The following is a 72,089-nucleotide window of genomic DNA, read 5'->3' as shown; positions in this document are numbered from 1 at the left end:
GTAGATTTAATATTTCAAATCACAAATCTATATTATATTAAATTATGCTTGTAGATAGCTAGATGATAAATGCCATGCCTTAATTTGACCCAATGTCCCTGACATGTATTAAGGTCATTTTAAGTATGTTTGTAACTAGGTAATGACATAGTTTTTGTGACACTATCATTTAGTCTACAAGTGGACTTTGAAAGATTTGATTAGAATGGTCAAAAAACAAGTGGTTTTTGATTTAAGGTTTGAGAATACAGTAACAGAGGAGGGACAACTGGTAGATTTCCATACCATGTACAGCATTATAATTGTGGTGTGAATGCTGTTGAAATAGTCTGTCAACTTGGGTATGGCATTATAATTGTGGTGTGAATGTTGTTGAAATAGCAAGTCAACTTGGGTAGATTTTTGATGCACTTTAGTAATAAAACAACACTAAGTTTTGGAAACCAAGTAATTGAGGAGGCAAGTCTGGTAAACCTATTGTATTTATTTTCATACCCTGTAGAATAAGTTTGGTGGGAAAATAACTGATAAGCTTGGGTGAATTTTACCCAAATTAGTAAAAAAAAAACACTCTAAGTTTGGAGTAATTTAGGAGGCAGATGTGGTACAGTTAGCATTGACTTTGATACCATGGTCTACAATTGTGGTGTAAATCCTAACTAAAATGCGGGTTGTTCATCTCTGGCTAGATACTATGTGCCCTAGTATATTATTTATTGATAACTTCGCTGTTAAAATACTATACCTAAAGATTGACATCAGACATAGAGATTTTACCTACCAGTATTAAAACGTCACAAAATATGCATTATAACTTGTTCCAACAATGAATAGAATGGTAAATAATAATATAATAATAAATAATAATAAACATTTATATAACGCCATATATCCACGACAGTGCTCATAGGCGCTTCACATTTGAAATAAATCAAAAGCTACTGCAATTACAAGTATGGCTGTAAAAAAAAAAAAAATTGCAGTTAAAAAAATGGCAACGTTATAATGATTTAAAATGATTAAAAGAGGTTTCGACTAAATCTAAATAAATGATTGGTAAGAGTAATTCAGTTTAGATTACACACTGAGTAAAGAGTTCAAAGTCAGGGTGTGGTAGAATTCAGTGTAAGCATGTACAATGAGAAGGAAGAAACATACACTGTTTTCAGAATCTAGGAGTGTCATTTTTACAGGAATTTCATTATCAGTAACCCTATGATTCTAGCAAGTTAACATATACTGGACAGTGGTAAAATGGGATATTGATAAGACTATGTATTAATTAAGCAATTATTAACTCATTAATAAAATTGTTACATAAATTTACAAAACTGCTAAACATACATCCTTTATTTGTAGATCAATTAATACAAGTATCATATTTCTGTGTCATGGTGTATGCCAAGGTGACCTGCTATAATTACCTTGGTAGTGAACTTGATGGCTAATTTAAAGTGATTAACTGTTGGCATATTCTATCACAATGGGGCACCTATTGTTCGGTGATCAGATGTTTACTCTTAACAATACAAAGTACAGCACAGATGTCATCAGGTGACATGTTTGCTGTAGTAAGTATTCAACACTTTACTACATAGTATAGACAATGGTCTCAGACACGTCGTAGCACATGTCCTCAATGTTACTTTCTACACTGTAAATAAATATAAGTGCCGTTGCCAAGACAACTATAAATGGCGGGCATGTTGAACCTTACGATTGGTGTACAGAATCTTAGCATTTTAACACGATGTGTTTTAGAGTAGTTATTCTGTTCTGTAGCGACCCGGTGAAGTTCCCCATACACAGTTGGAACAACCATTTGTGAAAAAAATAAATAACTGAATTGAAATACTGACGAAATCCTACAAGTGCAATCACGTTTTTCATAACCGGTCACATGTCATTAAACATTTATCCGTACAGATACATCGTACACTTTACAAACAGCAAGCAAACAACAAAGAAGACATTACGTTTGACATGGATAGGTTTGTTTCACGACCTTCGATTACCCATACACACACACACAGACACACACACATATATATAGATATATATATATATATACATATCATATATAACAGTTTCAGTTTTCCAAGCTAATCGGAATTTTGTTGCGAAAACGAAGGAAAACTCCTCGAATCGTCACAGAAATTAGAAATCGAAACTGCTACATATTCGACTAAGTGATTCTGAACAAGAAAAGGTATATAGTGTACATGGGATACAGTACTGTACTAACAAAAACTGTGGACTATGTAAAAATCGATGAAAAATGTACAGCCTTCGAGGTCAAATTATACAAGATGATGGTACGAATACCATTATCACTGCAATTATTACGTACTATCAATGCAGCTGATGTCGTTCTTATTCACATAGGTACATGCAGAAGTGGGTCACTGAATTATTTAAACAGCGGGGATGCGGAGAATACCTAATGTCTATGGACCCGTGTGAAACAAAAATGAAACACGGTGATGCTTACCTTTCCGAATGCCAAATATATTGTTGATTGCCTAAGCACTAAGCGGTGAAATGCCTGCGAGTAAAGCGTGACTTCGGGAACTCATATATTTTACACTGGCAGAAAAATTATTACAAGTAATTTATCCAAATTGACAGCTTTCAATGTGGTTCAAGGGTTGCGATGAATTGCCTGCATGCTCTTTGAATTGGGTCATGATGAATATCGGTGGGTAATTATAGGGTTTACATGCACGGCACGTGTTGACGAAACAATAAATTTCATTCCAGATGAAAATAAATAGATTTCAATTTAGATGTCGCTTTGAATAATTTCAAATTATCTTTGCATTTTGATTAAAAGACACTTCCAGAGTAAAGCGTAACAAACACCGAATTATATTTACTCTTACTGTCCCTCTAGTAAAATCGAAAGTTGTTTCCCTCCAATAAAAAAATGGAAGAGTCCTAACCCAGCATGGCTATGGGACGATTGGCCAATCGAATTGTCTCTTACATACGTGTTTGTTTTTGTGTGTCAGACAGCTTTGTTGATTGGAGTGCAATATTAACCCACATGGCCCAATATGTACAGCAACCATGAAGATAGCAACGACTTGTGACTTCCATCACCGGCTGATGTGACCCCAGCTGACAAGTTAAAAAATACCTAAGCGACCATCTGGCAAGAACCTGTATTTAGCGGGTAAGTTATACATCCACGGTTTTATCAGGTGTACTTTGGGACGGGATCTCATTATATATTTATATATGATACATGCACAAGACTAGAGTGTTAAACTATTATGAGACACAATAAATGTGTGTTATCAAGTTAATTATCACGCATAGCGTATCACTTCGTGTGAAATATCCAATTACCACGTATAGTGCATGTGTGGGTACAGTAACCACGAAGGCCACGTAATATATGTAGGTCAGATCACAAAGGGAAGAAGCCGTCGTGACAATGTACGAAACTTGAATCGCGCCCCAAAGCTTCGAGTTCAACAAAGTGTATTCAAAGGTTGAGGGGTTGAACATTTTACACAATGCAATGCTTGCATTTCAGACAGCTTTCTTGTCACAACTTGGTGCATCAAACACGCGGGTTTTGTTGTTGCCGAACATTGTCGAACGATTTCTAACGCAGAAACGCGTCTTATAGTAGCGTGAGCAACGTGTTTAACATATTTCCATTAATTAGATGTCTGGACGATCACGTCTTCGTGAAATATTCACCGAATGTATGTAAAGAATTCGTGTGAACTCCAGTCAGTTGCCATATCAACAAATAATAACTACAAATAAATGCTGTTTACTTATGTCATTGACGCTAATGGTGTTTGGTGGCATTTGTTTAATGTAATTATAACATTCACCAGTTTATTCAATTTGCTGATGCGAAAATAAATCAATATTGAAATTAGATAAATTATGTTATAAAATACATGAGAGGTGTATGGCCTTGGGTAAATATATGATGGTGATATATATTAAATATTCATATTTGTTTTTGCATGTCAAAGATCAACCAGTACTGGCATAAATGCAATAAATACCCACAAGTGTCAGATATCATATCAGCTTAGGTACCAAATATTTGTCATTGATACCACAGCCACAACTTTCTACATAAGACTTTTGCAGGATACATGTCATCTACAATTGAGATGTGACAATTCTGTATACTTAGTGTCAGACTCTTGTAATTCTAGAGGACTGGCTGTGGTTGTTTGGTATGTCCTGTACTGAGCACTGTGTAGTGGATAAGTTCACATATGTCACTTTGACGCAATCTTCAATTTATAAGCTTTGTACTCCAGTGAAAATACTTACAAAAAATCTGTTTAAATTATTCTTGTATGTTGTTAAAGTTGCTGCATGGTTTCTATGAAATTACAATTTGTGTTCTAAGCTTTCTTATATCTATTGGTTTGCATAGTAGGGAGTTTCTGTACTGTTGTTGATACTTATAATAAATGTCATTGGATTGTTTATAAATTATATCGTAATGCCAGGTTTGAGTTTAGTATAGTTGCAAGTAATGGCTAAGCATACATCAGTAAGTAGAATACTTTGCAGAAAAAATTACACCCTAAATAACCATCCTCCAAATACATATATACTCAGCATGTACCCCTTTAATCAACAACAACAACAACAACAACAACAACAACAACAACAACAGAAGTTTGTGTGGCGCTTTCTGAAGGATTAATCGATTATCCCAGTGTCAACTATTTTGTAACTGTAAGGTACATATATGTCGTGGTGGGCACCCTCACACATTGGTAGTCTCTTAACACATTTGTATACTGTATAGTTTTGTTTTGTTATTGGCCAACTTTTTCTATAACTCTACCAGACAAGAAAATGTTCATTCTATTTCAACCCAGGTATATTAAATTAGCAAAAGTGAACTTTGACAAAAAATAGGTATATATTGGAGATGTAATAAACCATATCAATAATTTTTTTTCTTCTAGTTCTTCAAAGTTATTGAACACTGAGTTTGAATGTGATAGCTATAGAGATGGAAATGCAGAAGTTAGTCATAAAACTGTGTATTGATATTTGGTATTTCAAGTCACCCTGCTATTGTTACAAAAGAGAAGTCACAATTATTTTGACAAATGATACCTGGTATTGGTACAAGCCCATCGGTGTAGGTTACTTTATCACCATAGAAACACTTCACAGTTAATATTTAGTGAAGTCAAAACTGAAGTTTTGTCCACATCTGTGGATTTGTTCACCAATCGGATGTTCTGGGTTGGTCACATGACTTGGTGTTTCAAAAATGTTGTATGTTGACAAGAGATACCTATGATAAGGCCAAATAAAACAAGTTGTTTGGTTCCAGTTACCCGACCCCACCTAGTTTTTCACGCCGACCCTAAACTTTTTTTTATGTATTCAAGAAAAATAATAATAAAATCGTGAAAATGTGAAGTCTTGCAAGAAACAGTGGGTGCGGAAACTGACATCAACTTAAAAACACAATCTAAAACTATTCTTCCAATCTGTAATGGCTGTACATCTGATAGGAAAAAATAAACAACACAGAGACCATTTGAAAAACAATGGAAAACACGCAAAAAATATAACGAAATAAAAAAAAATCTACTTACCCTAAATATTTTAAAATTGAATGTAATTGGAACGACACATTTTTTTTAAGCCTAATAGTAAGTGCATGACAGCAAGTAAATACAGTTATAGATTCAAGTCAAAAACCTTTGGTACACAAAAACATTTTAAAACATTTTTCAAAATATGTATGATAACTTTATTTTAGTGAGTGTTCTTCAACTCCTATTTTTATTTCAAATACAAAAGGATTGTAGACAAAAATAGACAAGGGTAGAGATTTTCACAGTGTCTTACACTTAGTCTGAGAAGGGTGGAGATTTTCACAGTGTCTTACAGTTAGTCTGAGAAGGGTGGAGATTTTCACAGTGTCTTACAGTTAGTCTGAGAAGGGTGGAGATTTTCACAGTGTCTTACACTTAGTCTGAGAAGGGTGGAGATTTTCACAGTGTCTTACAGTTAGTCTGAGAAGGGTGGAGATTTTCACAGTGTCTTACACTTAGTCTGAGAAGGGTGGAGATTTTCACAGTGTCTTACAGTTAGTCTGAGAAGGGTGGAGATTTTCACAGTGTCTTACACTTAGTCTGAGAAGGGTGGAGATTTTCACAGTGTCTTACAGTTAGTCTGAGAAGGGTGGAGATTTTCACAGTGTCTTACAGTTGTTGTCTGAGAAGGGTGGATATTTTCACAGTGTCTTACAGTTAGTCTGAGAAGGGTAGAGATTTTCACAGTGTCTTACAGTTAGTCTGAGAAGGGTAGAGATTTTCACAGTGTCTTACAGTTAGTGACTAGTCTGAGACAATATAGACATTATACAAGGTCCTTCTTAACTCAGTCAACCATTTAATGTATAAAACTCAATCAATGTAATCAATAGAAATTAAAAGCCAGGGTTTCAATCCCAGCTTTAGTCTAATCTTACATGTATCAGTGGAGCAATGACTCAATGACTCAATCAATCAATCAATCAATCAATCAATCAGTCAATCAATCAATCAATCAATCAATCAATCAATCAATCAATCAATCAATCAATCAGTCAATAAATCAATCAATCAATCAGTCAATCAATCAATCAATCAATCAATCAATCAATCAATCAATCAATCAATCAATCAATCAATCAATCAGTCAATCAATCAATCAATCAATCAATCAATCAATCAATAACAATCAAGAGAATTAGATTCCAAGTTATTGTAATGTCCAATAGCATAAAGTGGTTAATTAGCCATTCTAAAATGTTCTACTTAAAATAACCATGTGTCTGTTCAGAATAACGTGTTTCTGTGTTGTTTTGTTTCATCTACGGAATACCATAGTTTGTTATTCACTTACATTAAACCGCAAGGGTGAACAAATCCACTGATCCTGGGTCCGGGACTAGCAATTTTTTGGGGCGGACTACACACATTTTACCTTGTCTGGTCTGTTGGACCAGTACCTTACTGTTAATAACTATGTTAAAAAGTCGTCTGAATATACAGATTCATTGGTAAGATTTTAATGTTTCACATTTGTGGGACCTTGGACCACTAATTCTTTCAGCAGGACCACTGGATTTTTTAAGGCACTGGTCCGGTGACCACCATTTCACAAAATGATTTGTTCACAACTGAAACCTGTACCAGCTATAAGTGAGACATTGTTTTTCATCAAATAACCGAAGATATATTCACTAAAATTGGTCAAGTACTTCTTAAAAAATACATTGTATCTGTTAATTAGTGGTCAATATTATCTGTAGGTAGGTAGTGTAGTGGGAAGTTTAAATTTTGAGTGATAGATTGGTGGTTTTTGAATCTATCACCATGTTAAAACTGTACTAGTTATAACTGGAGTAAAGTTTTTCAATCAGACAAAACAATATATTCACTGAAAATTGGTAAAATACCAATAATTAGACATTGTACATGTTAATCCTATTATCCATAGGCAGTACAGAAACAGGTCGAAATCATGACTGATGCTGAGGGTGCCGACTTTAAGGTGCGGACCCAAAAATCAATTTGATTTTATTATTCGTATATATAGCTACAATAAATATGTTTACCAATAGGTGATGTGATACTGTTCACGATGTATGATATTACAACTTACAAGTAAGTTATTGTACCTAACAAAACATTTTCAATAGAACAATCAAGTCAGATAACTAAGTCTTTTGGCTATCAAAGTATCATCTAGATTCTATGGCCTTTCTAGTTTATCAATATCCTAATAATTTGTAAAATTAAAAATAAAGTTCAAATTTAGAAATAAACAAAAGAGACCCGCCTTTGTTTGTAGAGAAATAATGTAATATACAAAAATGTACAATGTGAACGCTCTTTCACTTAAAGTGGTTATATGGATGAGGATTGGGTATTTATTTAGGATTTTTATTTCATAAAACATTTTTATCATGGCTTACTGCTTGAAAATTCAATGTGAAACAACATTGAGAAAGTCTGTGTTTGTAACTCAATACATTGCAAAAAGCTAAAGAATACATAAAAAGTTTGTTATTGTACAAATGTACGTACAGTAACAATGTTTTACACATTTATTAATCTTTTGCCATTTATTGCATATGTTGTTTCACATTAATTTTTCAAGGAGGAAGCCATGATAAAATAAAGTTTATAAATTAACAAATCAAGAATACATATCCAATCTATATGGCCAGTTTGTTTTATCATAGATGGCAATTGACAAAAGCTAATTGGTGAAACTTGTAATTAACACTTTCACCACCAATTCAAACTATTGTGGGAATTTGCAATTGCTAAACCAAAATCTCATGTAATATAACCCAGGCGAAAGTGTAATAATGCAACCTCTCTCCCCCCCCCCCCCCCCCCCCCCCCACTATCACACCACCACCATCACACCATTTTATGTTCAAAGTTTGTATGGTACACATGGTACCATTGATAGATTGACAACAATGTGATTCAGTCTTAGTTGTAGGAATTCATTAAATGTGTTATCTTATCAATGGAATAATATTAGCTGGATTAGATAGGAGTGATACTTTGGTTCTGTACTAAATACATTGTAGCTATTTTCTATAGCTCTGCATGCCAGACAACTGTTTTTCAATTTTATCCAGAACTGGACCTTCAAATTAGCATAATCTGTATCTCAGTGTTTTTTGGTAATTGTTATGCAATTTTAGTAGACTGTCGACAGTCGCTTGTGCCTTTTTTGCTACATTTTATCTAAAAGTAAAGTCGTCGCCTCGCTCTTATCCGGAGTATTACTGTAAATGCATACTGATGAGCGAGTGCTGGAGGCGTTAGTTTAGTGCTACAGAACGAGGCGACGACTTTGTTCTAGATGAAACATGCATGTAGCAAAAAAGACAAGAATGACTGCCGACAGTCTATAATTTTAGTTACAAGACAATGAATAGCCTGCCATAATCTCTTGTCAGTGTCACAACTGTGGTAGTCTAGTTCCTATACAGTATCGTTACAATTTACACAATTTACCATGTTGGTATCCGGACCACAACTGTGGTAGTCTAGTTCCTATACAGTATCGTTACAATTTACACAATTTACCATGTTGGTATCCAGACCACAACTGTGAATCCTTGTGACTATAAACACATGTTGAGTATTTGAATAGCCCAGAGACTTAATTGAGTTGAACATGTTTTCAAATACTCCAGTATTATGAACTTATTTTAGTTTTTCACCCTTAAAATCAATTTCAAATGTTGTGGTGACATCTGTATGTTATATAGTAGTTTACTATGAACTTTGTACATAATACAATCACCTCATAACGACAATTATCTCAAGGTCCAAACTCAGTACAATGTTTTTAGGGGTGATCCCACAACTATGTCGCACAAGCTCAACAAATGATCACTGTTTGTTAAGGTCAAAACCCTCTCCTCCTAATGAATATTCACAAGTGATCAAACGTTTATACATGTCTATGAATTGTATTATGATGTTAACTGTATGTGAATGATGAGAACTGTAGCAGCTACACCATTACTATTGATGTAATGTAAAAACATGATTGTAAACACATTAAAATACTACCAGAAACCCAGCACCATATATCTCACATTCGAAGTAAATTTCTATCAACTTATCAACATCTCATTAGTAAATTTAAAAGCTGTTATCATTGAAGGAATGAAAGTTTTCCATCGAAATGTGGATAGAAGTGTGAAAATGAAGTTCAGCAATCTCATTGACACCAGACCCCTCCCTTTAAATGAATGCAGTTCGCTTATTGAGCTTGTGTGACATTGTGCGATAGTCCCTTACGTCTGTGAAGTTTTAAAATCCTAAAACAGAGATTCAAAAATCTATATAACTTACATTGGTTCTCAAATGAGGTGTAGTAGGTCTGGTTGGAATCCGTAAAAGTGCCTTGGAGTAAAATACATGTAGACTAGAGTTTACCTATGACACTTGTAATCACATGACTGTCCTTCACAAGAAACTGTTGATGAATGATTAGACCCCTAGAGTCATCATTCCAAACAATAGAATTTCCCTGGTAACCATGACAACATCATTGCCATCAGAACTTTAATTAAACGTTAACATAAAACTATTACACATTTTGTGGACCATAAGCTAGTAAATTTGCAACATTACAACATTTTTAAAACAACAGTACCGTTTAAAATATTTTACAAATCACTGACAGACGCTCAATATAATTTTAGTGACACACCAAAGGTTTATATCCTATATTTAATACTACATATATGTGATGACTTGTAAGAAAATCCATTTTTTTAAAATTTAATCTAGAACATAAAATTTTGCCTCGTATTAGAGGGGCACACTGTTTTTTGTAACTTTTTAGACAAGATCCAAAGTTTACTGATTACAGGTAATCATTTTGTGACAGTCATTTCAGGAATAGCCCATTTTAATAAATTCAGAATTTTTGATGTTTGTTCAATGGATTTGAATTAAACCCACAATTGAAAGTAATCCTGTAAACGCTTACTGAAAGTTAGTGATTATGTACTGATTCTAAATGTTTTACTTATTTGGTATGACTTACCTGTGAGATTGACTGTGTGCTTGCAGTGCAGTGTCAAACCGTCTACAGCTATACGTGTAGAGTTGAAGTACAATATATGTCCTATATTGGAACAACAGCCGTGAGACCTTTCTATTTGTAGATAAAGTTGACCTTTGTCCTTGCACAATGAATACCACACAATGGCATCATGCTGCCAAGAGCTGGGCTGACAGAGGAGGGGGGATGCCTGTCGTGTGATTCATTCCGCTGTCACAACAATGCAGCTCATTCCGGCTGAAGATTATTCAGACAATAGCTGCCTATAATATTAAAGAACTTGTCTGAAAATCATTCAATATTGAATGATAAATTTCAAGAACACAAATGAAAAATTGAGACTTCTTATTTTCAGATAAAAAGAACAGTTACCTCAAAAATGTTTTTCTAGTAGGAAACTATTATAAAATTGTTTTAAGAATTAAAAATCAAAAATGAATACCCCAATCCTCATCCATATGGCCACTATAAAATTTATAGTTTTTTCCACATTTTGAAGTGAATAATTTGCTGTTATGCATAGAATTATACAGACAGGCTTATAAACTTTCAAAGGATGAAACATGAAAAATTTGCCCCTCTTAATGCCTCCCCCCCCCCCCCTCCTTCTTCCTCATAAATTGATTACCATCAATCATGTTTAGCAGTGTAACACCTTGGTTTATTGTATTTCAGACATCAATTGATGTATGTATTGATTACTGTATATACACTCACTAAGAATGAATGGTGCATTTATAGCTATTTATAGATTTAGACTTCACAGCTGGTATTTCTATTGTTTGATCTGTGAAGTAAAGATGTGATATTTCATAAACCCCCACCCAGGGTTGAGGGTCTGGGATATCATGATGAGATGTACATTTACTACAGAAAGTTATGACATAAATGTATGTTATCATAACATAGAATTACTAGGGTCTTAAAATTCCATATTTTGAGTTTGAACTTCTTTAAACTCGGCCAGTGCCACTTCAATATCCCAGGTTTCAATCTCCCTCTCTGATACCAGAGTTCAAACACCATAATTTAATGTCCCAGGTTTCAATCTCCCTCTCTGATACCAGAGTTCAGTCACCATAATTTAATGTCCCAGGTTTCAATCTCCCCCTCTGATACCAGAGTTCAAACACCATAATTTAATGTACCAGGTTTCAATTCCCCTCTCTGATAGCAGAGTTCAAACACCATAATTTAATGTCCCAGGTTTCAATCTCCCCTCTCTGATACCAGAGTTCAATCACCATAATTTAATGTCCCAGGTTTCAATCTCCCCTCTCTGATACCAGAGTTCAAACACCATAATTTAATGTCCCAGGTTTCAATCTCCCCCTCTGATACCAGAGTTCAAACACCATAATTTAATGTCCCAGGTTTCAATCTCCCCCTCTGATACCAGAGTTCAAACACCATTTAATGCAAGGAAACTGAAAATATAGTGTATCTTTCACATCCTATTGTAAAACCAGCATATGTCATAATAACCAAACTATAAATAACCAACACACTACATTAGTAGCTAAAGTATGAATCAACCAATCACTGGTGAGTTATAAAAAGTATGCAAATTACTTCTATGCATAATTACTGGTAGCTAGACAGGATCTGTTTCCTCAAAGGTTTGTATTATATTATATCTACATATATGTAATTACATATCAATAAATACGCAATTTGTAATTGTATTAATTTATGATATAATTTTAATGCATATTATGTAAATATACAAATATGATTGATATGTCAAATTAATAATTATTGAAATAAACGATGTGCCAAATTATTTGCATACTATTATTACCTGCATCCTAATAACATTATGCTTGCCAGTGTTTGATGTCACTCAGACTGAGGCTAGTACATGTAGCTAGTTAGCCCAGAGGTTTGGCTATTTGACTTGCAAATGTTGTTCGATATTGTCAAGCCAGTATGTCAATCGAGTCCAATAGTCAAGTCTGTGGTTAACACTAGTAAAGTTATGCCAGAAAGATGTACACAATTGTCAAGCTAATTAAGTAAATATTTCTATTAACTGTCTGGATTTTAAACTAAACCAAAATATGAACGAAAACTTTGTAAATAGAATATTGGCCCGGGGTTGAAAGAACTGTTTCTTGTATAAAGAGAAGTGATACTGATTATGCATAATGTAGAGTCATAATGGGTGCATGGTTAGAGTAACCAGCTTGGAAGCTGCAGATTGTCAAGTCATAATGGGTGCATGAATCGTTGGAGTGACCGGCTTGGAAGCTGCAGATTGTCAAGTCATGATGCATGAATGGTTTAAGTGGTCGGCTTGGAAGCTGCAGATTGTCAAGTCATGATGGGTGGATGAATGGTTGGAGTGGCCGGCTTGGAAGCTGCAGGTTGCAGGTTTGAGCCTTGTCACTGCCATTTGTTTGTGATTGGCTTTAGTCTTTAGCAAGACATGAACTAGTATGATTGTGTCCCAGTCAACCCAACTGTATAATTGGGAACCTGGTAGGATAGAAGTTTCTATGTGAATGATTTAATCCTATGTGTACCCCAGTCAACTCAACTGTATAATTGGGAACCTGGTAGGATAGCAGTTTCTATGTGAATGATTTAATCCTATGTGTTTGCAGTGACTGCAATGGATTGTATGGTTAGCAAAGGGCTGTTGTGCCATTGTAGGTCTATGCTAGGGGTAGTCTGTACGGTGCGCCATTATGGGGCGCCCTCACATATCAGTCAGTCCTTCCCAGGCTGATGAGGGCAGAATGACAACGTATCGTACAATCTATGCTAGGGGTAGTAATTGTAAAGTACTTTAAGCACATTGTTGGAAAGAACTATAATAAAATATAAAAGTAGTGTTGTCATGGTAACATCTGTAAAAAAGATAATATAACAATTATATAAAAAATACCAATTCCACAAAAGTGTTTACGATAAAAAACAAAGAAAAGAAATTGATAAAAACTAGAGAAATGACATATAATTATTCAATATAGACAGAACTTTATTATAAATTATGTAAAATAAAAGTTATACTGGGACAAGTGGGAGCTACCATTTCAACAAAAAAAGGGAACGAAAACATTTGACAAAGGAAAACAGTAACAGTAGTAGTACATTTAGTAGAATTTAGTAAAAATAGCTATCATTGGTTGTGATGAGGTACATGTATGTAGTGTGGGTGGTTGGAGGATGTAGGATGGGTGAGTGGGTGAGGGAGGGGGGTATACATGTAGACATTACCATGCTAATAAATCTATTGATCACATCACAGAGTGATTATAATAATAATTTATCGCATCCCTAGAAAGTAGAGAACAGTTCTATTAGTTCATAACTTCAATAAATAGTTATGTTAAATAAAAGATAATTTGTTGAATGAGAAATGAAACTGAATTCTTTCAACTTTTAAATCCTACAAGTAAATAAAACGTAGACAAACATTGCAGTATAGCTCAGCTGTTAGGTCATCTCCTTAGTTATGTACACATCTATAACAAAAGACTGTAGCATCTAATTACAAATGCACATAGACTCTAGGCCTACATTGATTTTGTGTTGCATAGCAACCATTTGTCTGTCTGCCATGTTTGTTACCTTTGACCTTTGACATTGCATTGGTATGCAGTTAGATAGGCAGTAGTAAAGTGGGATCAGCTGATTAATGATTGGGTGTTATAATCTTGTCTTTGTTATCTGGAATTATTGACATTTTAAAGCTCACTAATAACTTGAAAGCAGCTTAATTTGAGGAAGTACCTCAGACTACTGATTTTGTGTTATTTAGAAGTACTGGTACCATATATATATATATACACACATCTCTACACAAGGTCCCAACAGCTGCCTTCCCAACTATCAAGTTCTCAACAACTGCCTTCCCAACTATCAAGGTAGGAGATTGTATTGGATTCTGTAAACCTGGAAGTTTTCCCTAAAGACTTAATTTTGCTGGACAACAAAAATGCAAAAATAAGTTGTGGCTAAACTGCCTTCTTGTACCTGGACGTACTATGTACCAGTCTGGTAATTAGTAACAATAATTAGTCTTTGAGAACTAGATAAAGGTTGTAAAAGATGCATCATTTTCTAGTTATGCGAAAATATCTAGGTTTACAACTGTAAGTAAATCTCTATATGGAATGGAATGTCCTTCCCTTATACAGAGATCCAATCAGCTAGCTGGCTTGACATTGTGGAGCCAATAATATCCCAGTCTATGTGCATGCTCAGTGAACTAACATGGCAGGTTGTAACGGGAACTGATCTATACAGTCAACTAATTTGACTGACTTCCTTCATCCATGCATCGCATTCATTGTAATTCACAGATTTGATAGTACAGAACTCAAAGGCTAAAAATCAGAAACATATTCAGATCTTTCCTTTTCAATGAATGAATGAATGATATATGTCAGTGAGTGATATGATCAGTCTTTTAGCATACATTTTTTGTAGATGCCAAACATAGTTTCATATTAATAGCATTGAATCCATGCTGTGTTCATCTACTGTGTTCTTATGAAATGTCTGGTGATTCCACTTGGAATTGGTCTAATCTGTTTCACGTTATTTTTTCAAGTAGAAAAACATAGTAAAGTTGTTTAATTTTATAAATTACATATCCAAAAGAAATATATCCATCCAGTTTAATTTCACAAACTCCAAAGGTTTTGTACAGGCTGTATGAATACAAAGAGGTAAATAAAGGCAATGGGTTTAGAAACAAAACCAGAAATGGTACTTTGTGAAACTTATATTTAATATACATTTAGGTTTTTTTATATTATTTTTGTTAAAGATTATAGAAATCAATAATTATTGGTCTGGTATTTGTGTTTAATATCCAGATACAATGTAGCAAGGTAGATATAATGTAGCAAGGTAGATATAATGTAGCAATATAGATACAATGTAGCAAGGTAGATATAATGTAGCAAGGTAGCGATACAATGTAGCAAAGTGCAGAACTCATCAAATTTACAAAATATGAAATATAGTCATAGTTATGATATCAGAACTCAGCTGTGTAAAATACACCAGATATACTAGTACTATAGATATTACAGTTACTTCCTGATTTACAAGACTCTCTCTAAATGTGACTCTGTCCATTCTTTATTTCCAGTTTTTAAACCCTTTATAACAAAGTAAGGACATCTAGTCAAATCTGCATAGATTTTCTATACATTGCACAATAATCTTAGTTGGTAACCTCAATAAAAGACCTTGGGGATCTCATGTAGTCTCTAACTGCTAGTGAGTCTCTCAAGCAAGTCTGCTTATTTTGGATTGAAGGGCCCAGACAGATGTGCTGTAATGAGGTGTTGTAATGACCTTTTAGCTTTATATAACACCCAATGGGCCCAGACAGAGGTGTTATAAATTATAATGGCCTTTATATGTAATAGCTATAGTTATACAAGAACCTCTTGACGTACTAAGGTCTTACTACACTGTACTAGCTCAGACCACTAATTTGTTAGGAGATGTCCGTTAGTGGTCTGAGCTACAAGGCTGGTTCTCAGCCAGAGTAGGTGTTAAAAAACCAGCAATCCAGAATTAAAGAAATGTTGGTCCTTGATAAAAGAATCATAATAACTGCACAGCTGATAAGACAACATTATTCGATGTCAGAACCTGGGATTGAAACTCCACCATTTACAACAACATTATTAATTCTGCATATTTTTATTGTAAAAGTTTTAAAGAACGTGATGATAAATGTTCTATCAGAAACATTTTTTAACAAGTATATTTCCTGGAATCTATGAATCTATCATGACTATATTTTAACTGCAGGTACATAGATTGTCGTCATTGTAAGTGCTAGAATAGAATAGACTATATACAGGCTAACTGTACACAGGTTGTCATAGACTTCAAGCTAACACATGTATGTACATACAACATGTGGTAATGTGATTGTTTTCAATACTATACTGGTTGAATAAAAAGCTATTCTTGACACTTCTTTTGTTCAATATTGGAAGACTATAAAGCCTTGGATAATTTTGATGGCAATTAGTACAATGTAATACCAGCATTATGTTGATATGGGTATGTAGACAATAGACCATAAGGTGACACTAAAGCTAACCTGGTCAAAGTATAGCTGGGAATTATAGCAGTACTCTTTTAATAGAACAGTAGACAACAGATCAGAAGGGGTAATCCAACCAGCTGTATTTTGATAGTACTGTATAGAGAGAAAGGACCAGAAGGCATAGTATAGTAGACACAATCTCTATACCAACAAAACAGTATGGAAATAGAGGGATGAAGGTGACATTAAAAGTATTGATTTAGATTTTGTGATAAAACTAGTTTCACTTTAGATATGTGTATGAAAGAAATACTTTGTAGAACAGCAAAATTAATAAAGTAGACAACATATTAAATATTTACATGTTTGGTTATAACCTCTTGATACCCAAAGTATTCAATTACATGATGTGTTTTGGGTAATAGTAAATATAATATGTGCACAACATGTAATGAATGAATGTACTCTGTGTGTGTGTGTGTGTGTGTGTGTGTGTGTGTGTGTGTGTGTGTCTGTCTGTGTGTGTGTGTGTGTCTGTGTGTGTGTGTCTGTCTGTGTGTCTGTGTGTCTGTGTGTATCTGTCTGTCTGTGTCTGTCTGCATGTTTGCATGTGTTTGTGTGTGTGAATGAGCTAGTGAATGAATGAAAGAATGATGATTCAATGAATGTAGCGTGTATGAACGAATGTTTTAAATGAATGAACATGTGTATGAATGAATGAATGATTGCGACCACTTCTCCATGTGGGGTACCAGCAAGGCTATTGTATCTATACAGTGTATATACATATTCATTCAATGCATAATAGTGTACATATACATATGTAATGATAATGAAACAAAGACATGTGTAGACACATGTGTACATTCCAGTGTGTACATGTAGGTAGTGCATTTCATATGTCTAATACCCTTTATTTTATTTTACTAAATGTAATATTTTCTCACTTTCCAACACAATACACAGTATCATCTCATCATAGTTTTTGACACGAGGATCGATGCTAAAAGTTGCTGAACTCTACTGGTGAACTCTACTGGTGAACTCTACTGGTGAAATCATACAAATTGAAAGAATTCGTTAAATTAACAATTTTTATGTTCTTTCATATTTTCCAGATTCACAAGGTTGTTAGGAATTTGGTTACCATGGATATCTTAAGAGACAAACTCCATCATGTGAAGGAGGCATATGACTATAGCATGACATTTAGAGGTAAGTTAAAGTGACCATATGGTAATGCAGGAGTCAATGTTAACCCCCACCCTCCCTACCTCAGGGCATAGTGGGGATTTGGAAATTAGTCTTATAAAATTATGACTGACACACAACCACTCTTTTACGTCCGTGAAAATGACTAGGGAGGTCAATATGAGGCAATTGCCCCACCCCCTCAGGCATTGTTTCATGGCAAACACGGTCTAATCCCCCACATTTGTCCCATATCGCCCGAGGTGGGGTCCCTCGGGCATTACATTGACTCGTGCATTAGGATTTGATATAGATTTTGGATTTTGGATCTAAACAATTATGGCTTCCTCCTTGAAAAATCAATATGAAACAACATATGCCGAGTCCTTGTTTGTAATTCAATAAATGACAAAAGATTACTAAACGTGTGAAATCTGTACGTACAATAACAAACATTTTACACTTTTTTTTTTAGCTTTTTGCAATGTATTAAGTTACAAACACTTTTAGTATTTATCTTACTTGTAGAGACATAAGCTTTGTTTTTTTTCTTTCCTTCTTTTTCAGACAAAAGAGTTGATGATTGGTTTTTGATGTCATCACCATTACCAACTCTAGCAATTATTGTATTATATTTGTTGATAGTATGGCTAGGTCCAAAATATATGGAAAACCGAGAACCTATGAAATTAAAATATCCTATGATTATTTATAATTTCTTTATTATGGGTCTCTCATTACATATATGGACACAGGTAAGTTATGTTGTATATTTAGAAATTATTCCCCAATATCTGTCTTTGTTCAGCCAAGGAAAATATAAATGACCTAAGTGATGTTGCCATTAATAGAAAGGGGATGGATGTCACATGACCATACCCCCATGGATGTCACATGACCATACCCCCTTGGATGTCACATGACCATACCCCCATGGATGTCACATGACCATACCTCCTTGGATGTCACATGACCATACCTCCTTGGATGTCACATGACCATACCCTGGATGGATGTAACATGACCATACCCTGGATGGATGTCACATGACCATACCCCCATGGATGTCACATGACCATACCCCCTTGGATGTCACATGACCATACCCCCATGGATGTCACATGACCATACCTCCTTGGATGTCACATGACCATACCTCCTTGGATGTCACATGACCATACCCTGGATGGATGTAACATGACCATACCCTGGATGGATGTAACATAACCATACCCCCCATGGATGTCACATGACCATACCCCCTTGGATGTCACATGACCATACCCCCTTGGATGTCACATGACCATACCTCCTTGGATGTCACATGATCATACCCTGGATGGATGTAACATGACCATACCCCCTTGGATGTCACATGACCATACCCTGGATTTACGAGAAAAAATTATTCCTCTCTGATTGATGGTGTTTAGTCTCACTTCTATAAAATCACTCATAATTAATAAGACCAACATGCTTTTCCATCAGTTCATATTGACAATGTTATTTCAAATTAAATAAAAACAAAACAAGACTAAATCTAACAACATAGGCAATGCCGTCTCACTCAGTGCATCTTGGAACTGTAAAATCTACTATAGCAAGTATAATGAAGGATACTTTGAAGCAGAGATTATCTTGAGCTAAAACTCTTTGGTGGTGTTATAGTAAATTATTCATAAAGACATACCCAAGTAGTCTGTAGTCTCTGGATAATAGTTTCAGTTTCTATAAATACCTCGTAAATATATTAACCATGTGACATGTGTGCCAACTTTAGTAAACACAGATAAATTGTACAGCTCAATTTCAACACAGAAATTAAAGCCTCTGTCAGTCAGTCAGTTCCATGTAATGAACTGAAAGAAAATACAGGATATATTCCTGATAGCGATTTATTTTTCCTGTGACATATTTCCTCATTTGATTTCTGTGTTGAATTTGCGCCTTACAGTTAATTTCCTATGTATCAGGGTCATAGACTAGACTAGTTCTGCTTGAACTATTTCTATGGCCCTCACCAGGTACATTTTTTCTTTTCTTTTCTTCTCGGTTGTGTATCATTTTCCCTTTGTGTCTGGTGAAAATAAATAATATGAAAAATGAATAATATGAGATAATATATCCAATAAATATTATACAATTAAATTCAGCCGAGGAAAATACAGCTGACATAAGGGGCAGGGGGTGTCACTCTTAGTTGGAAATGAGCAGTGAAACCTTGATGACATTTACATCTCAACCAGACTGAACAGGAGATGTTTATCATAGTGACACATATTATACATTTATAAATTGACAATAGAAAGAACAGAAACTTAATACATCACCCTACCCATCAGGCTTATTTGTCACTTTGAAATTAAATAACTAATCTAAAGAAACACAAAAATGGAAAGAGCAGAATCATAACAAGTAAAGAAAAGTAACAATACTACAATGATATACACATATGACGTAATGTGTGAACCTCATCTGGAATTTATAACACGGAAACTCATATTGAATGGAAGTGTACTGTTGAGTAAATTATTTACATATGTTATAAAAGGATTTCAATGATTGGATAAATTTACTACAATAAGTCGACATTGTAGAGTAAGAACAAATCAGAATAGGTCTTACAAAAATTGACCTATGAGGTAAATAGTGGCAATTTGCAAGGAAGTTACTTGGCCAAACAGTCAGCCGCCTGGCACTAAAAATATAATCTTAAATTGTGTATTTTGCTCACTTAATAATTCCCATCTTGTTTCTTATTTTTCAGTGTATATACCACATGTATATGGCAAGTTATGACTTCACCTGTACTCCAGTCCGTTATACTAATGACATACATGAAATAAGTGTAAGTATTACTAAATAGAATGACATCTAATACAATAATTCTGTATCATACATTCTGGTTATCGTCTGGAACATTGTGTTATTGTATATTAAGGGTTGTCGGTGGCTGAGTGGTTAAACCACTTGCCTCTTACCCGGGGAAAACCTGTGTTGTTCGGTAGAGTCAAACTGAACGACACTCTTCTTACTTACAGCGTGGTAAATTTAATCGAACCCTGAATGGGGTTCGAACCCCGGCCGCAGTGGTAAGAGGCAAGTGGTTTAACCATTCAGCAACCGACAACCCCAACCAACTGAGTACTGTGGTCATATGTCTCTGACTTGTTTTATTTTTTTACTTACTACAACAGATAGCTGCAGCTCTATGGTGGTATTACTTCTCCAAATCTCTAGAGATGTTAGATACTGTCTTCTTTATTCTTCGTAAGAAGAACAACCAGTTGAGCTTCCTTCATGTGTACCACCATTCCACCATGTTTTTACTGTGGTGGATTGGGGTCAGATGGGTTGCAGGTGGACAGTGTAAGTATTTTAGTTGGGATTACTGTGGTGGATTTGAATCAAAGGGGCCATTTGGGCAATTACTAGTATTTTAGTTTAAAGATTTCCCGTGAAGTCTTGATCAAATGGGTTGAATTAGCAGTCACTCATTTTACTGCTTCTTACAGTTCACATGCAAATTTGTGTAAAAGAGTGGTATAGTGCAAACATATATGTTGATATTTAGTGAGTTTTATTCAAGTTTCTTGGTGATTCCCCCATGGGATACACAGACAGAAGAACAGCGCCCTCACAGTCGATTGTGGAAAACGCCTATTGTTGACATTTAGGGAATTTTTTCATGTTTTCTTGTACACAGATGATAGTGGAAATGCCCATTGTTGACATTTAATGAATTTTGTTCCTCTTTTCTTGGTTGCAGCTACTGTTGGTGCCTCTATTAACTGTTTTGTACATATCATCATGTATTTCTACTATGGGATGTCTGCCTTTGGACCTCGGTTCCAGAAACTTCTATGGTGGAAAAAATATCTGACAATTTTACAACTAGTAAGTAGATGCACTATGATTTATAGACTTTAAACAAGAACACCAGGAAAAGATTTCATTTGATGATAAATTTTAAATGGTAGGTTTTTGTCATATCACCTATTGAATAAATAGTGAAAGGATTTTGACTACATTATGGTTAGTATCTCCCCTTGAAGTCTAAGCTTTGATGTATATCTGTATATATAAGTACCCCCCCCCCCCCACCGACACCCCAAATCTGATTAAAATCTGATGTGATGAAAACGGCTAGATGTCTTTATTTATCTCTATTTCCATTGTTTTGTGTCATTTGTTTTGTTCTGGGTGATCGCCTCCTTTCCATGCAGAACAAAACAAATGATACAAAACAATGGAAATAGAGGTAAATGAAGGCATCTAGCCGCTTTCACCACATCAGATTTTAATCAGATTGCCCCGTCACCACCCCTAACCTGCACCCTCACCCTCACCCCCCACCCCCACCCCACTAGCAAACTACAATTGAAACAAACAAAAATAAATGATGACAGAAACAAATTTATCAACATAGTGAAACAGTCAAGTTAACTACAATCATAAATATTTTTGAGTTTTGAATATTTCTTTTTTTTCGCTTTTTTCAGGTTCAGTTTGTTATTGGCATAGCCCATGCTGTACAGTCTTTATACTTTGGGTGTGACTTCCCTGAATGGATGCACTATGCTTTGATAGGATATGCCACTAGTTTTATTGTACTCTTCACCAACTTCTACTTCCATGCATATATTATAAAGAAACGAGATCGCAGAGCCAGAGCCAAAGTACAACAGAATGGTAGCAGTAAATACAATGGAGAGGTTAGCCAAAATGGTGATGCTGTAGCCAATGGACATACTAGTTTGGAAAACAAGAAAGACCAATAAGAGACCAGTATCAAGTCAGATGACTATCATGTGACAATCATGTGATTTTATCCAGCTAACCTGGAAAGCAAAAAAGATTAATTGGATTAACCAGTATCAAGTCAGATGACTATCATGTGACAATCATGTGATGTTATCCAGCTAACCTGGAAAGCAAAAACGATTAATTGGATTAACCAGTATCAAGTCAGATGACTATCATTTTACAATCATGTGATGTTATCCAGCTAACCTGGAAAACAAAAAAGACCAATTGGATAACCAGTATCAAGTCAGATGACTATCATGTGACAATCATGTGATGTTATCCATTACTATAAGTATTTCTGTGATGTACATGTGTTTCTGTGATGTACAGACACATTTATTTATCTTTCAAACTTTGTTACTTTTCAAAATGAAAATGTTCAGTATTTTGTTTGTTGTTTTTATTTGTTTTATATATATTACCAGAAATGTGTTGTTGTTTTTCAAGTAGCCTTTTCTATATGCAGATATTATTCCTTCAGTCTTGTTTTCAAAAATAGTTGTTTTTATACGTACAAACTTAGAGAGGAAACAAAAAGTACATCACACAAATCATGTCAACTATTTATGTGAGGTATTTGGTCAGTATGGGTCAAAAAAGAGAAAATAGAATTTATCCAGGATTTTATTGGTTGATATTTTGTAGATGACTGGTGGGAGGGTGGATTGGCTTTAAAAAAATAGCCACGTTGGTAAAATGAGGCAAGTCTGAGATTGAAATTATTCTAATCAAGAAAAGAAGGAAGAAAATTATAGTATCCTGATAAATTTAGTGTTGGTACACTTGTATTTGATGTGTGTGAAGTAATTAACTTGAATTAACAAATTGTGATGTGATGTGATCACATCCTGCAAGGCACTGTCTCATTGTTAGGTGTGCCTGATGTACTGTAGGTTTTGTAAAGTCATGTGATACACATGTGAAAAGCATGTGATCACATCCCGCAAGGCACTGTCTCATTGTTAGGAGTGCCTGATGTACTGTAGGTTTTGTAAAGTCATGTGATACACATGTGACAAGCATGTGATCACATCCCGCAAGGCACTGTCTCATTGTTAGGAGTGCCTGATGTACTGTAGGTTTTGTAAAGTCATGTGATACACATGTGACAAGCATGTGATCACATCCCGCAAGGCACTGTCTCATTGTTAGGAGTGCCTGATGTACTGTAGGTTTTGTAAAGTCATGTGATACACATGTGACAAGCATGTGATCACATCCCCACATCCCCGTTTGTAACTAAATATATTGCAAAATGTTAAAAATGTGTGTAAAAACCACAAAAAACCAAACAGTTTGTTATTGTTTATACAATAACAAACATTTTAGACATTTATTAATCTGTGTAATGTATTGAGTTACAAACAAGGACTTGGTGTATGTTGTTTCACATTCATTTTTTCAAGTAGGAAGCCATGATAAAATTGTTTTATAAATGATAAATTCAAAGTAAATAAATACTACATCCTATTACACTATGGCCACTTTAAAGGCAATAAGGAGGTAAACAGTACTCAAGTTTCCATAATGTACTGACTTAACTAACTTGTAGTACAAAGTAAAGAGATTCATGAAGCAAGGTGTACCAGATTGCCTTCTTAGTTACCGGGGTTACCAAACCTTACCAAAAACACTGTGTATGTTGTGATATCAGAGTTTATTGGCATACAGATGATAATCGGGCATTTGGGGTAAAATGCAATATACAGAATTAAATCATGATAAAGTCACAATTTTCTGTGCTTGGCTAGAATATTTCATCATCACAAGTTTATCATGAGGACATATTTCTTGAAGTGTTGAAAAAAACCAAAGAGGATTGAGTGGTTTGGTTGGTTTATCACATCTGGTTAGTTGTTAGTTACACAATTCTTATTCAACATGGCTACCAATTTTTATATTCAAAATAATTTGTCAACTTATCAAACATTGAATACTGTAGCAAGAGTTTTAAAACTAAGAGTCATAAACTTGATGTATGTGCAATAGATAAGAGTATACACACTCAGAGAATCATCATGTAAGGTAAGCTGTATGTTTATGTAGAAATGTATCATCTCCCGACTTCTACATCACCACACAGTTTTCATGGCATCTATGTAACTGATTCTTTTGCATTAGAGGTTGTCTGAGGGTGTGTATTAAATGTCATGTTGCATGAGTGAAACACCAAGCCTATATCATTTTAGCTAAATATAGGCTATCAATGAATGTTGGTGTATTTTTACACTCACAATAGGGTGGTATCCGTATTTCTGGTACAGTTTTTCTCAAGTTGCAGCCCATTTTCCATATCATTATTAGTCATATCAAAGTGCCAGGACCTTTCCTTGGAAATAGATATAGCCACATAATATATTTTAGGGATCTTTGTGCCAAAGATTGAAATGATCAAGGTTCAACTGACAACTCATAAATAAATAAATCAATTGAATTTGATCATTCTGTGGATTTCCAATGATTATTGTGAATGAAAATTTATTTTTACTCATATCACAAAAGATTTGTAAAGAGTACGCTACAGTTATGTTTTTTGGGTGTGTTTTTTGGAAGAATTTTGCTCTTCTTTTGTTCAGTTTGTTTGTCTAGTTCCATGACAGACAGTATACACACTGTTACCTTCTAGTCAAAGTCCCAACGAAAGGTGTCAAGTGTGTTTGAACGTCATGGTGAGCAAAGAACGAACAGCGCATTTCAGCAGTACTCCATCACAAATTGACAGGCTGTCGTCATCACTCATTAATACATTTGATACAGCTGTTTTGACAATGTTTTGACTATCGCCGGAATTAAGCATGTAATAATGATATGCAAATGTCTAACTCCTCCTCCAGTCTATTTAAACTAAGATCACATGGGGACGTGATGACGTCATCATGTTTAAATGAACCCTGTGGGAGGGAGCACATAGTTATGTGCAATTAATTGTTCGGGACCTTGACTAGACTGTAAAAGTGTGTATACTGGTTATGGAACTAGACTAACAAATAGAAACATTTGAATTGTTATGGTAGGTTGGACACTATTAGTAAAGAAAATTATATCATTGAAAGATTTATAGAAGCAGATATAAATAATTATTTAATGTGTGACTTTGTTAATTTTATACTGTCATTTAAATGTGCCTTAACTTCAGACTTTCAAATTTCTCTTTTTACAACCTGTGAAATAGGATGTAAACTAAGATACAACTGAATTCAAACAAGCTACCACGTTTGCCTGTAACAAGATGTGTTAAAACTAAATACTTGTAATGAATTACTTCTGAAATGATATTAAACAAAGATGAGATCTCCTATCACTGCATGTACACACTACTCACAATTTCAGGTACAATTTTCAAAGTTGTGTTTGGGAAAAAATCAAATTCAATACTAGGTTTTCCATTTGAAAATATGTGTAGTACATTAGCCAGTCTTGGTTTTATCGGGAATTTGTTTACAATTAAAAACCAGGTTGTAAAAGTTTACACCATGATAAATAGAGAAACTCATCCTAAGGAGATAGTCTTCACACAGGTTTAATTTAGACAGGCCAACTTGATCATTAGGTGGCTTAAATTCAGTTATATGTATGGTTTTATCAAAGTTGTCTTTAATCAGTACATGGACATGGATTAGATGCTTGAACCACAATACATATATTCTGAGATTAGCTGCTTGAAACAATACATTCTGGGATTAGACGCTTGAACCACAATACATAGATTCTTGGATTAGACACTTGAACCACAATACATAGATTCTTGGATTAGACGCTTGAACCACAATACATAGATTCTGAGATTAGACGCGTGAAACAATACACTCTGGGATTAGATGCTTGAACTAGAATACATAGACTCTGGGGTTAGACGCTTGAAACACAATACATAGATTCTGGGATTAGACGCTTGAACCACTAAAACCTATATTACACCAGTGTTGTAAAAGAATGTCAATTTATCAAATTATACATATTATACAATGTAAAGTAAATCATTTTTGATGTGTACACTTTTCTACTTTTTCAAACATGATAACTTATGCATCTGAAATCACTATTTAATTGAATGGACTCCAATTCTGAAATATTAAATAAGTAATTCGTCTTTATCATGTATCAGTTTCAGTAAATTCTAAATTAATGTAAAGTGAGAGAATTTGTTTTATTGTAAGATGGTTTACAGTAGTTTATAAAATTGATTTTTTGAACTTTTGCTGTTATAAGAATACTCCAACCATTCTCATGAAAAATGAGTCATCCTACATAGTTTTTTTAAATCATGGGAAATTAATAACTCTCAAGGCCATAGAAGTGTCAGAATATTGATTTTATAAAAATGTGCTATTTTATGTTTTATTTTTTCTAGTCTGTCTACGGCAGTGATCTGTGACTTTGATAACTCTCATATCTCTCAACTTGTTACAGTACGTAATATTCAAACTGATTCAGTTAGCTACCCCCAACATCAATTATCAAAATACCAGAAAGTTTAAATTTGCATAATTACATGTAAATCATTTGTAAATTATTACACTTCGTATGTTGTATACTGTGTTCATCCCAGTTACATGTGTTCATTTACATAATGACTTCATTTGAATAACTAAAAGTCTAATGTATGTATAATCACTCCCCAGTACAATTAATCAGGTTATGGATATATTTTCAAATTGCAATACATGTATCCCTTTTAGAGAATTCTGTAACAATGTGAGAGTTGTCAGTGTTATCAGAGTCACAGATCAGCATCTTAGACATACTGTTTTTATTTGCTGTTTTTTAATTTGTTTGATATTTCCACAGTGCCATAAACATTGTAATTAAAGGATAATAAACAGATAACAATATTGTCAATTGTGTAATTATTACTCACTTTCATTTCAACAGGAGGAAAGAAACACCAAACAATGTCACATGACAAGTAAGATACAATAAACAAGTCCATATTATGAAATGACAAAGTAAAGAAACAACAATGTGACAAGTAAAGAAATACCAAACAAACAATAACAAGTAAAGAAACGCTAAACAATGTGACAAGTAAAGAAACACTAAACAAACAATATGACAATCACACGGCTACACTCCGTCCACCAATCAGGGTACAGGATTGCCGTAGATTATAAGCCATAACCCACTCTTCACTAGTGCATTATGATCATAATCCACTGCACGAGTCTTGCCTCTGATTGGTTGACAGGATATAACAACCTGATATATGGTATGCATTCATCAACATCAATAAATACACTTCTAGTCATGACAAACAATCAGTTTTATTCAGGAGGATGCGTGACTGCAATTTGAAAACGCATTCATTGCTAGAAAGCATTAGAAGTCAAACGTAATTGTCATTTTTTTTCCCGGATCGTTCCAAACACACTGAGTCAACTCCGTCAGGAACAACGATGTGTAACACGTTACTCTGAGTACTAGACGTACGTTCTGCTGTCTTTGGACAATATTTAGCGGCCGGTTCTCTCGTTGGAGAGATCTTTAACTCCTTAGGTTTAGGAGGCTGGAGGGTGTTTGAAATATTTTGCAATAAATCTTCCGATGGGCGTTTGTAGCTTCTCACGGCTGTCGAACGATGACCACTTTATCCGGTTTATTGACTGTTCATCGAAACCTTTTTCGTACAGTCTTGTGCAACAGGTAACTTAGTCTATCAGCTAGCCCTCGGATGTTCTTCCGATAAAATACGACACACAGCCGAACAACGCTATCGAGGATGGAACATCCGAGGTCTAGCGAATGTCATCAGGATATAAATAACTGCCAAGCAGAGAACCGTATTAGCGACAAGCACAAACAGAGGACAATAGCTAAATTTTCATGCATATTCATCTTAAGGAGGGGCTTGTAAAAATAACCACCAATGCGTTAACTAAATGTGTGAATGACAACGTCTAGAGTAGAGTAGAGTAGAGTAGAGTAGAGTAGAGTAGAGTAGTACTTGCTCACAGGTAATGAACCAAAACTGATGATAACTGTTTTCTTACAAATGCACATACTTTATTGATATTGTCTTTTAAAACTTATAAACATTATCAAAGAAAGACAAAGCAAATTTTGATTTGATATAAGTAGTGCCCATGAAGCATTGGTCATTTCTATTATAATCATGATGAATTCTATCCACTATATGAAAAGTCATATTTGACCATGTCATTCCGCCTGGGTAAAGCTTGAGCAGAGGATGTGTAAATGTGAAAGTATGAGATGAAGTTACACACAGAACCAAAAGATTGACCTATCCTACATCCTACAGGATAGAACGTTTAACCATCACTTCACTGCCTCATATCCTCATTTCACTGATATACCATCACTTCACTGCCTTATACCTAATGAAATGCATATGAAAATACATATTACAATTTCTTAGTTGTTAAGAAATTTAGAAAATTAGAAAAGTACACTTTGGTATTTTAAACCTTATCAAATTAATACATGGTAAGGTATGTCTGAATATATACACAGGTCTAGCATGTTAACATTATGATCTAGGATTTGGTTTCACTGTCTCACTACGGCAAATAATTAATTAACGCCCTCAATGGAAGTTACCAGCAGGTAGCAGTAGATATTTATTATATATGTATAATTTGTCACTCTTGTGCTAATCTAAATGAGTACACATTTACATAATGACTTCATTTGAATATAGTCAATTAGGCTGATGTACATTATCACTCCACATTGCGACTAATCAGATTGAGTGTTCATTTACATAATGACCTCATTTGAATATAGTCAATTAGGCTGATGTACATTATCACTCCACATTGCGACCAATCAGATTGAGTGTTCATTTACATAATGACCTCATTTGAATATAGTCAATTAGGCTGATGTACATTATCACTCCACATTGCGACCAATCAGATTGAATGTATGATTTTCACACCATATTAATTGGTTGCCATTGTTCGCAATTAACGCAGTACCAATTCGTGAGGCAGTGAGGCAACATATAGATCATAATATACAGGCTAACAAAGTTGATAACTATCCAATCTAATTTTAACTAAAAAAAATATAAAACCAATATTATTGATAACTCTTTCCTGATTATAGAAATCTCACTTTAAAATAAAATATTTTCTATATTTTCTCTAATATTGCTTGCTTCCCAAACTAAATGTGAAAAAAATTAATCAGCCAATATCACCTAAAATTTTGTAAAAAAGCGAGCCAATTTCTGTTGAGATGTCATAAGTTAGTAACTTGTATTCTATTCACTAAAATATTCCAGCCGTTATTTCTACAAGTTTCTGAAGTTGATTGTTCATCGATAGAAAAAATAAAAATGTTATTTTTTTAACAGAAGACTAAATAGTAAACTTTTGACTTCATAAAGTAAACAACAATAACTATAACACAAAGCAAAACAAAACACAGTTTCTTGGATAAGTTGTAGATGTCTGCCAGGCATCATGTCTTCTCTAATCTATATGTTGTGTCCTTATAGTGGCCATATTGATGAGGACTAGGTATTTATTTTTGGATTTTTAATTAATAAAACAATTTGTCAACGTAAACCAACATTGACCAAATCTGTGTTTGTGCTATAATACATTGCAAAAAGTCAAAAAAAAGTGCAAAATGTGTTTATTGTACATAAAATAACAAACATTTATTAATCGTTTGCAAATTATTGAGTTACAAACAAGGAATTGACATATGTTGTATCACATTGATTTATCAAGTAGGAAGTAATGAAAAAAATTGTTTTATAAATTAAAATTCCAAAATAAATACCCACTCTTCAGCCATATATGGCCATTTTATGATCACTGATTATTTAACTGTAAGTGTACATATACATACAACAGTGGTAATCTACATTTATGCTTACAAAGTTGGACACAAACTAAAACTATTGTGATATGTTGATATAAGCTATTGAATGGATGTTGATGTAATTTTACGCACAATAGAGTGACCTTTTTAATGACTTTCATAATCTTGACAGTACAGAGGAAATTTTAGGGACTTCCAGTGTTTACATTGTCTTGATTACCAGGTGATTGTATCCACACAACAGAAACCCCGATATGACTCACTAGTGTGTATATACCCCATTCAATGACAATATGCATAGCTTTATATTAGTTTGTGTCTATCTCAGCAAGCTGAATCTTCAGTGACCACTGTAGTTAATTTTGACTGGTTTTTAGTTTTCAGTTTCACTGTGACTCAATAAAATCAACTAATCTACTACACTATTTACACTAATAAACATCTATCATTCTACTTGATGCAAGGATGATATGTTTGTCATGGCAATATCAAGGAAATGAACACCTACAATCTCAAAAATAAAAATGTACAAATATTTGTTAGTTTATGTTGATCCCAAAGTGATCTCTGTCTTTTTCAATATTTATTTTATGTTTCCCTTTTCTCATTCTCTAGTTCAGTTTTCACTTGTTGGTTACCAACATTATCTTCTCTACGGACGATCTGTTTTAGTTTTGAATACTCTGGACTGGGTTGGAGGTCCTCAGCCTTCTTTAAGAATCTAAATAAAAGAAAAGTTGAGACTTTACACCACTAGAATAAAAATGCAGCGCAGCACAGCACAGTACAGTACAGTACAGTACTGTACAGTACAGCACAGCACAGAACAGCTCAACACAAAACACTACAACACAGCACAGCACAACACAGCACAGCACAACACATTAACACAACACACTACAAGATTGCACAAAACAACACAGCACAACACAACACAACACAACACACCACTACACATTAACACAACACAACACAGCACAACACATTAACACAGCACAACACAACACAGCACAACACATTAACACAGCACAACACAACACATTAACACAACACAACACAGCACAACACATTAACACAACACAACACAACACAACACAACACAACACACTACAAGATTACACAGCACACTATAAAACAACACAAATCTCCTTACCTGTATGTAAGTTTCTGTCCTTCTTCTTTCTGAAGTATGTTCATCTTATAATAATATCTTAAAGCTCTTGAAAGTTTGTCATATGTCATGTTTTTACGGTTTTTCTGTCGACCCCACAAGTAGGCAATCACACTAGGTTTTAGAATTCTAAATGTTTGTGTTGTCGTGTCTTCCCATTTAATATATGCATTGTAAGTTTTGTCAGACAGAAGGCAGTAGAGAAATTCCCACAACAGTCTGCAGTCTGAAAGAAAAAATTCAAAACAAAATCATTTTGTTATCTAATTTCCCATTTTTCTTTGTTTGACTTTGTTTCACACAACTGAACTTATAGCTGTTGAATAAAAACAAAAGTACCACAATACTATGCCTCTAGATGGCGCAATACTTTCGGTAAGATGCAAACAATTAACTTTTGCAATAATACTGTCACTTCTTGACACAAATTTAGTGATGTACAAACATGTATCTTCAAAACAAGCAAAAAACCATGATTCCTCTAAAAGTATTTTGTTTTTATCCAAAAGACAGGGGTCAGTGGTCAAAAAATAAATAGTGCTAAGATGTGATATAACAATTTTGAAAGAGAAACAGTTATTTATTCCTCAATATTTATTCTATTTAGCTAGAAAATACTTGTGACCTAAGGGGTCTTTGTCAATGCACGACTAGTGACCTAAGGGGTCTTTGTCAATACATGACTAGTGACTCAGAGTGACAAGGCCCCTCAGGTCACTTGTATTTACCTCAGCTGAATAAAGAAATATATTTAGGACTAATATCTGTAATTATTCTTGATATTCTTCTTGATATTTAAAGTAAGCTGTGTTCTTTACCTGAGTTGGGTTTGACAGGAAGGCTTATCGTACTCAGATCTAGAGGTGATGATTGGTTATAGTCAGAATCTGGTTTCCCTGGCAACGATTCATCCTTCATCTCTCTATCGTTTTGTTCGTAGTCAGATCCAGTCATTGTTGGACTAGTACTCTGCCTATCTTCATCAGAACACACCGACCCATTACTGGTTGATATCGGACTACTAAGTAAAGGCTCTGTACAGACAAACAAAATATCTTGGTTATAATAAAGTTACATTTAAAGAATTTAAGTGAATCTCAAATATGTTTTGCTGAGACAATTAAAGTACACTGACAATGCATACTCCACCAAAAAATACGGTAAAACACATTAAAGGTACATTAGCTGTAACTGGAATATTATTTTTCCAATCAGCCAGTCAGCAATATAATGTATTCACTGAAAATTCTTAAAATACCAATAATTGAACATTCAACATGTTACTTTAATAAAGGTTGACTTTTGTCCATAAATAGTACAGTATTAGTTTTATATATTGCACTGGGTTGCTGATTTTAGGGTATAAACCAAAAATTGATTTTATTGGATTTATTACCTGTAGACTGTATATGTTGTACTATAACAGACTGTGCATGGTTGTCATGGTGTCTGTTCACTTCTCTTATTGTCTTCTCATCTAGACTATCTGATGACATACCCGTCAAATCAGGTCTGCAATCACCTTGGAATGAAAATAGGAAATCCTCGTTTATATCAGTTTACATTGGATTTGAATCTAAAGATCTCTTTACCCAATGAATACTGATTATAATGAGTCTAATTAGTATATGTGTAGTCATTTTCGTTTTCTGTCATCTCTCTCTCCACATGTAGTCAAATGGACAAATTTAAACAAAAACCTAGCTAAATCTCCGGCTGGGGACAGGATGAACGGTGTATGTCAGGAGTAATCCATCACAAATTGACAGCCAGTTGTCATTGGTTACTTTGTTCTTGCAGTTTTCTACAAACTCAAGCTCCAATTTGAAAGTAATTACTATCAAACTGGGGCTTGAGTTTGTAGAAAACTGACGTGAGGACGAGATAACGTAATAAAACGTTTAATTATCAATGTTCCAATAGTATAAACTAGCTAACTCTGTTGATGATAATAAGAACTGAATTCTGTTATAGAGGAATCTATTTGATTCATTTGACATGGTCTAATGGTCCTTCATGTAAGATATCTGTAAGTGTTAAATTCACCTTTAAACATTAGGTAACTTAGGGTGCCAAAGCCTCTTATATTGTTATGACAGCCTTCATGATAAAATGAATATCACACACCAAATCACTTCATAAAACGATGGTGTTAAACAGCCATCATACCCAAATGCTCTTTTTGTGACAATAATTACAGAGAATTTTGATACCGAGCTGGTTTATGAGCCCTCTTTAGAGGTTAGCCCATATGTGAGTTGGAAGCCCTCCTGTCGGGTCAACCCTCCTGTGACTAAAATGCCCTCCTGTCATTCACTAAGATAATAACTCATTCAACAAATCTCTCTCTGAGTAGATCTCTGAAATGATTGAGATCTTTTAATGATAAGTAGCAAATAATCAGACATCAACTGAGTTATTAATACATACCTTGTTGTTGTTGTTGTTGTTGTTGTTGTTGTTGTTGTTGATGATATGTTGATTGGTGGATAGATCGGTGAATAGGACTGGTTGCATGGTGATGGTGTTGTGTAGGACTGATAGGTGGTAGTGGTGAAAACTTTGGCAATGATTGGTATAAGTCTGTAGAAGAGAACACCAAATAAAATGTATTAGTACATATGTACCAGTGTTTATGCACTCGTGCATGTACATAATTTTCACTGCAGTGCAATACTGAAAACATCACTGCATACCTCCATGCAAATGATATGCAAATGAGGATGTGATCGTTTGCTATACACAAAATTCTGGGATTGTGCTATATGATTTTTATGGGAATCTGCCAATTTTCAGATAAACATATGAGGGTAATAATAACACAACCCCAATGCCACGACAGTTCCAGTGTCAATACTCAGGGGTATTTTTTTTTCCACTCATGCTTGCAGTGCTTTCTGCTGCACTCACTTTCAGTTGCTATGCTCATCAAAGTACGGGCGTAAAGAACACTGCAAGCAATTATGCAAATAACCCAAGCACGCCACACTGAGCTCTCAGATGACTAGAACAGCGCCCCCACAGTTAAAAATTAACAGATAAAAGAAGTATAAATACAGTATGCCAATTGACCAATATGAGATGACTGGACAGCGCCCTCACAGTTCAAAGTTAAGTAAACCTGTTGCTATGCACATGATCATGGTTGCTAGGGTTATTTGCATACATTTTTTTTAACTTTTACTCACTTGCCTTCCAGATGATATATTTTAGCAAAATATTCTGGCATTTGGTTGTTGCTAAGGGTATGGTCATGGTTGCTAGGGCCAATTGTGTCAAAATGTTATAAAATCTGCAGAAGAACACTTCTAGAAACATCTCACCAAATTTCAGATCCATTGGCCAAGTACTTTTTGAGATATACATTTTTTTACTAAAATTCACATTTTTACACCTAATTTGCATATCGTCGTTGAGTTTATTATATGCTTAATATTTCTTCATCTCTACACTAACCCCCTGATGTATCCCCATTAAATTTCAGCCCAATCTACACAGTAGTTTTGGAATTAAAGATTTTTGACCAAAAATATACATTTGTAGCCCTAATTTGCATATCACTGATGGAATTATCCCGTCATGAACAAATCTTAATCTACAGTTTAAGTTTTTTGACCAAAAATGGCATTTTTTTTATCCAAATCATACACCTGTGATCGGATCATTTTGTTTTGAACAATTTCCCAACTTGACACCAAAAGTAGTGTTCCCACCAAATACCAAGGCAATCAGTACAGCGGTTTTTGAGTCTAAGATGTTTACAGACAGACAGACAGACAGACAGACAGACAGACAGACAGACACTTGCCTATAGACAATTGCCTATAGCACTACTGAACCTAAAAGTTCAGTTATGCTGAAAACTAATTAAAAATATGTATTTCATACAATTGTGAATTCTTTTTTATTTGCTTTGGGTAAAAACCTGGTATTGTGGTAATGTGTACCCTTTACACATAAATCAAATATGACATTATTTGTATTCCGGCCAGGTCATAATTTAGATTTAATACAAACAGAACAAATAGAGTGACACCAGACCCATTCATAAAATTGACACCTGGTACTTCTCAATACTACAATAATTTTGACACTCTACAGTAAAACAAACAAGGATATAAAACTGACATTAATGAAATCTACAGAAGCCAACAATATAATGTTAAGTATGGCAAGAATCTTGGCTATCTGCCTTGTCAATGTCATTAACCTCAATGTCTCTTTGCTGGTGTATTGGTAAATCTAGTATATATAACTTTGTTCTGTGTGCTTGTAACAAAATTCAGGAGATGTCATTGAAAAATAGTAAATAGTAAAAAGTCTACTGTAAAGGCTTTACTTAGTATCTAGGGCTTCAAATCCCTTCTCACAGTTACATAAATGTCCAAATATGGTATCTCACAGTTACATAGATGTCTAAATATAGTATCTCACAGTTACATAAATGTCCAAATATGGTTACATAAATGTCCAAATATGGTATCTCACAGTTATACATAAATGTCCAAATATGGTATCTCACAGTTACATAAATGTCCAAATATGGTATCTCACAGTTACATAAATGTCCAAATATAGTATCACAGTTACATAAATGTCCAAATATGGTATCTCACAGTTACATAAATGTCCAAATATAGTATCACAGTTACATAAATGTCCAAATATGGTATATTTGTCAGCTCAGGGTGCTACTTATACACTGTTTGTTAACAGTTGGGGATCTAGATGGTGACACAAGATATCTTGAGATTGGAAGCCCCAGACAGCATCTAGACTATTAGAAACTGGAAATGAACTGGATACAAAATCATCTGTAGGCTTGTCTATCTATCTAAACTAAAAATGTAACATTTGACTCATCTAAAAAGGATACACCCTCCCATCCATCACATACCCCACACCTTCCACCCACACCCTTCCCCCCACCCCTCCTGACTCCCATACATCCCAATCTAATACACTCTCTAGTACTTCACCATGTTTGAGTAGGTACTATAGTTACTATGGAAACAAAATCTCTAAATTTGTTACTTTCTTCATCTGGTTAAGTTGTGACTGCTACAGGGCATGTGAAAGTAGTATGACATACTTTGTGTTCATGTTGTGACTAACCTGAGAATTCAAGCCATAAATAGAACACATTACATCTAATTCAAATAAATTACTAGACCATGAAGACATTTGAATGTTTAGTATGTGAGGCATTGTATAAGATTTGGGTGGAGTGTATTTGGTCACACTATAAAGTTGTCACCTGATAACCCGTCTACTCAGGTGATCAGGTGATCTATCACCTCATGACTCAGGTATGTGAAAGTTTCGAATCAATGAATGAAAAGCTAGAGTTATAGTAATACAAGGAAGTAATTATATGGTAGAAAATTGCTGCCACTACTATGAACTACACCGGATATCCATGAGGGGTTACCTACTTGTCAAAACAACAGCTGCTTAGGGCAGTGGTTGAAAACATGTCAGCTACTGGGGTATTATAGGGTTAACTTAATTGTTGCCAAAGTACTAATTTCTAGAGTATATGGCTAACTTAATTGTTGCCAAAGTACTAATTTCTAGAGTATATGGCTAACTTAATTGTTGCCAAAGTACTAATTTCTAGAGTATAGGGCTAACTTAATTGTTGCCAAAGTACTAATTTCTAGAGTATAGGGCTAACTTAATTGTTGCCAAAGTACTAATTTCTAGAGTATAGGGCTAACTTAATTGTTGCCAAAGTACTAATTTCTAGAGTATAGGGCTAACTTAATTGTTGCCAAAGTACTAATTTCTAGAGTATATGGCTAACTTAATTGTTGCCAAAGTACTAATTTCTAGAGTATATGGCTTAGCTTAGTTATTAAAAAACCCCTATTTTTATTAGTTCCCTGGGTATTGGGATAGCTGGTTGTCAAAACACCAGTTGCTATGGTATTGGGGTAGCTGGTTGTCAAAACACCAGTTGCTATGGTATTGGGATAGCTGGTTGTCAAAACACCAGTTGCTATGGTATTGGGATAGCTGGTTGTCAAAACACCAGTTGCTATGGTATTGGGATAGCTGGTTGTCAAAACACCAGTTGCTATGGTATTGGTTTAACTTGTTGTCAAAACACCAGTTGCTATGGTATTGGGATAGCTGGTTGTCAAAACACCAGTTGCTATGGTATTGGGATAGCTGGTTGTCAAAACACCAGTTGCTATGGTATTGGGATAGCTGGTTGTCAAAACACCAGTTGCTATGGTATTGGTTTAACTTGTTGTCAAAACATCAGTTACTATGGTATATGGATAGCTGGTAAAAATCAGTTTCTAGGATATAACTATACACTAGCCGGTTGTACTAGTTGCTAGGGTATAGGGCTAGCTGGTTGTCAAACCACTAGTTGCTAGGGTATAGGGCTAGCTGGTTGTCAAACCACTAGTTGCTAGGGTATAGGGCTAGCTGGTTGTCAAACCACTAGTTGCTAGGGTATAGGGCTAGCTGGTTGTCAGAGCACTAGTTGCTATGGTATAAGGCTAGCTGGTTGTCAAAGCACTAGTTGCTAGGGTATAAGGCTAGCCGGTTGTCAGAGCACTAGTTGCTAGGGTATAGGGCTAGCTGGTTGTCAAACCACTAGTTGCTAGGGTATAGGGCTAGCTGGTTGTCAGAGCACTAGTTGCTATGGTATAAGGCTAGCTGGTTGTCAAAGCACTAGTTGCTATGGTATAAGGCTAGCTGGTTGTCAAACCACTAGTTGCTAGGGTATAAGGCTAGCTGGTTGTCAAACCACTAGTTGCTATGGTATAAGGCTAGCTGGTTGTCAAACCACTAGTTGCTATGGTATAAGGCTAGCTGGTTGTCAAAGCACTATAGTTGCTATGGTATAAGGCTAGCTGGTTGTCAAACCACTAGTTGCTATGGTATAAGGCTAGCTGGTTGTCAAAGCACTATAGTTGCTAGGGTATAAGGATAGCCAGTTGTCAAAGCACTTATAGTTACTAGGGTATACGGCTAGCCAGTTGTGAAAGATTCAAGGTAGTTAACTGGGTATCTCTACCTGGTTTTCAAAACATCAGTTGCTATGGTATAGTGTTGCTAAGGGTGTGGATCGAATCAGAAAGTCACAATAATACTCTTACACATTTACATTTCCTGATTTCTCGGTTAAGAGAAAAGAAAAGAAAGTGTTTGTTTTTTCAAACATAAACTGAGACAGTTTACACAAAATATTAAAATTCATAGGAGTAACTGTTCAAAATTATTATGATATTTGTTCAAATCCATGACAAGTTAGATTAAATAGTAATATTTTATATTTGAATCTGAATCAGTCATAAATATTAAATATTAAATATTAAATATTAAAATGTGTTGATTAAACTAGAGATTCTAGTTTAAATGTCAAATGTATGTCTTCTATGACATTACAATTGTCTTCTGGCATTGTTGGATCAATTGATTGCATGTAGCAGAGATTTCATGGACAGTTTTCAGACTCATACATTTTACATGTATATATCATCAGATTGTAAATAAATAAATAAATTACATCTTAATACCGGATAAAGTTCAATCAACCACAAGTGATAGTTAAGTATCAGTTACTCAGTAAGACAACTACAAGTGATAGTTAAGTATCAGTTACTCAGTAAGACAACTACAGGTGATAGTTAAGTATCAGTTACTCAGTAAGACAATTACAAGTGATAGTTAAGTATCAGTTACTCAGTAAGACAACTATAAGTGATAGTTAAGTATCAGTTACTCAGTAAGACACCAACAAGTGATAGTTAAGTATCAGTTACTCAGTAAGACACCAACAAGTGATAGTTAAGTATCAGTTACTCAGTAAGACAACCACAAGTGATAGTTAAGTATCAGTTACTCAGTAAGACAACTACAGGTGATAGTTAAGTATCAGTTACTCAGTAAGACAACTACAAGTGATAGTTAAGTATCAGTTACTCAGTAAGACAACTACAAGTGATAGTTAAGTATCAGTTACTCAGTAAGACAACCACAAGTGATAGTTAAGTATCAGTTACTCAGTAAGACAACTACAAGTGATAGTTAAGTATCAGTTACTCAGTAAGACAACTACAAGTGATAGTTAAGTATCAGTTACTCAGTAAGACAACTACAAGTGATAGTTAAGTATCAGTTACTCAGTAAGACAACTACAAGTGATAGTTAAGTATCAGTTACTCAGTAAGACAATTACAAGTGATAGTTAAGTATCAGTTACTCAGTAAGACAACTACAAGTGATAGTTGAGTATCAGTTACTCAGTAAGACAACTACAAGTGATAGTTAAGTATCAGTTACTCAGTAAGACAACCACAATTGATAGTTAAGTATCAGTTACTCAGTAAGACAACTACAAGTGATAGTTGAGTATCAGTTACTCAGTAAGACAACTGTTTATTAAATGGATCCAGGCTACAAAACAAAATATTCTATTTTATTAGTGGTTCTTCCTCCATAAATGAAAACCTTTGTTAATTAGACTCTGAACTAATCTTTTAATAGTCGTCACTTTTTGTCACTTTCTGAGTTGATGTTCCCCTTATACCCAAAGAAGCTTCCATCATTGTCGATGGTTCCCCTTTACATCTTTGTCTTTCCCACCTCACGTCATGATAGTACCCTAATTCTTCATTTGACATTTTTGTCTCTCCCAGCTCACGTTCATTGTCTATATGGTTCCCCTTTATTTCATTCACATCTTTGTCTCTACTAGCTGACAGTTTTATTGAATGATATCACCTCCTACTGCACAGCAAATCAAACAACATGACCATGTGATATTGATTTAAGTCAAAGTAAATATCCTGAACTAATATAAATAATACACAAATACTTCCTATTTAGTCCAGGACATGAATCCATAGAGCACAGCTAGAAGTACCACCTAGAATATCAATAATTAACACTGGACTACTTAGCCTACTGTTAATGATAACTAGCACAGAGATTTAATTTTGCTTGGATATCAGTTGCTAGAACTATCAAGTCAATATGTTGAGTTGAATAGCCTAGATAATGGGCTATATTATATCCCATAATAGTCAGTGGTACTTTTTACTTTAGAATAAATATTGTCTGACACAGACCATCAATGCACAATATTGATGACTGTTGGATTTAGCTCAGAGACTATAAAGTGCCTTAGTTAGTGTTACTGTAGCATAAACCTTAACTTGGTGTAGAGAGCTATTATAGTAACACCTCACCAAGACAGTAACACCAAGACGGTAGGTAACACCAAGACGGTAGGTAACATCAAGACAGTAACACCAAGACGGTAACACCACACCAAGACGGTGATTTAATAACACGTACCACACCAAGACAGTAATTAACACCAAGACATTAACACCACACCAAGACGGTAACACCACACCAAGAGAGTAACACCACACCAAGACAGTAACACCAAGAAGGTAGGTAACACCAAGACAGTAACACCAAGAAGGTAAGTAACACCAAGACGGTAACACAACAGTAAATGCCAAGAGAGTAATGCCAAGACAGTAACGCCAAGACAGTAATTAACACAAGACAGTAATGCCAAGACCATATTAAACACCAAGGCAGTAACAACAAGAGAGTAATACAAACATCAGGTCAAGACCGTAACATCAAGACCAGCCCAAGATCATAACACCAAGACAGTAACAGCAAGCTAGACCATAACAGCAAGACTGTAACACCAAGAGAGTTAAACACCAAGACAAGGCCAAGACAGTAATGAAAAGACAGTAAAGACAGCAAGACAGTAATGCCAAGACCAGGCCAAAAGACAGTAATGCCAAGACAGGTAACGACAACAAGACAGTAATGCCAAGACCAGGCCAAGACAGTAACACCATGCAAGAAAAGTCTGTAGGGTACGTATCTATAATTACCAATATAGTAACTATTGATGAAATGAATATTACATTGTAGTCTATCTGTTAATTTTTAACCACATTTTATCTAAATGTATCAAAATAAAACATTCAGGGTTTGTTTCTTATCATCTCAATCCCTTGACCACTTTAAAGTTACATAAGAAATACCAAAAAATTGCATTCTTTCTGAAAAATAGCACATTTTCTTTCCTTTAAGATATTTAAATTCTACCACACTCTAGCTGGCGTGATATTTTACATTTGACATGTTTGTACATGAATAACTTCTCTAATCATTTCCTTTTGTTTGTTATCTAATACTTTAATCTCAATTAGTACAATTTTGTTGATATGCTTGTATCCACGACAACCTAATCATTTCACTGGTAACCAATGACGTCATAGAGTGGTGTATATTTAATAGGTGGGTCATCAGAGGTCAAAGGGGTCATCTGAGGTCAACCATGCTGGATTCACATGGCTTGACACTTTGTTGACAATGATTATCACATGAATGGATTGTTTAAATTGATACAGGACAAGTCTTATTTTTGTTGTATAAATGTCAGACTTCCTATGCAACAAGAAGACAAGAAATACATGTAGCCTAGACTAGAGCTGCAGTTCCCCTTCCTCGTCACGATTTTCTTTCATTTGAAATCATTTCTATGCTTAGAATACAAAAGTTTAGCAAACTTACAGATCTTAGATATAATTATTATAGCTTTTATAATCATTTCATAATCTCTAAAATATGACAATATTGTTTTTGTAAATTTTTCATTTCACTTTAAAAGCACATTTCATTCTATATGTACCAGTATATAATTGACACTAAAACACATAGTATTCAAGCCACGCTATCAAATAGCACTCACATGATTTAAGAAGCCTGATAAAGCTGAATAAAATATGATTGATATATGTAAAAGTCAGTTCATTGTTAGTGGATTTTGACACAGCTGTCTGACCCAACAAATAAATTATGGTTCAGAGACTGTTATATGAGTTGTACGTTTCTTGAAAAGAAATGTTATTAAAACTCAAAATATCTGATCAACTCTTTCTCTTTATAGTACACCTGATTACCGTACTTTTGGACAATGGTTGCTATTGGTAACAGATAAAAAATACAAACATAAACAGAAAAAAGAGAATATTAGTCATGGCATAGAGTCACAATGACATCAGTTTTTTATGTCCCCTTTTGACATTTAACGACCTGTATGGTATCACGACTGATTTGTTGTCGGGCGGTGTCAGTAATATTGCCAGTTCTTTGACTTCATGGCACGTGCTTCCACTCAAACAGAGAAATTCTGTCAGTCAAACACGACGTGTCTGTTGTGTGTTGTAAGTCTTTCAGTTACAGATAACTTACTGTATAATTGTATAATTACCTCTTAGAATTGAACTGCCCCAAGGCAAATGTTTCACCTTTTTTCTCTCCAAAATACCTATATAATTCTCAAACCTTTTCATTGCAAACAAAATAATAACAATAATAATCAATCAATCAATCAATCAATCAATCAATCAATCAATCAATCAATCGATCAATCTTTATTGTATAACATACCATAGCAAGCATGGTAAAACATACAAAAATGACATACAGAAATAAAGTGAATACAATACAGTCATGTAGTTAGTTAACAGACTGTTGGAGGACTGTTTACATCAACAAGAAATTTTCCAAGAGGAAGTTTATCATCAGAGGTCAAAATGTGCAAAAAGTTACTTTTTGTCATCTAAGGAATGAATAATGATAATATTGGACCAGGTTTTCATACAGTCCTTTCCTACTCTATGCTCAAAGTGCTTTCTGATTATTACCCCTGGCATGGATTTGTAGGTTTATACTATCTAGCCATTTGTACTTCATCAACTCCCTGGGGAGTATGCAATCCATTGCAGCCTTTATAACGGCATAAGGATTAAAGCATTCACATTGCAAACTCTATCCTACCAGGTCCCCAATTATACAGCTGGGTTGACTGAGGTACAATCATGGTTCAAATCTTGCCCAAGGACTTTAGCTATTCAGAACCAAATGGAAGCGACAGGGCTCCAACCTGCAACCTGCAGATTCCAAGCCGGCCACTCTAACCATTCTCCATCATGTCGACTCTACAACCTGCAACCTGCAGATTCCAAGCCGGCCACTCCAACCATTCAACCATTATGACTCTACAACCTGCAACCTGCAGATTCCAAGCCAGCCACTCTAACCATTTGAGCATCATGATTCTACAACCTGCAACCAGCAGATTACTTAAGCCAGCCACTCCAACCATTCAACCATTATGACTCTACAACCTGCAATGTACAGAGTCAAAGCCAGCCACTCCAACCACTCCACCAGCACAATTTCACCTTATTAATATGCAAACTTACACAAAAACAAGTATTTGGACTATAAACAAGTATTTGGAGGATAAACAAGTACAGGTGATTGAGATGTTTCTCTAAAACTCATAATTATTTTGATAATTAATGAGACTGAAATCTAAAAGATGATTCAATCAATCAATCAATCAATCAATCAATCAATCAATCAATCAATGATTTAATCATTTTGTATCTGTCATGTGTATTTGTAATGTGTTTGTTATAGTCTATTGAAATGGTAAGCAAAACAATTTTTTACGGATGCATTGCCATTTATAAATGTCTTGAATAAAATTAAATTAAAATAAAAGTGTTGAAAGAAACTGTTTTCTTTTACAAGTGCTGTATCACAACATTTCCATATTCTGTTAGTTTATTATATCTAGATAGGTTTACCAAATATCGTGAGAAATGGAAAGTCCCAATTGGCAAATGTCCAAACTAACAGTATGTTTTATTATATGATATGTTTGTTGGGAAGTGAACTCGAGCTGACATAAAGGGGTTGTGGGGGTAAGGTGATGGGAGGGGAGATGTGAAAATGAGAAATACAGTACGTGGTCTTAGTATATCTATGTTCTGTGTGAAACAATCCTGAGGCAGTGTCCTGCTTTGCCACTTACATCTACTAGCAAATAAGATGTAAGTAGCTTGATCATCCTACCCTACAAGCATAATGGTTCATCCTCTAAAACAAAATGCTTCACCCTTCAAAACAAAATGGTATCACCAAGAATGAGGGTCCTCACTTCACGCCTGATTGGTTATTTCAAAGTCATGGTTCCAAGAACTACTTAACAATGAAGGGTCAGTGACTGAGCAGATCTGGCCATACAACAAATTATCTTTGTTTACCAATTCTCTAATGACGAAATTTCTTCCTCCATGATTTCACAATTGAAATATCGAACAGTGTGGATGTTTCAGTCAACTACAAAAAAAAACATCTTTATATAAGAAAAAATTGCACAACATGTGAAATACCTACTTTCACCCTTCCCTCTCATATCTCCTACTTCCTCCATTTAAATCCCAGTTCAATACCACAGTTCACCCCTTAGCCTGGAACCCAATCTATGTCACCAACTTAAAGTCTCTTCATAGCCTTGTAATTTGTACCTACGTTATATAACACATATATTTGGCCCAGTTGGATCATATGATTAATTTAGATTTGAAAAACCGTTGTCTGGTAGCCAGGACAATTAAGCCATAGTAGAAAAAGTTGTTAAATTTAAACACAAAATAATAATATATTCCTTGTAATCCTTTGGGCTTCACTAATACAATAAAATAGTAGAAACTGAAAACCCTGGTTTTTAAATGAATTCCACTGACCAGCTATAGTTGGAAAGATCTATTTGAGCATCATGACTCCACAACCCTCAACCTGCAGATTCCAAGCCAGCCACGCTATAACCATTTACCGTGGCCATCATGACTCCACAACCTGCAACCTGCAGATTCCAAACCAGCCAATCTAACCATTCAACCATCATGACTTGACTACAACCTGCAACCTACAGATTCTAAACCATGCAGTCACTCTAACCATACATACATTGACCACCATGATTTACTGAATAACCTGATACAATATACCACAGGCAGCTGTTGTATAATGTTTCCTATCCGATGACATGGATACAATTGTGTCTCAATTCCAGGAAATGTTTTCAAGAATTTAAGTCCTTTAACCCTAACATATCCTATATTAGGACATGAAGGCTAAAAAGGATTTATTATATTATTTTAACACATTGTAATTTCCTCTTATACAAGGTCATTCTGCTCCAGTTAAAAACTCCAAGTCTGTTCTTTATCAAATACTTACAAAGACAATATAACCATCTGGTAATGAAGTGTACATATGAAATTTAGCAATGAAACAGGGATATGTGATGCAACTCAGTCACAGATTCAGCCAAAACTCAGGTTAATATAACATTTACACCTATCAACACTTTAATTTTCAATCTTATAGACAGGTATGTATAGTTAATACCCTGGATTTAATCTTGGATTAACTGAGTCACACAATCATGTCAAAGGTCAAAGGTCAACTAAGGGTCAAACAACAGTTTATCATATCCCTCGATCCTCTCCTAAACTGCTCTTTGAAATACGAGCTGCTCTTCACTTTGTAATAAATAACTATGCAACTATACACTAAAGAGGAAGTTCACCTGAAAAATACTTTGGACGGAGGTAAATACTGGTTTAACTTCTGTAACCAGGACAACAACTGGGGTTTAAATTAAGGGTAATCGATATGTGCAAGGTTTTGAACAATTGATTATTGTGAGAACAACATCGATTAACTGTCATGGAAGTAGTTATATAAACAAAACAACAAGCAGTGGCAAGTAATTAATCTAACTGTTGTTGAAAAAGAGGAAGTATGGATTAAAAAATTCAGCCCTTTGAATTAATTTATCCTTACCATCTCAGAGCTTCTAAGTTTGAATAATTTGAACTTATTAACAATAATAATTATAATGATAATCTTTATTCGTCCATATAAATTAAAAAAAACCAGCTGATGCTTGGCAGGTTCAAACCCAGGCTGCAAAGGTAGGCATAGGAGCCAACCACTTGGCCACCAACAACCCAGACTGCAGAGGTAAGAGGCATAGAAGCCAACCACTTGGCCACCAACAACCCAGACTCTAAGATGTTCATACATATTCAAATATATAACATATTTTGACCCAAATCATACACTGATGGGGCAATCATTTTTATTCAAACAAACTTCCAAATAGACACCTAAAGTCAAGCACCACCAAGTTTTAGACAAAATAATCAAAAAAGATATAAGAAAGTAAAAAAATTATCTTTGAGTTCAGTAGGCAAGAAAGATGAACTGTGAAAATAAAATCAGACAGTATGATAAATACTGTAATATCTTACTAAATTATATTAATTACAGATTAGGCAAAAAAAAAAATTATTTCTGGTCAGAACATTTTGTCTTAAAAGTGGTGCAACGATGCAATTTTTTTTTTTTTTTTGTAATTCTCAACAAACCTGTCAATAAGTCTACTATTTAATACGGTTCTCTTTATTTAGTACTTTACAGCAAGTGTCTATGTGAGGCAGATGTCATTTACTAGTTAATGATTGGCTCTGCAGTTGTCTTCACTGAAGTAGCAATTAATGTAGGGAGGGTTAGGCCAAATAAAAAAAAAGGTGTTTGGTTCCGGTTACCCAACCCCACCTAGTTTTTCATACCGACCCTAAACTTTAATAATAATAAAATCGCGAAAATTGTGAAGTCTCACAAGAAACAGTGGGTGCGGAAACTGACATCAACTTAAAAAGATAATATACAACTATTCTTCCAATCTGTAATGGCTGTACATCTGATAGGAAGAAATAGACAACACAGAGACCATTTGGAAAACAATGGAAAACCTGAACTAGATATTCACACATTAAAAAAAAATAAAAAAATAAAAAACTAAAAAAAATAAAAAATCTACCTAACCCACCTATTTTAAAACTGAATGAATTCGGAACCACTCAAATTTTTTTTACACCTTATTTTTGTGGTTAAATTCCCCTGATCTGCAGACTGCATAGGCTGGACAAACATACACTAAAAAGACCCACACGAGGGTATTTAAGTGATTTGCACGCTGACAAGAAACAATTTTTTTATTTTTATGGCCTTAGTTGACATTTATCATACATCTCCTGTTATCAAAATAATTTATAGTTTGATCCATACTTTGATTAAAGAATACATCTCGGTTATATCAGTAATGTCATACATTCATTTTCTTGTAATTATTTCCTGGGCATTTTGCTAGTACTTATAAAAAAATATATATTATTAAATTCAATTTCTCTTTTACTAGCTCCTGGCTATTTTATCTGTATAATGATTATATCACCATGGGTTGATTTAGTTGAGTCTGATTGTCTTCCTACATAGACATAAGATACATTACTTACATTTATATTATTACAGTTTGATCACGTTGTTACTGGGTCAACATAATTTACTATATCTATAAATGCAGGAAGTCAATTTCATACAATGAAACCATGTAATCATCTGATTGACATTTCTACTGCAGGTAAAACTGCCAACAAGGAAATGAAAAAATAAAGAAGTGCGGCCGGTAAATTTGGTATGAAAGTGAAGAATACAAACAAAGTCAATAAAAGATAGTCTGGATGCTAACATGGTTTTTATCTCTACCACTGTGTGGGTGTAGTATGGTAACGATACCATATAGGAACTATACTGTGAGTGGAGGTGTAAATGGTAACAATACCGTATAGGAACTAGACTATGTGAGTGGAGGTGTAAATGGTAATGATACTGTATAGGAACTAGACTATGAGTGGAGGTGTAAATGGTAATGATACTGTATAGGAACTAGACTGTGTGAGTGGAGGTGTAAATGGTAATGATACCGTATAGGAACTAGACTATGAGTGGAGGTACCGTATAGGAACTACAAAATGTGAGTGGAGGTGTAAATGGTAATGATACTGTATAGGAACTAGACTATGAGTGGAGGTGTAAATCGTAATGATACCGTATAGGAACTAGACTGTGAGTGGATCTCGTGTAAATGGTAACAATACCGTATAGGAACTAGACTATGAGTGGAGGTGTAAATGGTAACGATACTGTATAGGAACTAGACTATGAGTGGAGGTGTAAATGGTAACGATACTGTATAGGAACTAGACTATGAGTGGAGGTGTAAATGGTAATGATACTGTATAGGAACTAGACTATGAGTGGAGGTGTAAATGGTAACAATACTGTATAGGAACTAGACTGTAATAGATACTATAATGTATCGGTACATGCATAGATACTGTGTATCACTACATCCATAGATACTGTGTATCACTATACATCCATAGATACTGTGTATCACTACATCCATAGATACTATGTATCACTACATGCATAGATACTGTGTATCACTATACATCCATAGATACTATGTATCACTACATGCATAGATACTGTGTATCACTATACATCCATAGATACTATGTATCACTACATGCATAGATACTGTGTATCACTACATCCATAGATACTATGTATCACTACATGCATAGATACTGTGTATCACTATACATCCATAGATACTGTGTATCACTATATCCATAGATACTATGTATCACTACATCCATAGATACTATGTATCACTATATGCATAGATACTGTGTATCACTATACATGCATAGATACTATGTATCACTACATGCATAGATACTGTGTAGCACTACATGCATCATATAGGACCAGTGTGTGTACAAAGTTCTGAGTCATTATTACAATGAATGAAATAGTCTGTGATAAATGTATAAATATTAATAAATGTATAATTTAATATTAATCATGACATAAATAAGTTAATTTTAAAGTAAGATGTAGCGTTCTTAAAATATAGTATTCCATTAGGTATGTAATATTCAATATGATTATTTTTACATTTTATTTAATATGAATATTATAATTATACTTATAATAATCATATATTATCATTACTACATATTCAGTGCTTAGTTTTATACATTAGCCAAATGCTAGCCTGATACTAATGTAATATTTCCATCAATTCGACTGCTTTAATTTGACCACCCACAGAGTCTTAGAAATGTAATTATGTTTCTAATCCTTGCATTTTGACCACAACAAAATCAATGTTTTTATTTTGGCAACCAAATATAACCATCAATTGGGAGTTTTATTTTGAAGAATCAGAAATAAAAATGAAGAAGCTAAAAAATGATGAAGAAGAAAACTGATTAGAATGTTTGACTGACTCACGTACGTCTTGTAATTCAACTGACAAAATTGCAAATTAATTTTCATAAATCAAGTAATTTCACCACAAACAAATCCTTAAAATCTGGCCGAATTGATGATTGTGATAGTTAAAGATTTTTGAAACATCAATATTATAAATGACGTACTACTTCAACATACCTTTTCTCTTGAGTCGTTCTAGCATTTCATAGAGGACATCTCCAACATAGGAAGCTCTGTCTTTGAAATCCTGTTTGGTAAGCATTAACAAGCCTTTACCATTCATTCCAAACTTATCAATATCAATTCCATTAAGTGAGAATTCTTCCTCCGACCACCGTAACCACTTAATTACGTCAGATCTGGACCAGTTCATGGGATGTGAAACTAACGAGATATAAAATTACAATCACTACATTTAATAAATGGGATTACAAGGATAGGATTAAATCGGATAGGATTATATCGGATAGGATTAAATTGGATAGGATTATATCGGATAGGATTATATCGGATTATATGTACAGGGATCAAAATAATGAAAATTACTTTCTTGCCCATTGGACAAGTAGAAATAAAAAAAAACACTTCTCCAAATCAGAAAGTACTTGTCCACAGAGTGGATATTTTTTTTGTAAATTTTATTGAGATGTTTTTAATATTGAAATGTCAATTTTTGTCACCAAGCGAGTGGCCATAAAGTTACTTCCAGTTTGAGTAAACTTGAGAAATCTCCGCTGACTAATCATTTGTTTGCTTCTATTTGTATGTTAAAATATCACTTTGAAAGTTTCTACAGGTACAGGAAAGTTTTACTTATATTAGAATGTGCAAGCAGAGGTTTTAAAATCGCAAATCAGAAGAAATTCTACTTGTCCACTGGGACAAGTACTTTTAAAATCACTTACCCAGTGCTTCAAATTACTTGTCTGGGACATATAAAATAACCTTATTTCAAACCCTGATCTATAACAAGTTTAATACAAACAAAACTTACACTAAATCCAAAGTAAACATGTACATATTATCGGAATTAACTGATGTTAAACATACACACCTGATCAAATACATGTACCTATATCATATTATGTATCAGTGAGTACCTACAATGGTGTCCAATACCCAAAATATTATTACATCCTGTTATAAAATTATCATCAGATCAGAAAATACAAATATGCAACAAAAATTGTTTTGACATTATGTATGCAAATATTAATAAAGATCAAAACTGTTGCCTTTTTCTACTACTTATTCCTCTTACCAAAAAACGGATTAATTTTGTGTATATAATTAATTCAAAAACTTTATACTTTTAGAACTTCCTAAAGTTCTCTAAATCAACCCAGTAATACTTATAATGGAATTCCCCAAGATAGGAAAAAACAATTATTATCCAATTATATTATTTAATATGTACGCGTACTACGCGTCCTGTAGTCACCCATATATCATAATTTTCTTTAAAAAAATTCAGTTCCTTCAATTAATCTCAGACCATAGTGATAAAAGGATCTATCTCTCTTAAATTTGAGTTCCCTAGTTATTTTAGTAATAGCTGATATATTTCTCTTAGCACTCAGAAACATGTAACTGCACACAAAGCTTTGTTATTATTGATATTAATAGTATACTTACTTAAACCTGCTGGGCCAATATATTATGTTTTTATAAAAAGAAATTTCACCAACCATAATAAGATATGTCAACACTGCTATCTATAAGGCCTAATAAAAACTTTTATGGTTTCAATTACACTCAATTTTAGATTTTCATTTTTTAAATTTTTTTTTCATGTGTGTTTCTAGTTATGATTTCCGTTGTTTTCCATGATGTCTCTGTTTTATTGGTTTCTTCTCACCAGATGTACATCCATTAGAGATGGGAAGAACAGCTTTATATTGTCTTTTTAAGTTGATGTCAGTTTCTGCACCCACTATTTCTGTCGAGACTACATAATTTTTGCGATTTTATATATAATATATAATATATAAGAAATTTAAGGTCAGCAGTGAAAAACTTAGGTTGAGTGGGGTAACCGGAATGAAGCAAATTTTTACTTTAGGCCTAATTTCAACTTTGATGTATTTATAATTCACAGAATTCATTTCTTTGTTAAAGGCTGCTGGTTATATATAGGTGGATATACAGGTGGATATACTGTATCATGACAGACTAAGTAAACGATGAATAGACAATGATTTTGACATGGTCAAACAGGAGATAAAAATCTATAAAGTGAGGATAACTGATGAATATACTTTATCATGCTAGAATACTTAGTGAACAATTAACATTATGTATTGAATGAGTTTTATTTGGATAAGCAGGAAGCACAAATATGTTTATAAAGTGAAGATTTGTTTATTTACTTATTTATCTATTTATTTATTTTTTTTACCTTCCAACAGGCATTGCCCATTAACAGGAGGAAAGTTCAGTGTTAGTGCAGGAGGAAACCTGAGTACCCGGGGAAAACCTGTGTTGTTCGATAGAGTCAAACTGAACGACACTCTCCTTACCAAGGGATGATTGCACAATGTCACACAAGCTCAACAAGTGAACTTCATTCATTTAGTGGGGAGGGGGGGGGAGGGGGTCTGGTGTCAATGTGATTGTTGAACTTTATTTTCGCACTCCTAACCAAATTTTGACGGAAAATTTTCACTCCTTCAATGACAACAGCTTTTGTATTTATACTACTGAGTTGATAAGGTGATAAAAAATTACTTCTGATGTGAGATATATGGTGCTGGGTTTCTGGTAGTATTTTAATGATCTTTAATGTGTTTACAAACATGGTAAGCAATCCTACCACTACGATCAATGCAATGTTAACATTGCATTGATCGTAGTGGTAGGATTGCTATAGTTCTCATCATAGTTTACATCAGATATAAATATTTGATGTCGCACTTTTGAGCATTCTTTTGGGGGAGGGGGAGGGGTTTAGACCTAAATGAATTATGTTAGTTTGTTGAGCTTGTTTGACACTGTGCAATCATCCCTCACAGCATGGTAAATTTGTACGTACGTGGAGTGCAATAGTTTGACTTTATGTAATCGTCCCTTACAGCATGGTAAATTTGTACGTACGTGGAGTGCAATAGTTTGACTTTATGCAATCGTCCCTTACAGCATGGTAAATTTGTATGTAAGTGGAGTGCAATAGTTTGACATTATGCAATCGTCCCTTACAGCATGGTAAATTTGTACGTACACTATACGAAAAGTCCAATTTACCCACCTTTACCCTACATGTGACCCACCTAACCACCATCTCTGTCCAGGGGTAGTACGAGACACAGTACCACTTTTGACTGCATGTCTACAACCCCCAGGTGAGAGATCACTGGGGTAAATTAAGTCAAAGGTGGAACTTCGTCTCATATTCACCACATTTACACATCCTCTGCCGAAGATTTACCCCGATGGAAAGACATGGTCAATATGACTTTTCATATAGTAGTATACCTGCAGTACAATAATAAAAGTAATCATCTTACCTAGAGGAAGTGGATTAATTGAGAGAGGTACATGTAGATTATCATCTTACCTAGAGGAAGTGGATTAATTGAGAGAGGTACATGTAGATTATCTGAAGGCAGCTGTAGAGATGATGATGCCGTAATTCTCTGTGAATAACCGATATTTGGTAAACTCCATGGCAACGTAGTCTGTCCATAATTGACTGGATTGAGTGAATATAATACTGGTGCTACACTGTTGTTGTTCATCTCTTCCCTACAGCGGCAAAATAAATAAATAAAAGGGTTTGTTTTCGATAACATGACTTTGAAAGTAGGGTAGGTAGGTACCAACTTTATTTTTTTTTATTTTAATTTCTTAAAACTATTTCAATTCAAAAATAAGTTGCTCATCAGTCACAATACTTCTGTGAGAGTTTAATGAGGTGTAAAAGAAGTAAATGAAGACAATTGTAAGTTAAGTAGGCGAACACGTTATGCAGACTGTATTGTTATATTCTAAAGAGACCTGGTTGTTCTTTTGAATACAAGTGTTTTTTTAAGAGACTACATTTCCCCTAACACAGAGGCCATGGAGTACTAAGTTAATATTTCCCCTAACAGTACTAAGTTAATATTTCCCCTAACAGTACTAAGTTAATATTTCCCCTAACAGTACTAAGTTAATATTTCCCCTAACAGTACTAAGTTAATATTTCCCCTAACAGTACTAAGTTAATATTTCCCCTAACAGTACTAAGTTAATATTTCCCCTAACAGTACTAAGTTAATATTTCCCCTAACAGTACTAAGTTAATATTTCCCCTAACAGTACTAAGTTAATATTTCCCCTAACAGTACTAAGTTAATATTGCCCCTAACAGTACTAAGTTAATATTTCCCCTAACAGTACTAAGTTAATATTTCCCCTAACAGTACTAAGTTAATATTTCCCCTAACAGTACTAAGTTAATATTTCCCCTAATAGTACTAAGTTAATATTTCCCCTAACAGTACTTAAGTTAATATTTCCCCTAACAGTACTAAGTTAATATTGCCCCTAACAGTACTAAGTTAATATTTCCCCTAACAGTACTAAGTTAATATTTCCCCTAACAGTACTAAGTTAATATTTCCCCTAACAGTACTAAGTTAATATTTCCCCTAATAGTACTAAGTTAATATTTCCCCTAACAGTACTTAAGTTAATATTTCCCCTAACAGTACTAAGTTAATATTGCCCCTAACAGTACTAAGTTAATATTCCCCTAACAGTACTAAGTTAATATTTCCCCTAACAGTACTAAGTTAATATTCCCCTAACAGTACTAAGTTAATATTTCCCCTAACAGTACTAAGTTAATATTTCCCCTAATAGTACAAAGTTAATATTTCCCCTAACAGTACTAAGATAATATTTCCCCTAACAGTACTAAGATAATATTTCCCCTAACAGTACTAAGATAATATTTCCCTTAACAGTACTAAGTTAATATTTCCCCTAACAGTACTAAGTTAATATTTCCCCTAATAGTACTAAGTTAATATTTCCCCTAATAGTACTAAGTTAATATTTCCCCTAACAGTACTAAGATAATATTTCCCCTAATAGTACTAAGTTAATATTTCCCCTAACAGTACTTTTAAGTTAATATTTCCCCTAACACAGTGGCCTGCATGTTTGTGTCTATCTTCTTTAGTCAACACCTTGACTGCTACTGTTCTAGACTAATTGTGCATACAACACCTAATTTTAAATTTGATAGTTACATCAGATATTAGAGACCGGAACAATTTACCACAAGAAATAATCAACATAACAAAACCAGAGAAAATCAAGCATCTAGCAACTCATAGTGACAACCCTTAGGTCAGGAGTATTTCCTGGCTAAATGAAGGAAAATATTGGAGAATAATATAATTATACCAGTGCCAATAATATCAAAGAAACACTGGGGAAAGTAATGGCAATTTTGAATGTTTTGACTCATATTTAAAACACAGCAGAACCAGTGATGTAGACATACGTTGTGTTGGCATAAACGCACGTTGTCATGACATAGACGCACGTTATCGTGACATAGACGCATGTTGTCGTGACATAGACACACGTTGTCATGACATAGACACACGTTGTCGTGACATAGACACACGTTGTCATGACATAGACGCACGTTGTCATGACATAGACGCATGTTGTGTTGACATAGACGCACGTCGTGACGTAGAACAACCAGGGTATATATTCCATATATATTCCATATTTTTAGTTCAACTTGGCTAATGCATGGTATAATTGAAAATTAATATATATTTTTTTGCACAAAGAGTTTCGCTTTGTATTCTCCACACGTATGAAATAAAACTAAAGTAAAATAAAATACAATATATATACACAATATAAATTCTTATCTGAAGTAAGTATCACCATGTACTCATTATACCAGTCAAGTCAACACTACTCAAGCCAAGTTATTTTAGGCATGACAAAAATCACACATTGTAACTTAAGTGATATATGTATCTAAATAAATTTACATTTACACTTCTATAATGACAGTTATGAATTTCTTATCAAAAATAATGTATAATTACAAAAATGTCATAATTCTGACAAATATCATGATAAAAGCACTGACTACTTGAAAGGAATAATCCTCACAAATATCAAAGTTTATACAAAAGGGACTTTCCATAGTTATCTAATATCCTTTAAATTTCTAGAGGGTTTTGCGGTACTATACTTATTATCATGGATCTAGAGGGCTTTTCATAATCATAATTCACCGTCTTAAAGTGTCAAAAATAGGCACCATTTTCATTTTGTCCTCTGGTTTAGTGTTGACAATCAAAATTAATTTTAAACTGTTTTTATTTTCAGAAATTCAAATATACAATATGAATTGTAACTTTTCACACTAAAATACTGAATAAGTGTTTATGTATACTTTGAAATTATGTTTTTATTTCCAAAGATATTGATAAATACAACAATTACACAAAAAAGTGACACACTGCAATTAATAGTAATATTCTCCAAATACTTATCACTCATAGATGAAATTATGGTGATTTTCTTAGACTTGAAATGAAATCTTACATGTAGCTATGTGTAAGGCCTAAAAAAATTGTTTGGTTACGGTTATCCAAACTCATATAGTTTTACAGGCCGACCTTAAACTTTTTTTTATGTATCCAAGAAGAAAATAACAAAATCATGATAATTGTGAAGTCTCGCCAGAAATAGTGGATGCAGAAACTGACATCAACTTAAAAAGACAATATAAAACTGTCCTTCCAATCTGTAATGGTTGTACATCTGATGAGAAGAAACCAATAACAAAGAGACCATATGGAAAATAACAGAAAACATAACTACCTGAATCAGACACTCATATATGAAAAAAAAAAAAAAATATATATATATATATATATATATATATATATATATATATATATATATATATATATATATATATATATATATATATATATATATATATATATATATATATATATATATATATATATATATATATATATATATATATAAATTAATCTGTCCTACCCCACCTATTCTAAACTTGAGCGTAATCGGAACCACACAATTTTTTTTATTAGGCCCAACTAGTATAGCATACAATAGGCATCTAATCTAAGAACAGATAGCTGTATAGTGTATGTGGTTAAAGGTGCATGAGTTGCAACTGTAACATGTTAATAGATCAAATAACTTGACAACATTGTATACCCTGAAAACTATTGAATCACACCCAACATATTTGTGTAGCTGAAGTATAGTATCGTACAATAAATCCAATTCAATTACTTTTTGGTTCCACACCCTAAACTCAGCACCCCAATCTGTTCATGTTTTCAACCTCATACTATGCTACACTGTTTTCTAATTAATATGTACAATGTCTAATTATTGGCATTTTAAGAATTTTGGGTGATTAATTGTCTGATTGAAAACATAACACTACAGTTACGTCATTAATGGTGTATTCACTGGTATTTGTACATCGGTTTCATTGATTATTTTAGGGTTGGAACAGAACCAATAAATAAAAAACATACATCCTATTAACCTCCTTGACAATGAAGTCATTCTCCGGATATATCTATCATAAAACGTGATACATGTGTTGGTATTACTAAGTATATACAACTTGAATGATAAACCAAGTACACATTGATAATATGAAGGATAAAATGTACATCTAATGTCACTCCTACATATTTGTGTTGAGAATACGGTCTATAAGCCAACTTGATGCACCATTGACAATATTACAGCTGAGTTTTGTATACGCTAATGTTTTGTGTTCCTCTAGCTGTTATGTGGGGACATGACTAGCAAGGAATAATTATAATAAATTGAATAATTACTATAAATTGTGTTCCAGGGAGACACACCAATTGAAATATAGATAGATATGATGTTGACTGGAGAGTGACGGGGTAAGGGAGTGAGAATGAAGAAAGTTTGAGCTACTGGTTTTAGGGTGACGGGGGAGGGGAAATGAGGAAGATTTTAGGTTGATGGGGAGGGGAATGAGGAAGGTTTGAGGTTGGCTGGAGTGTGACTGAGTTGGGGGAAGGGGGGGGGGCAGAAGAAATGAGGAAAAGAGGAAGGTTTAGCAAAGTGTAATATGCTAACCCTATACTCAGACAACTTGTAGGTAAATAAAATTATTCTGCAATGATTTTACACAAATTTATGTAACTTAAATCAAAGACTTTTGGTAAAAAAGATTTCTAAATAATCTCATTTCATCTCAACCATATCGAGTACATTAATAGTTGTAGTTGGTGAAAAATATTTCTAAATAATCTCATTTCATCTCAACCACATCAAGAACAGCATGGAACTTACAGTCAATAAATGTCAACAAAATATGAGGATCCCGGATGTTTATATTCTGGCCGACATATAACATTTATCTCTAGATCATTACAGAACTAAACGTATGAACTAACAAACACAAATAGATTATACCTTTCATAAATCTACCCTAAGACATGCAGACATAATGTAATGAAAACTGACATACAATGTACACAGACAATGAAGAGAAAAGAAACAGAAGTATCTATTCACTAAAAGTGATCACATGAATCCAAAGGTCAAGGGTCAGCTTGATATGATTTGCCCCATGGTGATAAACTATGAGATGTTTCCATACCAATTTGACAAAGTATTAGGAAGTTCCAGATAATGCTACCAAAAAGAAAACATTCACCTTAACAGATTTGAAAATGTCACTTTTCCACACATCATCGTACTAGAGCTAATAAATTTCATAATAGTTATCTCAATTGCTTGATACTCACAAAGTTGTTGATGACACAGTGCAGCTTTGTAACAGATTGGTGTAACATAAGACAGTGTATGCACAGGGTATAACAAGATTAGGAAGTTTAGGTCAAAGACTCTATCAGTTCCTGGAAGTTATTATTATGCAAATTATATTAATATATTCATGAACTGTTGACCAATCATATTGAAGGAAAGAAGAAAGGAAGTACAGAGAACAAATACTCCACTTTGTTTAAAAGCAAGATACTTACTAGTTAAATATTAAACACACGGCATTGCTTTATGATAGTTTACATGGTATATATCACATAAATAATGGACTTTAAAATTTACAAAAACTTACTATAAAAGCACAATGAACTGTACTGTGTTAAAATGTACATACCAGTCTATCTGATTATGTACATGTAACTTACACTACTAAATGTCAGTCTGTATATACACATCATAAAATCCAATGGTTTCCTATCAATAAACTACCAACTAAAATACAATCAATACTACCAATCACACATCTATGTATAATATTCAATATACAATCATTTCAAAAAATTCAACTCAGTTAACCGTTATTTCAAATTCTTATATGTGCCATTTTTTTTTTTTTGAGTATTTTTACAAGGCATCAGGCCTAATAAAAATACTTGATTCCAGTTATACAACCCCACCTAGCTCTTCACTGCTGACCCTAAACTTTTTTTAACGTATTCAAGAAATAATAATAAAATCACAAAAAATTGCGAGAAAAAGTGGATGCGGAAACTGATATCAACTTAAAAAGACAATATAAAACTATTCTTCTAATCTGTAATGGCTGTACATCTGATAAGAAGAAATAAACAACACAGAGTCCATTTGAAAAACAATGGAAAACCTGAACTATACACTCACATAAGAAAATAAAATATGATTAAAAATAAAATAAAAAATCTATCTACCCCACCTATTCTAAAATTGAGCGTAATCAGAACCACAAAATTATTTTTTATTAGTCCTTGTGAGAAATGGATGAATGAAAAGCAGACGGAAGGAAAGGTGGTATGAGAACAACAAATATTGGACAGGTTTGAATTTTACTGAAATCCAAAGATAAGTAGAGAATAGAGAAGGTTGAAGAGAACTCCATGTTGTAAACTGGTAAACCAGGGATGTAGATATTTGTAATAAGCTAGACTTTAGATAGATTATGTTCCAACGTATGGTACCTAGACTAGGTAGAAGACTACATTTATTATTACTTATGATGATTATTGATCTTAAGACTTAAATAATCATATTTAAAGTCAATTCACTAATTTACCTTAAAGGGACATGTTTCAATCCCAGATCATCTCATTAGTGTAAATAATCACCATAAGGAACGTGTTTCAATCCCAGGTTCTCATATTAGTGTTATCAGTTAAAGGCCAGGGTTTCAATCCTGCTCTCTACCGAGTACTCCCTAGATTGCTGTACAGTCTAACAACCTCAGTGTCATATACAGCTCTCTACTGAGTACTCCCTAGCTTGCTGTACAGTATAACAGCCTCACTGTCATACACAGTTCTCTACCGAGTACTCCATAGCTCAATGTACAGTCTAACAACCTCACTGTCATACACAGTTCTCTACCGAGTACTCCCTAGCTTGCTGTACAGTCTAACAACCTCACTGTCATACACAGTTCTCTACCAAGTACTCCCTAGCTTGCTGTACAGTCTAACAGCCTCACTGTCATACACAGTTCTCTACCGAGTACTCCATAGCTCAATGTACAGTCTAACAACCTCACTGTCATACACAGTTCTCTACCGAGTACTCCCTAGCTTGCTGTACAGTCTAACAACCTCACTGTCATACACAGTTCTCTACCGAGTACTCCCTAGCTTGCTGTACAGTCTAACAACCTCAGTGTCATACACAGCTCTCTACCGAGTACTCCCTAGCTTGCTGTACATGAGTCTAACAACCTCAGTGTCATACACAGCTCTCTACCGAGTACTCCCTAGCTTGCTGTACAGTCTAACAACCTCAGTGTCATACACAGCTCTCTACTGAGTACTCCCTAGCTTGCTGTACAGTCTAACAACCTCAGTGTCATACACAGCTCTCTACCGAGTACTCCCTAGCTTGCTGTAGTCTAACAACGTACCTCACTGTCATACACAGTTCTCTACCGAGTACTCCCTAGCTTGCTGTAGTCTAACAACCTCAGTGTCATACACAGCTCTCTACCGAGTACTCCCTAGCTTGCTGTACAGTCTAACAACCTCAGTGTCATACACAGCTCTCTACCGAGTACTCCCTAGCTTGCTGTACAGTCTAACAACCTCAGTGTCATACACAGCGCTCTACTGAGTACTCCCTAGCTTGCTGTACAGTCTAACAACCTCACTGTCATACACAGTTCTCTACTGAGTACTCCCTAGCTTGCTGTACAGTCTAACAACCTCAGTGTCATACACAGCTCTCTACCGAGTACTCCCTAGCTTGCTGTACAGTCTAACAACCTCAGTGTCATACACAGCTCTCTACCGAGTACTCCCTAGCTTGCTGTACAGTCTAACAACCTCACTGTCATACACAGTTCTCTACCGAGTACTCCCTAGCTTGCTGTAGTCTAACAACCTCAGTGTCATACACAGCTCTCTACCGAGTACTCCCTAGCTTGCTGTACAGTCTAACAACCTCACTGTCATACACAGTTCTCTACCGAGTACTCCCTAGCTTGCTGTAGTCTAACAACCTCAGTGTCATACACAGCTCTCTACCGAGTACTCCCTAGCTTGCTGTACAGTCTAACAACCTCACTGTCATACAGTTCTCTACCGGTATACTCCCTAGCTTGCTGTACAGTCTAACAACCTCACTGTCGTTGTTCCCTATGATATCTCAACGTCATGAACACCTTGTGGTCTTTAGCTTATCTTACAAGATTTGTGATATTAAAAGTGAAAATACATCAAATCTAAGTAAGAAATGAAAGTAATTATATCAAACAGATTAATAACATTATTAAAAAAAGAGATAAACATCAAACACTAATTACCAGTAACTATAACAACGGATGGAGTTTTGACATTTTGAATTCTACATTTAGTCTGGGGAGTGCATCAATAAAACAAAGTCAGTTATTAATACAGCCACTCAGTTAGTTGTTATAAAATATTAATAAACAAACAGAACTGTATAATTATATTAAAACTCATAAATTTACTAACTCAGTTGTGTTTGTATAATATTGCATAAAGAATTTTATATCAAAATTTATCAATGCATTCAGAATTAAAATTTTCATAATTATTATTAGTACTATAAATGTACCATATACTTTGACAAACAAATTACAATTTTAGCAGAAAAATGGCTTTTTTTTACAATTTGTCTCAACTATATTTTGGTGTATAAAACTTAAGTGTATTTTTATAACCATAATTTTAGTAAATTAAAGTAAATCTACCGACTGTGTTACTTCTTACTTTTGCACTCCTACTAATATACATAACCAGTATGTCACCTTCCATTTGACCACAGACAAATGTGTTACTAATGTCTGTGATTTGACGGAAAGCAATGTCATGTGACTCATCAGCATTTGGAGTTCCCCTATCTCTCTCCCCAGGCTCAGTTACCATGTGGTGACTCACAACAAGTAACAGTTTTTATCATTTTGACTCCCAACAACAAAATTTAGCTTGCATGAAAATTTGTACACTGTATCTGAATAGCACCTCACACTGGGCCAATAACTAGAATGGCTACTAGCACAAAATATTGTAGTATTATGGGATAGCAAAATGAAGATCATAAGCAGATCATAAGTAACTTGATTACACAAAAATATCTTTAATCAATCAATCAATCAATCAATCAATCCGAAAATCTTATATCTTATACATGTACAAGGTAAATATTAGAAGTGCTGTTGAGTTATACATTGAAAGCTTTAGAAAATACTTTTGAGAATAAGTATGTTCTAAGGTTCTTCCTGAAGGCATTGACTGTGAGTATCCTCTACTGTTTTAAACACGCAGAGCAACACAGGCCGAGAACACGGCATTGAAAGGAATTAAATATGTTGATTGGGTTCAAACAGTAAATATTTGTCACTGACCAAAGTGTGCAGAGATTATAGCTTCTCACCGATAGTGTCTGATAAATATGTGGTGAAAGACCATGCAATATTTTATAGGTGGTCAGGAGAACTTTATAATCAATTCTGTATTGTACAGGCAACCAGTGTAGTTCCTTTAGTGTGGCTGTAATGTGTTCATATTTGTTTAGCTTCAGTGGATACAACATGGTAAAAAAACACTAAGAACACTTAACAACAAGTGAAGTTACTAATTTACCGTTAAATAGTAAGAATTAATACAACAAATTCTGTTAAAATGAATCATTATAAACAACTTTTCAAAAATCTGCCTACTAGGTAAAAATGACAGTTTGTATCTTTAAAATTTCCCAATATTAAATGTATAAGAGTTGGAAGTCAAAATCTACCTATAGTAAGTTGCCCACAGATTCTACTACATTACTTGCCAAAATATGATACATCATAATGGAAAATGATATTTTAACCTGATTTTCCTGTTTCTGTTACCAGAGTTCAGTGTTCCAAACCTTAAGCACAAAATGATAGCTATTTTTAGACATGTTTCATTCAAACTCATGAATACAAGACGTCACGATGTGACACACAAGACAATATATGTATCATTGAGTTACAGTACCACCCTTGCTATAAAACCTCTCCCTCAGGCGTTTACACTACTTTTCATCCATGCTTGGAAGATTCTGACATCATTTTACTGTCGATGTAGTAAAGGTGTCATTTAACTATGTAAAAGATAGAAAATGTCATGCTAGGGGAAAGTGGTTCTGATAGCGTACCAAAAAACAATGTAAACTACAGACTAAGGTGTCATTCACTCATACTTACAAAAAATGTTCGGTGCAAAAGATCATACATGTATTATACAATTGTTAACATTAACAGAGTGTCCAAAAAAAATTAAATAAATAAAAATTCCAATTTATAAATTTTCATTCGACTACTTTGATTTTATTGAGAAGATAAGGATTATTAAATAAATTATGATAACTTTTCAAAAACGAAAAAACAATATCTTTTTTCAATTTTTTTTTCCACTCCACTACTTTCCATCCCATCAAAGTGATTCTTTAATGATCTTTACATAAATTACAATAAGTTCAAAAAGACACAATAATATCATCAAAGTAAATATTTTTTTCAAAATAACAATCAAACTTGACAAGTAATCCTTATATCAACTCTAAAATCTATACAATAAATATACAAATCTTATCAATTCCTTGAAGGAGATCAAGGTGAATCCGTCTATGTCTTCTTTCATTTTCAGTTTCTTGAAGATTTTGTAACAATTGTACCGTAATAATTCTCATAGTTTAGTCCTGTGAGTATTACAACCATCTCCACCATATATAGTTAAATGGATTTTTCTTACACAGATTTCGGTTTTTAACCAAGAGGGAGAGCTTCTGCTATTGGAATGTTGATATAAATATTATCACATATATACTTACCTCACTTACATTCAAACTGGAGGTTGAGTTTGTAGTCAACTGAATGAAGTAATTATAATTACAACTGCCTGTCAGTGTGTGTGATGGCAGCTGAGTATTACTACTGACTTGCATGTTTCATCCCAGGGTGGTACCAGTGGCCAGCTCTGGTAGGGTCGTGTGGCCAGTGCTGGAAACCCCAACTTACCCATTTTAGACCCACTTTGACCAAAACACAATACTTCATTTTAGACCATTACAGGTTTTTTAAAGATGAAAGTTAGATCTAAATACATTTTCCTTAGGAGGCAACATTTTGGAGCCATTAATGGCAGTTATGATTTGGTAAAGGGTGGTGGATCACATTTTAGACCAAGCAAAAATGAAAATAATGCAAAGTGGACCCCGTTTTAGACCAAGGGCTAGAAAACACACCCCAAAGGACGACACATTTACATATACTCAAATATAGAGCAGCCTCCAAATCATGGTTTTATGAAAATATTTTCACTCGAGTAACAGATTTATAAACTCTGTCTGTACCATTTTAAGTCAAACTTCAAAATCACACAAACATGTATACCACTAATATAAAAGTGTAAAGTATTTTTGTGAGGTACAGCATATTTTTCTGCTGATGTGAAGAGAGATATATCTTCAGAGAGAATACATTTTACAATGTAGGTTACACACACACCATAACAAGAACAAAGGAAAAGATACTGAAAAAACTTGACAATTATAGAATGGTGATGGAAAAGAAAGACAGTTGGTCCAATTATACAGCTGCTAGGGCAAGTATACATGACATAAATTGTGTATTTGACAAGTTGTAATGGTTATATGGTGACCTTGAGTACCCCTATAGCCAAGAACCAACAAAGCCAAGAAGTGAAATGAAACTAAACTACAATACAATTCAATGACATCACTACCAGGAACTGTTGTCATGGTGATGACCCAGTAGCAAGTCCATGAAGTCCGGAAGCTTAGAGTAATTTAACATCCATATATCTTTCACTCCAAGATTTGAACTCTGACCTCACACTGTCATTAAACTTTCTTAACATGAAAATCCAAGTCTGTTTTTTTAAAACCACTTTTTGACTGTTTTTGATAACTATATAAACCAAGTCACTTTGTGTGCACACACATTCATTCTTAACCAAACCTAATGAACCTAAGATCAAAGATCATGTCAAAACAATATCCCTAACTAACCTCCTCCTTCCCCATGAATAGTTTTGACATATAGTCACACATAACATATATTAGCCTAAAATCCACTGGTGCGGGTAGTTTGCATTCACTTTTCCCCTACCACATCTGGCATTCCGTTATAACATTAACAGTCGTTAATATTCAAACTGAAAATGATAAAGATGACAATTTCAGCAATTATGGTAATCATGCAAATATGTTTGGTATAACTCAACCCTCTGAGTTGGTTCTAATCACAGGGTGACACTATGGACATCATCTCACTCTGGGAAGAATTTAACAGCCAGTAAGAATCTGTTTTCTGGCTGTAGATTTATTAATTAAAGCAATTATCTATAACAATAGTTCATTAGCATAATGCCAGGCACAGTAGGGGAAAGTGAATGCCAGCCAGGCATGGTATTAAAGGGAAAAGTGAATGCTAGGCATGGTAGGAAAGTGAATGCCAGGCATGGTAGGAAAGTGAATGCCAGGCACAGTAGGGGAAAGTGAATGCCAGGCATGGTAGGAAAGTGAATGCCAGCCATGGTAGGAAAGGGAAAAGTGAATGCCAGGCATGGTATTAAAGGGAAAAGTGAATGCCAGGCATGGTAGGGGAAAAATGAGAACAAAATCCCCAACACGACTGAATTGTAGGTTATTTATACAATCATTTATATCTGAGTTGTCTTGGTCTGATATTTATACAATCATATATATTTGAGTTGTCTTGGTCTGATATTTATACAATCATATATATCTGAGTTGTCTTGGTCTGATATTTATACAATCATATATATCTGAGTTGTCTTGGTCTGATATTTATACAATCATATATATCTGAGTTGTCTTGGTCTGATATTTATACAATCATTTATATCTGAGTTGTCTTGGTCTGATATTTATACAATGTATTATACATATTTCATTTAGCTATTTTAATGTAATTACATCATTAATTAATTAAAATGAACTGAATATACATAATGAAAATCAATTAACTTGTAAATATTTGTGTTTTATATCCATCTGAAATTCATGTCATTGACTATTTTATACAATTATACAGATATAATCACCATGCCAACATTATATATTATCACATAAATATTCATCAATATCTATGATACTGTGAGTGGGTGACTCTATGGTTGCCATGGTTGCTAAAATGTTTGTTTAGTAGTGTTTGGCGGGTCATAAGTTCAAGTCCTATCCCATTCACTTATTTTGTTACTCGCCTATACATAATAAAAATGTTTAATAATTATTACTACTGTAAAAACCAAACTTTATACATTTAGATGGAGTAGAGCAATTTACATATATACTACAATCAAAACATAAGGATATTATAACTGCTCTTTTCATATACCTGAATAGTAGTAAATAGACAAACACTAGAACTATTCTATACTTTCATATTTATAACTTAGTTATTTACTTAGATTATTATTATCTGTATTTCTTTTAAATACCAAATTAGAAATGTGAAATTTTCTAAACAGCTGAAATAAAGTTTTATCTTATCTTATTAATATGGCCTAATAAAAAAATTGTGTGGTTCTGATTACACTCAATTTTAGAATAGGTGGGGTAGGTAGATTTTTTATTTTAATTTGTATTATATTTTTTTTCTGTGTCTAGTTCAGGTTTTCCATTGTTTTCCAGATGATCTCTGTGTTGTTTATTTCTTCCTATCAGATGTACAGCCATTACAGATTAGAAGAACAGTTTTATATTGTCTTTTTAAGTTGATGTCAGTTTCTACATTCACTTTTTTCTCGCAAGATTTAACAATTTCCACAGTTTCATTTTTGTTCTCAGATATGTAAAAAAAAAAAAGTTAAGGGTTGGCAGCGACAAACTAGGTGTGGTCAGGTAACCGGAACCAAACAATTTTTATTAGATAGTAACACCACTGAAGACAATCCTGTGGGCTACCAATAGTCAAACACCTAATCTTTCTTTTCAATATTTTACAAATCTAAAATTCTATCTTGTAACTCTTACCATACCAATTCTTTTCATACTAAAATTATAATTTGCAATATCTCTTGAATATTATAACTTCACACAGCATGATTACCTTATGATTAAAGAAAAAGTTAAATATTTTTGACATGACCAACTATTTTTTTACTCAACTTAGATAACATTTACAATCATTACTAAAAAAAAACATTTACAATCATTACTAAAAAAAAAAAGTTAAACAACATTTTTTTTTTAAATGGCCAGGTTTTTCTGCTGAAGGTTTGTAAATTTGATAGTGTGAAAGAATCCAGCTTCCTTCTCCCACAGTGTAGTTGTATATACAGCCTATCCACCTATCTATCTATTCATTCAAAGTGACCTGAATAGTTTGTATTGTCTGTGTGCTTTACTACTTATACTTGTGAGCATAGAAAGTACGGTGTTATTCACCAACCAACTTGTATAAAAGAACAAACTGTATGGCTCACATTGTAAAGCAATGGTATGAGGAAATAGAAAATGTTTATCCGAATTCTTGTTGCCCCTCACACAAATAAAACAAAAACTCATGAAATACTACAACATACATTTAGAAATATCAAAGTGGCACGAACTTTACTGTGGAATTACTTTTTATAAACTTTTTATTCAAATAAGAATATTTGAAACCATTGTATTATACAACCAGTGACAGACAAGCATTGACAAGCTGACAAGTTGAAAGTAATCTAATGAATTACATTATTAACACTTGGTCAGCATGTGGTAGTCCAGAGACAGGACATTCCATCATTTGATAACAACAGTTTTATGGCCTCTCCCCATAATTAAATATTTCATATTCACAAACAAATTTCCAATTTCTCCTGGCATTTCATGTACACATATCAAAGCCATGAAACTGTTCTTATCAAATCATGAAATGTAATACAAATATCTGCTGGGCCATCATGCTGGGACAGGTGTTATTAATACAATTCATTTATTTATTTCCCCTGTTTGTAACAAGTTTAGTTTGTCACTGCTTGCCTGTGACTGGTTGTAATGTTAATGTTGATACATGCCTTCTATCACATTACAACTGTGTGCTGACATTGTTTTTTTGTTTTTTTTGTTTCTTTAATTTCATAACCAAAAAGAAAGAACAATTACAAAGTCAACCAAGGGAAAGAATGTAAAGCTAAACAAACTTGACATAACAACAGAAACATTTAGAAATGAAAACAAAACAGTCCAAAGGCATTGTTAGAACTGTTGATTGTATAGTAGGGATTTCCTCAACATTTTTAAATTGATGATAAACTTTTAATTATGCAATCGAGTGGTTTATAAGATAAGATTTAATACAAGGTATGCGTTTAGTCAATTACAAATGATAATTTTTAAAAGTATGCTTCACACAGTAAGTAGAATTCAACAAGTAACTTTTAAGCATGTAGTAAATATTACACCCAAAAAATGTATTAAATCACTTTAATTTTCATAGAAAGGAGAAGTATTGCTAATTACAAAATGTATGCATGGTATCTATTAGTAAAAAGATATTTCACTGGGTTTTGTTTCACTGCAGAAAAGACATCATTAAATAGGTTCTATGCTGTAACCCGGCAGTCATCTGATTGGTTGGTTGGTTGGTTGGTTGGTTGGTTGGTTGGTTGTATAGACTATAAGATCAATACTGTGCAGTTATCTGATTGGTTGTTTACACTATAAGATCAATACTGTGACCAATCATCTGATTGGTTGTTTACACTATAAGATCAATATTGTGACCAATCATCTGATTGGTTGTTTACACTATAAGATCTATACTGTGACCAATCATCTGATTGGTTGTATGCACATATAGGTCTATGCTGAGATCAATCATCTGATTGGTTGTTTACACTATAAGATCAATACTGTGACCAATCATCTGATTGGTTGTTTACACTATAAGATCAATACTGTGACCAATCATCTGATTGGTTGTTTACACTATAAGATCTATACTGTGACCAATCATCTGGTTGTATACACATATAGGTTCTATGCTGAGATCAATCACCTGATTGGTTTGGCTCAGTATACTGAAAGCAATCATCTGATTGGTAGTACACACTATGGGTTTCATAGATCATCAGATTGGATTAACTCACTATAGGTTTTATAAATGCAATCATCTGATTGGTTGCATAAACTGTAGGTTTCATAACCAATCATCTGATTGGTTGGTTGGTTGGTTGGTTGGTTGGTTGCATAAACTGTAGGTTTCATAACCAATCATCTGATTGGTTTAGCTCACTACAGGTGAATAAATTGTAACTTATTATTTCCTCCATGTCAGGATTAGGAGGGGGATTGGTATCGTGAGGAAGTGGGATGGATATACCTGCAACATTTAAATATTTTTGATTTTGAGTTGTTTATTGTTCTTTTTTAGGGTGGGTGGGTGGGTGGGTGGGTGGGGGGGGTTTATAAACAAAAGTTAATTTTGAGTGCAAACCCTGGGGTGATTAAAAGCTTTTAAAAAAATTGTAAAACAACATCAAAGCTCAAAAAAATAAAGCTACAATTATTGCAGCAAGGCTAAGGGGTGGGTCAATGTGTATTTAATCGCGAAAATAGGGAATTCAGCGTCCTACAAGACAACTCGTTTTTCGGACTCAAAGCAAGGTCTTGATTTAGTTGACATAAAATAATATTCAATTATGAACTGATTGATTCGCTTTATACAAATGTATGTTTGGTATGATTGTAAATGGAGCATGCTGAACCTTACCAGTCAATTCACGAGGGCGGCAAAAAATGAACAGGTGTGGGATTTCCCCAACAGATACACGCCTGGATGTGTCACTGTGTCAGACTGTGTCAGTACATTTCATTGACATCAGTTACAAGTGACTAAAATATATCCATTGACAAAATAATCAAACGTAAATACATACAGAATGTTTCGATTTGAGTCCTCCGAGGTTCAATAAATTGTGCGATATCTCTAAAATGATATTTTCATGGCCAAATATGAAAACTTAAAACCGATACGTATAACACGTGCTTGTACAACTGTTCATTCGTCTCTTTCTGAATGGTTTGAAGCAAGTATTTCATTTACCTGTAACATCTTACTGGTCCCGCCATCTCGGACCCTGATCGGTTACAGTTCATTGTGGTTTCAAGTTCAACGGCTTGAGCTAGCTGCAAACCACCAACTACGGCCTCCGGCGTGGGTTAAAATTGGACACTGCGGAAAGACGCGTACGTACTATAGTAAATATTCGTCTGTCCGATAAGCACATGAAGTACTGTATTTACTGTTTGTTTTGCTTCCGACAGCCCGCCGACGTTTATTTAAATCATAATAACGGGCAAACGAACGACTTCCAGGAAGAGCACCCATATCAGTAGGCCTAGCCATATTCGGAAGTGCGTGGGAAGTAAACAAGATTGAATCTAGGTCAATAAAAACAAAAGAATTGTAGGTATAAACCATAGCTGTGTGTGGCGCTGTCATGGGTAGTGACAAGTGAAGGCAGCACAGCCTACCTATACAGTACACAACTCTATAAAGACATGTGTCAAACATTGAGTAATGGAGATATCGCGTGAAACTAAGAGAATCCTAGTCTATATTGAAAGCAGTTGCGTCGATTCAGAGTAGAATGTAACGAATACATATCTAGCAACCATCCAATAAAGGATATGGTACAGACAAATGTCTGTGGATATGGTGAATGCAAAACCAGTGAGATACACCAGACTATAGTAAATAGACAACTTTGAAAACTGAGCACCCTCGACCCCAATGAGATATTGTTGTTGTTATGGTGGTGGTGGTGGTTGTTGTTGTTGTTGTTGTTGTTGTTGTTGTTGTTGTCGGTGGTGGTGGTGGTGGTGGTGGTGGTGGTGGTGGTGGTGGTTATCTGTCTCTCTCTCTCTCTCTCTCTCTCTCTCTCTCTCTCTCTCTCTCTCTCTCTCTCTCTCTCTCTCTCTCTCTCTCTCTCTCTCTCTCTCTCTCTCTCTCTCTCTCTCTCTCTCTCTGCATGCCTCTGTTTTTCTCTCGACAAACACTGAGACAGACAGAGAAACTCAATATTTTGAACTCTCGAGTCAAGAATCCACCTTAAAGTGGTCATATGGATGAGGGTTGAGTATTTATTTTGGATTTTTAATTATAACAATTTTATCATGGCTTCCTACTTGAAAAAAATCAATGTGAAACAACATGGACCAAGATCATATATGTAACTCATTACATTGCAAAAAGTTCAACAATATATATTGAAATGTTTGTTATTTTACGTACAATAACAAACATTTTACACATTTATCAGTCTTTTGCAATTTATCGAGTTACACACAAAGACTTGGTCAATGTTGTTTCACATTGATTTTTCAAGTAGGATGTCGTGAAATTGTTTTATAAATTAAAAATTAGAAATAAATAGCAAATCCTCATCCATATTGCCACTTTAAAATTCTAAATCAAGCAACATGTGGTCAAATTGAAAGTTGATGCAGAAATAACATGAAATGCAAACAATAAAAGCTATCTTTAGATTTAAATGACCCCTATATATTTTGACTATTTCGGACTAAAATTTCTGCCGGTACTAACAAACGAGGATGTGTATTTTAATTTTAGTAATTTTACGAGATATGAGAGTATACTGTAACATAAACTACATTCAAACCATTTCAGTTAAAATAATTTAATTTTCAACAATTTATTTCTTTTAGAGTAATCCTACCCGAAGCTTAAGGGTGAAAAAGAATTCGATATAATATTATGTAACATAATTATGTACTCAGTGAATATATGTATATACTTGCTCGATGGAGAACACAGTAAACGTGTGTGTGTGTGTGTGTGTGTGTGTGTGTGTGTGTGTGTGTGTGTGTGTGTGCGTGCGTGCGTGCGTGCGTGCGTGCGTGCGTGCGTGCGTGCGTGTGTGTGTGTGTGTGTGTGTGTGTGTG

The 72,089-nt window shown here is 34.3% G+C and overlaps 2 protein-coding genes across 2 annotated transcripts; one reads left to right on the top strand and one right to left on the bottom strand.

The window, feature by feature from the left end:
* The first annotated feature begins 3,053 nt into the window (after positions 1-3,053).
* LOC144448445 (very long chain fatty acid elongase 4-like) lies at positions 3,054-22,775 on the top strand. The gene is made up of 7 exons (XM_078138696.1): positions 3,054-3,175; positions 17,749-17,845; positions 18,389-18,576; positions 20,589-20,669; positions 21,019-21,190; positions 21,591-21,718; positions 22,324-22,775. The coding sequence occupies exons 2-7, from the start codon at positions 17,779-17,781 to the stop codon at positions 22,600-22,602; spliced, it is 915 nt and encodes a 304-aa protein (XP_077994822.1). The 5' UTR covers positions 3,054-3,175; positions 17,749-17,778; the 3' UTR covers positions 22,603-22,775.
* A 5,942-nt stretch (positions 22,776-28,717) lies between these two features.
* On the bottom strand, positions 28,718-70,394 carry LOC144448203 (transcription factor ETV6-like). The gene is made up of 8 exons (XM_078138357.1): positions 70,228-70,394; positions 53,200-53,387; positions 49,824-50,030; positions 34,023-34,175; positions 32,989-33,114; positions 32,411-32,626; positions 31,575-31,818; positions 28,718-31,142 (listed from the first exon to the last, which is right to left on the bottom strand). Exons 1-8 carry the CDS (start codon positions 70,278-70,280, stop codon positions 31,010-31,012), a joined length of 1,320 nt encoding a protein of 439 aa, XP_077994483.1. The 5' UTR covers positions 70,281-70,394; the 3' UTR covers positions 28,718-31,009.
* Between the last annotated feature and the right edge of the window lie 1,695 nt (positions 70,395-72,089).

This window comes from Glandiceps talaboti, chromosome 17 (genome assembly GCF_964340395.1).
Source record: "Glandiceps talaboti chromosome 17, keGlaTala1.1, whole genome shotgun sequence".
In the NCBI taxonomy this organism is placed as follows: domain Eukaryota; kingdom Metazoa; phylum Hemichordata; class Enteropneusta; family Spengelidae; genus Glandiceps; species Glandiceps talaboti.
Note: the sequence above shows the minus strand (reverse complement) of the source record. Positions and strands in the feature narration are given on the sequence as shown.

Bases quoted from the DNA above. Each gene is read 5' to 3' on its own strand.
- LOC144448445 (XM_078138696.1), top strand. From the start codon at position 17,779: ATGGATATCTTAAGAGACAAACTCCATCATGTGAAGGAGGCATATGAC. The intron at 17,846-18,388 runs GTAAGTTAAAGT...CTTCTTTTTCAG, and splicing joins CTATAGCATGACATTTAGAG to ACAAAAGAGTTGATGATTGG. The intron at 21,191-21,590 runs GTAAGTATTTTA...TCTTGGTTGCAG, and splicing joins ATGGGTTGCAGGTGGACAGT to CTACTGTTGGTGCCTCTATT.
- LOC144448203 (XM_078138357.1), bottom strand. From the start codon at position 70,280: ATGAACTGTAACCGATCAGGGTCCGAGATGGCGGGACCAGTAAGATGT. The intron at 32,627-32,988 runs GTAATAAATCCA...TTGTCTGTACAG, and splicing joins ACAACATATACAGTCTACAG to AGCCTTTACTTAGTAGTCCG. The intron at 31,143-31,574 runs GTAAGGAGATTT...TCTTTTATTTAG, and splicing joins GGACAGAAACTTACATACAG to ATTCTTAAAGAAGGCTGAGG.